The 72,089-nt window shown below is 40.7% G+C and overlaps 1 protein-coding gene across 1 annotated transcript; it reads right to left on the bottom strand.

Annotated features, from left to right (window-relative positions):
- Positions 1 to 17,462: 17,462 nt before the first annotated feature.
- TRHR (thyrotropin releasing hormone receptor) lies at positions 17,463 to 65,697 on the bottom strand. Its single transcript, XM_006075682.4, has 2 exons — positions 64,831 to 65,697; positions 17,463 to 20,430 (listed from the first exon to the last, which is right to left on the bottom strand). The coding sequence occupies exons 1-2, from the start codon at positions 65,617 to 65,619 to the stop codon at positions 20,023 to 20,025; spliced, it is 1,197 nt and encodes a 398-aa protein (XP_006075744.2). The 5' UTR covers positions 65,620 to 65,697; the 3' UTR covers positions 17,463 to 20,022.
- Positions 65,698 to 72,089: the final 6,392 nt, after the last annotated feature.

Here is a 72,089-nt window from a genome sequence, read left to right as displayed (position 1 = left end):
TACTGCAATTCGGGGTCGCAAAGAGTCAGACACGACTGAGCGACTGAACTGAACTGAAGGACCTTTCTTAAATGGTTCCTCCTTTGTAACAGCTGTCCTGATATCTTTAGAAAAAATTTCCTATATACTAACAATGAGAAAACAGAGAAATTAAGGAAACAATTCCATTCACCATTGCAACCAAAAGAATACTTAGGAATATATCTACCTAAAGACACAAAAGACCTATATATAGAAAACTATAAAACACTGGTGAAAGAAATCAAAGAGGATACAAATATATGGAGAAATATACTGTGTTCATGAATCAGAAGAATCAATATAGTGAAAATGAGTATACTACCCAAAGAAATCTATAGATTCAATGCAATCCCTATGAAGCTACCAATGGTATTTTTCACAGAGCTAGAACAAATAATTTCACAATTTGTATGGAAATACAAACACCTCAAATAGCCAAAGTAATCTTGAGAAAGAAGAATGGAACTGGAGGAATCAATCTGCCTGACGTCAGGCTCTACTACAAAGCCGCAGTCATCAAGACAGTATGGTACTGGCACAAAGACAGAAATATAGTTCAATGGAACAAAATAGAAATCCCAGAGATAAATCCACGCACATATGGACACCTTATCTTTGACAAAGGTAAGAATATACAATGGAGAAAAGACAATCTCTTAACAAGTGGTGCTGGGAAAACTGGTCAACCACTTGTAAAAGAATGAAACTAGAACACTTTCTAACACCATACACAAAAATAAACTCAAAATGGATTAAAGATCTAAACATAAGACCGGAAACTGTAAAACTCCTAGAGGAAAACATAGGCAAAACACTCTGACATAAATCACAGCAGGATCCTCTCTGACCCACCTCCCAGAATGTTGGAAATAAAACTAAAAATAAACAAATGGGACCTAATTTAACTTAAAAGCTTTTGCACAATGAAGGAAACTATAAGCAAGGTGAAAAGACAGCCTTCAGAATGGGAGAAAATAGCAGCAAATTAAGCAACTGACAAAGAATTCATCTCAAAAATATACAAGCAACTCCTGCAGCTCAATTCCAGAAAAATAAATGGCCCAATCAAAAAATGGGCCAAAGAACTAAACAGACATTTCTCCAAAGAAGACATACAGATGACTAACAAACACATGAAAAGATGTTCAACATCACTCATTATCAGAGAAATGCAAATCAAAACCACAATGAGGTACCATCTCACGCCAGTCAGAATGGCTGCTATCCAAAAGTCTACAAGCAATAAATGCTGGAGAGGGTGTGGAGAAAAGGGAACCCTCTTACACTGTTGGTGGGAATGCAAACTAGTACAGCCACTATGGAGAACACTGTGGAGATTCCTTAAAAAACTGGAAATAGAACTGCCACATGACCCATCAATCCCACTACTGGGCATACACACCAAGGAAACCAGAATTGAGACACGTGTACCCCAGTGTTCATTGCAGCACTGTTTACAATAGCCAGGACATGGAAGCAACCTAGATGTCCATAGGCAGACAAATGGATAAGAAAGCATTGGTACATATACACAATGGAATATTACTCAGCTATTAAAAAGAATACATTTGAATCAGTTCTAATGAGGTGGATGAAACTGGAGCCTATTATACAGAGTGAAGTAAGCTAGAACGAAAAACACCAATACAGTATACTAACACAGATATATGGAATTTATAAAGATGGTAACGATAACCCTGTATGCGAGACAGCAAAAGAGACACGGATGTATAGACAGTCTTTTGGACTCTGTGGGAGAGGGCGAGGGTGGGATGATTTGGGAGAATGGCATTGAAACATGTATATTATCACATGTGAAATGGGTTGCCAGTCCAGTTCGATGCATGATACAGGATGCTCGGGGATGGTGCACTGGGATGACCCAGAGGGATGGGATGGGGAGGGAGGTAGGAGAGGGGTTCAGGATGGGGAACACATTTACACCCGTGGTGAATTCATGTCAATGTATGGCAAAACCACTACAATATTGTAAAGTAATTAGCCTCCAATTAAAATAAATATACATTAAAAAGAAGAGAAAGAACTTACCACTTATTCTGTGTGATTCCAGAATAGTTTGCAGATCTCTAGGTTAAAAAGTTTCTCACTGTGGCTGTACATATGTCAAGTCACACTTGAGAATGGGGGTTGCCTTGAGCTTTCACAGGGCACACTGTCAGGGCTCAGTGGCAAATTATTACTTCATAAATGAGCTTTCATTATGTATATAATTCACCGACTGCAACTGGCATGGGTCGATAACTTGGAGAATGTGCCATCTCTCGGGAGTTAATGCTTGCACACAGACAGCTGACACCTGAAGGATCTATAAACACCACCATTGCCTTAGATCACAAAGTTTGATTTTAAAAAACTGGCCTTTGGAGTTTAACAGGCTCTGCTTTAATCAGATCACATTCATTCTCTCATTCGGGGAAATGGATTTTAGCCTGAACAATCATTTATTCAATCATCCACAGAGGACAGCTTAGACTTAGATGCATGCAGGCTATTTGGTCATTCAGGTTTCAACCTGTTTTTGATGCTGGAGGCTGCTCACACAGTGAAGTCCCAGCTGGGAAGCTACACAGTGCACCTGCAAGGTTTCGGGACCAGGTAAGCCCAGCTGCATCTGACTAGCTGACAGGGAAGAGTCACTGGCAATTTCTGGAGGTGATCTAGAAAAGCCTCACTGTGAGGAGCTCACCCACAATGAAGGAAAAGTTAAGGAATGAAATTTTGGTGTGAGAACAATGGGGCATTTTGAATTGGGGAGGAGTGTGACTTCTGGCCCAACCCTCATGATATCAATTAAGTTATCTGTGAACTCAGACCACAACCATTTTCCTTTTTGGGCTACTTGCATCTGATGACGGAAATTACCATAGACTTTTAGAGAGATGATTTCCAAATTGCTCAAAATATAGAGATTTCCCTATAATTCCCTAAGTGTGTAAGCTACTCCCAAGCAGTTCTTGGTCCCTAGCTCCTCTCTTTCCTACAACCACTTCCTCAGAAAAACAATCTCCCCACATGCCTCCTAAGCCCAGGGCTGCTGGCTGCCTGCCATTCATCACCCCTACCCCCTTCCAGCTCAAATTCTAATTTTGCTTGGGTATTTATGCCTGAATCGCACAGTGTACACAATTAACAGGAGACTGACACAATCCCTGGTACCAAGGGTGGATAATAATTAGTCTCAAAGAACCATCACATGGAACTCTCTTGGCAACAGTTACTAATGCAGGAGTGGACTTCTGACTTCAGTTGGCTCCACCAGCCTAAAGTGAAAGACTTAGATTCCTTCCTTGGGCAGTGGTTTCTCTCTCTCCCTCCTTCTAGAAGAGAACAAGAGACTATATGGCTACAGTTGCCACTGCCAGTCATCTTAGGACCAAAACAGGAAGAACCCTTAGGATAAAGCAAACACTCTAGAGTGGAGCAGAAAGAACAATATGGTCTCTGGCATCGTAGCTTGAGCCCATGAATCAAATCACCCTGCAGTCGACTGCCGTACTCTGTGCTGTGTGAAATAATACAGTTCCTTATTGTTTAAGTCCAGATGAGTCATGGCTTCTCTTATGGCAGTTGAATCAGTACCAACGGATATATTACACAAACAGCTAATTACAAAATTGTGAGTTCAGAATTTTGTGGTGTACTCAAACAAAACAAAGTTAACCTGACTCATTTAGTGATTTACACAATTGTCACACTCCACAATTAAATGTAAATTATAAACAATGTGCACAAATGACTACTTTTCCAGGGAAATGGCTTGAGAATGGGACATGGAGCAATAGAAAACTTATATTGTTCAGAACTGTGGATGGAAATCTTCTATCTTGCTCACTTCTAAGAAAAGGAGCTACATATACATTTGTGATCAATAATTAGCTCCCAATTGGAAAGGGGCTGTTGCTTATTGAGTACTTACTGGAAGCCAAGCAGTGTCCCAGGTGCTTTGTATACAGTTGGAGTCCTGCAGTCATTGGGCTCAGTAGACGTGAAGTCACTAACTGGTTCCCTCAGTGATCTTGCTGAATGCAGCCTATGATGAAATGAAAGGGCAGATTGAGTACACGTCTTCCCTACTCTGCTGCTGCTAAGTCGCTTCAGTCGTGTCCGACTCTGTAAGACCCCATAGATGGCAGCCCACCAGGCTCCCCCGTCCCTGGGATTCTCCAGGCAAGAACACTAGAGTGGGTTGCCATTTCCTTCTCCAATGCATGAAAGTGAAAAGTGAAAGGGAAGTCGCTCAGTCGTGTCTGACTCTGAGTGACCCCATGGACTGCAGCCTACGAGGCTTCTCCATCCATGGGATTTTCCAGGCAAGAGTACTGGAGTGGGGTGCCATCGCCTTCTCCGCTTCCCTACTCTGCTTCACCCGGATTCCACACTTGGATTCCCCAAAATTACTGTTCTCTTAGTGAAATCAGTTTTTCCCAATGCACAACCACTATACCCAAAAGAGCCCGTTTCAGAGGAACTTCTGAACTATGGTATCAACATCAGCCCCTCCACACAAACTCTTAGGTTCTGGTGTTAAGTCTTGGTCAAAAGCCAAAATAGCTACCCTTTTTGGCAGGGCAAATTTATTTCAAGTGTTCCTTTTTCAGGGCAAACACTACCCATGGAATGGACCCTAGTCCCTCTTTCTTCACTGTTTCTTTGCCGCCTGATGTTGGGCCCCATTTGCCTCCCACATTGACTTCTTCAGTTTTAATGTCTCCTCTTTGCTTTTCCCCAGGAGACCCTTAACTAAGATCTTCTATTTCTGCCAGCTAGGCACTGGGTGCTCCAGGGAGCCCAGTCGCATGCCTCTCTGCTTTATTCCTCACCTTTCTTAGAACTGACTGCTTCTACCAGCTCTGCTCTCTGTGAAGCACAAGGAGGTGACCACGAGAGGGTTTTAAATCATTACAAGTAGGGCAGGCACTAGGGGAAGGATGAAGAGCAGTGCCGAGGCCAGGGAGTGGAAAACCCAGGGGAACCCACCACTGGGCTGCGCCCTGCAGGCCTGCAAGGCCTGTACTTGCCCCACTTTAAACAAGAGCCCAGAGTCAGTTAGAGACATCAGGGGCTTAATGGAGCGGGGTGGGGGCGGGGGGAGCTTACTTGTCTGAAGCAAGGTCCTGGAGCAACACCCCAGTGTGTGCGGCAGAAGTCGAGCAGGACATGGCGGCTTTCTTCTCTCTCCGTGGAGATTGCAGGTTAGGAGGGAAATTGACATCAGGTGGGCTCATTAGCTACCAGGGAAACCAGCAGAGGGGCACGCCCCTTCCCGCCCCTTTGATGAGAACGATCACCAGCTGGGGCCTGGGGCAAGTACTCGGAAGGTCGGTTGGAGAGAGGGGTTAGGGTATAGGTGAAGCAGGCACTGGTCAGTCAGGGGATGGACAGAGAGCAAGAGAGCAGCCATCTTGAGTGGCCTGACTACATGCCAGCTTTCAGAACACAGTGCCCCCTCTTTCCCTAGGGGCATTTTAGTAACCCTGATACTGGATTTTCTACTTTATGTCCTTTCTGAGCCAGGCTAATGTTTCAGCGACTGCACCTGAACTCCAAGTTGCTTGTATTTTTATCTTCTGTTTGCAAGTATCTGGGCTCCTATATTTTGAGATGCATTGACTTCTGATTCTTGTAGTCCTTCAAGCCCCCCTTGGAGCTCCTGGAGACGCAGGTGCTTCCCCTGCTTCTGCTCTTGCAGTTATTAAGAGGCCCATGCTGCTCAGTTATTTAGTCATTCATTCATATTCATAGAAAAACATAAAGGCAATTTGCTTAATTACAGTGCTTGATGCTGCGATGTGTCTCCCAATTTTCTGTGTGTGGTTTATCTGTGTAACAGGCACTCTGCATGAATTCAAGACCTTTAATCACTGGGGAACTTTCTCCCAGAGCAGTAATATGCAAAGAGGGAAATTGACTTCCAGGATTCCCTCTACAGAGAGCTTTTTTGACTCTGGGCTTACTGGGTTCAGGGGGCCTGGATGAGCTGCCGCTGTGTGATTTGAATGTGCAAACCAAAATTAAGCTTCTGGTTTACCTTCTTCATCTGCTAATGAAAGTTCTAGTTTGTTTACCTGCAGGTGAAGGTTTAGACTTCGCCCTCTCTGGAGATCACTGCAGAAGAAGGGGGATGAATAATTGGATGGTCTCGAAAACATGGGAAGAGAAAGGCTACAGGCTTTCACCATAAAACCAAATTTTGTGAATCTATCAGTTAATGTTTACAGATTGTGGGGAAATAGAGTGTACCCTGTGGCCTCCCTCCAAACGCACTGAACAAATCCAGTTCTGGTCTAGATTTGTTGAGTAGAATGCTTTGTGATCTTCGTGCAGAGTCTATAGGTTTTCAAAATAACAGCTGGGAAGTAGAATAAATATCATCTAATACACTTGCTTTTAGCATCTTAAGAACTAGATCCTCCTGTTTGACTTCAAAAAATTCCGTTAGTCAAACTAAGCAGACTTTTTTCTTTCCAGTCATGTACGGTCTAATGACGACAAATACATTTCATTCCGGCTCTGCCCCCACTCATGCCCCCTGAATGCTTGAGGCTACTGTTGAGATATGATCATGAAGCCAAGACCAATCACGTCTGAAGCTGCTATTAGTGTTCCTTGTTTGGGTAGGATTGAACTAAGATCTGAAGTAAGCTAAGGATCCCTTGAGTTTTTCTTCTTCAGCATTTCTTCATAAAAGTTCCAGAAAGAAGAAATAAAGTAGCATATCTACTTTGTTCCTCAAATCTAATCTGTTTTCAATATGGCTATAATTATTATGGACCCTAAACTGGGATTTGGCTTCCCTGGGGACTCAGTGGTAAAGAATTTGCCTGCAATGCAGGAGACATGAGTTCAATCCCTGGGTTGGAAAGATCCCCTGGAGAAGGGATTGGCAACCCACTCCAGTATTCTGGCCTGGAGAATCCCATGGACAGAGGAGCCTGGTGGGCTACAGTCCATGGGATTGCAAAAGAGTCAGACATGACTGAGCAACTAAACAACAACAAGAAACTGAGATTTAGTCTCCACTCTTGTGGGTCAATGCCTTTCATTATTTACATTTATGAGTGGATTCATATTAAAGGACAAAAAGACATCAGAGATGGAAAGCTTTGTGATGAGTGTCTGAGAGGAGAGGTGGGGAGAGGCAAAGGATTATGGTGATTGTTTTTTTGGCCTTGTTTCCAGGCTGAACGGAGAAGGAAATGGCACCCCACTCCAGTACTCTTGCCTGGAAAATCCCATGTATGGAGGAGCCTGGTAGGCTGCAGTCCATGGGGTCACGCAGAGTCGGACACAACTGAGCGACTTCACTTTCACTTTTCACTTTCATGCATTGGAGAAGGAAATGGTAACCCACTCCAGTGTTCTTGCCTAGAGAATCCCAGGAACGGGGGAGCCTGGTGGGCTGCCGTCTATGGGGTCACACATGACTGAAGCAACTTAGCAGCCGCAGCAGCAGCAGCCAGGCTGAATCTGATCTTCCTGTGAGAGAATGCTCACAGGTGGATAGTGAGAGCTTATTTTTATAGGAATCATTGCTACCCACAGAACATAAGCAGGAGTATACAGAACCAGGACTATTTCAAAACATGGTATAAATTAGGAGAAAGATGGGGAATTTTTTACAGATCAGGAAAGAAGTGGAGGCTTTTTGTTTGTTTTTTTTTGCAACTTTCTAAATCTTTATGTCTTTTGAAGTCAGAAGAGATGTTCCCTTGGGCACATCTACATAGTCATGATGTGAACGGGCAGCCACATCAGCGAGGAGATGCTATCTCGTTGTTTTGCGTCATTAGAGAGGCTGAAGTGGAAGACAAATAAGACAGATCCTGAGCAAAGTGACACACTCCCAGGTCTGCAAGAAATAACTGAAGGGGAGACTGAGGCATTGGTGTTAGGACAGTTGATCGGCCAGGGAAATTATGTACTAATGTTACTGTGACTTCATTTGTATCCTTTGACTGGTGAAGCCCAGGAAAATCCAGAATACATTTGCTTCTATTTTAGACACAAATGCCTATTTGGGACACCAGATTCAATTTGTTTGGAAACTGAGATGCTGTACTCTTGCCTTAGGGCTCTTTGAGTTAATGTCACATTACTGGCAGACAAGATCGTTCTTTTTTGCTTCATTTCCATTGTTTCAGCATATTTGCACTCAATGTCTTTTTCTAACATCTGATGAGAAGGACTTTTCTACTTGTTTTGTGTTGTGTCAAAATAGGAGATTGTAGAACGAGGTATCCTCTTAAGCATGATAGACTGAAGAGGTCTAAGACTTAGAGTCAACTTGCAATCTATACTCTTAGAGGTTATTTTCTGTGGTATAAAATGCTTTCTGTCCATTAAATTTAATTATTCAATAAACATATTTATTCACATCCATTAACAGGTACTTTTGGAAGGTCCATTTTGTGCCAGTTAGTGTTTTAGTCACTGCACTTTACTTGACCATGGTGAGCAAAAATGTGTCTTCATTGATTTTCACAGCATTTTTAGGAGATTTGGGAAAGAGGACTATGCTATTTGGTAAAATCCCACTAAACTATTTACCTGGGGGGATTGAGGAAAATTTACATTGCTGAAGGTGCTGTACCTCATAAGAACAAACGTTTTGGAAGGTAGATAGGGGTAGTGGTGGCAAGGTTGTTTTACTCTTGAATAAAGATGATTCAAAGAACCTACTCTTGTTCACTCAATGTTCAGTGCTTCAAGTGGTATTTTTTATTTTTCTCATATTCTCCAAGTGTGAAAGATTGAAGTCATTAAAGCAAAGCTTGAGATTTACTTAAGCAAGCATTTTCTTGTACATGGCAAGATAATCTTTATCAAATGGAGTCTGTTTCCTAGAGCAGTGGCCCCAGGAATGATCCAAATCCACGTCTACAAGAGTTGAACTTTACAGTCTGTATTTTTGCCCTGCCTCTTCCAGGTAAAGTTGGCCATCGCTTGGACCAACAAAGGTAATGGAGCAATTTGCTTTGCAATTATGTCCACAAGTATCTGAGTTTATTTTGCTATTGTTCAAAAGGGGACAGACACCTGAATCAGTTCAGTGTTGTCCACACCTTAGCTGCTTGTTTAAACCTCATGGTTTTTTGTCTTATCTAATATCAACCCTGGGTTGGGAAGATCCCCTGGAGGAGGGCATGGCAACCCACTCCAGCATTCTAGCCTGGAGAATCCCCATGGACACAGAAGCCTGGTGGGCTACAGTCCACGGGGTCACAAATGGTAGGCACAACTGAGTGACTAAGCACAGTATCGAAATCAAGTCAATACACTGACATCATTGACATTGTAAATCTGATGAGCTAGTCACATTTTCTCCAATACACATTAAACTTACTATTGAAATGGAAAACATCTATCTCTGTGTTACAATCATCTCATAAAACCACACTGGTACATGTTGAGTGCCACTAATGTTTTTCTGAGCAGGTGGTTAAGAGTCAAATTGCACCAAAATGAAATATTTGGAAGACAAAGAAAACTAAAGAGCCGGTTCTTTCCGTTTGATGCTTTATTGCTCACAATACACAGATTGGAACAGACACACAGTTTCTCACAGCAGAGCACACAATGCTGTACTTTCTTAAAGAAGAGTCTTTGTCCTACAAGGACACAGAAATTAATTCCCGGGTGATGAAATGAGTCAGCATACAACATTCTAAAACTGATAGGAGGAGGCCAACACATTCAGGAGAACATCAAAAGCAACATGCAAGTCCACGATGTCACAAGTAATCTGAAACTAATCACTACATGCTTGTCAATACAGGTTTAATCTTGAAGCTTAAGTTCATGAAGGGTCTAGGTCCCTGAGCTAGCTCTGATGTCTATGGTTGGCATAATTGGATAAATCCAGAGTTGTTAAGGACCCCTGAATAATGTACCAGGTATAAATATTTAAAAATGGATGGTGATGATATAGATTAGAAACAAAGATACATGTATATACATATATATATACACACATATTTTTCACTTCAAAAATTAAGACTTATAAGAATACTTTTAGAATTACAATGCTTATAAGGCAAATAGTGTAATATAGCTTCTATACATAATAAACAAAGCTGACTTATATGTGTTTTAACTCTATATTCTAGTGTATAGGTGAATATTTCCTCAAATATAAGCACATGTAGGTCCTTGACTTCCTTTACTTTTCCTTTCCTTGGAGCTTTATTGGTGGTGGCAAATATTAAGACAGGCTGCTGCTTTAATCTCCCATGAAATGGACTTTGGATGCATATCCTTAATATCCAGAGCGTTGCTCTAAAAGTTATTTGTATCTTCCTGGGCTCATTTATCTTATTTCTCTCCCATGAACTGTCTTTCCTTTAACTGCCTAAATCAAACATATCCTTGAAAGAAGTCCTGTGTTCTCTGCACAGTCCTCCTTAATGACTCCAAGTGCCAAAGATGCCACTTTTCCTCTGAAGAATTCAATTGTTTGTAATCTGAAATCACACGATTTGGCTTCCAAATATTTATTCTGTACTTCTTACATTTCCATGTTAATATGTTATCACTAGACTGTAATCTTCTTGAGGGCAGAGGCAATGTGTCAGTCTTGAATTATTAAATTAGGATGTGGAAGTACCATTGAAATTGCCAAGCACTAAGCATATGTAAGAAATTGTTCAACTCTCATCTAGCACACTTAATGTAGTACCTTTCACTGAGCTGGGCGATGGATGGATGGCCTGGGTGCTCAGTCATGTCCCGCTCTTTGTGACCCCATGGACTATAGCACACCAGGCTTCTCTGTCCATAGGATTTTCCAGGCCAGAATACTGGAGTGGTTTGCCATTTCCTACTCCAGGGAATCTTACTGACCCAGGGATCGAACCCATCTCTCCTGTATCTCCTGCATTGCAGGCAGATTCTTTACCACTGGCACCACCTGGGAAGCCCCAAGAGCTGTTTAAAAAATAAAAACCAGATAGAACTAGTTCTCTTATTGTGTAAACAAATCTAGAGGCAAATTGGACATCAGCAGAAAATTTTAAAATGTATTTCATAGCTTGGAATTCATTGGTTCATTCCTACATTTAACACTTAGAGACATTATCCAAGTTTAGATGATTCGTGGAATACAACAATGATAGATGTATTCTTGAAGAGTTTTTCATATAGTTTGTTTTTTAAGAATTATGATAAATAAGAGCCTCGAAGATCTCCATTGGGGACATGACTCAATGGCTTTCTTTTTTTAAAGTGTATTTTATTATTATTATTTTTAATGTTTTCAGGGGACCACAGGCCTCAAAATTACCTAATAAATAAGAATTTGGGGACAAGGTCAAATAAAGCACATTTTAAGATAAGCTTTCAGATAATTCTTATTTATATTAAAGTGGGAGTGGTTTCTTATTCTTGGCTAAGGAATAAACATTTAGCCTCCTTATTAGGGCATTTTGTGCCATCTCAGGAATACAGATGTTCTTACTAGCTTCTGAATTAAGAACTGTGGTTAAATGAAAGCTTACTCTACTGCCACACTGTATTCTTTTCTGGAGAGTCTCCATCTTTATCAATATCAGTCCATAACTTTCTTGAGAAAGTTCATCCGCTCTTTTTTGCAAGTCAGAGAATAGCCACGTGGACAAGAACCAAGGCCATTGTTCTGTGAGAAATGAAATAATCGTGCATGGGTGTGGCTTCGGGGCTCAAGTAGGTTGCAGGAGCTTTAGCCAACTGAATTGCTTATCCCATTCATTTAACTTGTATAATTTTCTAAGTGCTTCTATTTCCATTATATCAGTTGAGAATGTGTAGTATGGACTTGACACAGATGCTCCTCCACAAGGATATATAGGTGATTTTGCTGTGGATTTGCTGTTTATTGGCCATAAAATTGTTTTTTGTTTTCTTGCAGGATCCAGATTTGACAGCTCTCACAATGTGTTGTCCCAGGTGAACCATTTCATCCAGATTTTTAATTTTTCCAGATGTAATTTATAAAATATAAATCAGTCACCTCATATTGAATTTGCCATAAATGTGCTCGGTGTAGAAGAATGTAAACAGGTCTGAAAACATTGTCTACAAACATTCTTGGCAACTCTTTTCAAAGAGATTGCTTGAATATTAAAATCAGAACCATATGATTTAGTTTATATTAGAATAGTCCATTTGGTTCTAATATCTCCATAACAAAACTATTCCTCAATGGGCATTCTTGTAAATTAACTTTTCTGCTGAATAATTTGAGATTATAGACCAAACATAAAAACAAAAATATTACAGGGCCATATCTAACCTTTTCCCCCTTGTGATCAATGAAGTTAAGAACTACATTAATCAATACTTCCAGTTATAGTTCATAAAATAGAATCACAACCTAAATGATTCTAATTGCTTCTTTAAAACACTTCTGATGTCTCTAATTCATATTCTAAATATTGCCAAACTGTTTCATCTTGAGATAATATCATATTGCTTTGTCATGGAAGTCAATATAGTTTCCTCATTGGGTTGTGAAATTCTTAGAAATGGGAAAAGCCTTTTATTTTCTTAACTTTCTGTGGCAGTTCATCACATGTGGAGTTTTCTTTTATTTGTTTCTCAATGAAGCCCTGAAATGCCTTACCTCTACTTTAATCTGTGAGGGAGAGATCTTTATCAAACAGCTCAACTCTGTACGTGACTCCCCACCATGAAAATGAGGACATAACTTAAATAGAAACTTTAGAAGCATCCATTTTTCCACAGTTTGAACATGACTTTATGAAACATAGAAGTATTCAGAGCAATAAGATATATATTTATATATACATACATATATTTGAAAGTTTTGAATATATATCTTTGATACACTTTTACTTAAGACAGTTCATGTCCAGGTTTAGGCTTCAATGAAGTCAGATATAACTGATTGCTCTGAGGAAAACCATTATTTGTGGAAGGAGAAGAGTTTGATATGGGAGGTGGATAAGGAGAGAAGAATATATTTATTACTACAGAGTACAGTAAGACTTCTTCATGTGTATTACACTAAAAACATACTTGGCCAAATCTTGGTTCTGATGGTCATTTACTATGGACAACTACAGATAAACAGAAAACAAATTGCTAAAGATGTTCATCCTCTGCTTCTTCCAAGGAGAACAAGTAATTCAAATGCTAGAAATAAATGTTCTTAGAACTGGATGGACTGATGGTCTGTGGTGACTCCATAACTTACACCCAGTTCTCTTAGTCCATGAAAAAACATTCCTACTCTTTTGTGAGTTGCAGTTGAGAGATGTAAATAATGTTGAATATATTATTAACAGAATTCATAGAGCCATGGGCAAACTATTTAAATTTTTTTTTTCTCCAAAAATTAATCTCTACCCCCTTCTTTCATGTCTATATATTTAACACAGTTTAGAGTGATGTATCTCTTCATGGACCACAGCCTTGTTGTGGTGAAGAGCCATGTGTAGCTCAATGAAACTATGAGCCATGCCATGCAGGGCCACCCAAGATAGATGAGTCAGAGTGAAGAGCTCTGACAAAACATGATCCATTGGAGGAGGAAATGGCAACTCAGTCCAGTATTCTTGCCACGAGAACCACATGACACTATGAAAAGACAAAAAGATATGATACTTGAAGATGAGCCCGCACCTCCTGCCACATGATCAGGTGTCCAATATGCTACTGGGAATGAGCAGAGGCCAATTATTAATACAAATAGCTCCAGAAAGGATGAAATGGCTGGGCTAAAGCAGAAACGATGCTTAGTTGTGGATGGGTCTGGTGTTGTAAAGAACAATATTGCATAGGAACCTGGAATGTTAGGTCCATGAATCAAGGTCAATGGTGTGGTCAGGCAGGAAATGGTAAGACTGAACCCTGACAACTTAGGAGTCATTGAATTAAAATGGATATGAATGGACAGATTTACTTCAGATGACCATTATAGCTACAACTGTGGGCAAGAATCCCTTAGAAGAAAAGGAGTAGCCCTCATAGTCAACAAAAGAGTCTGAAATGCAGTGCTTGGGTGCAATCTCAAAAATGACAGAGTTATTTCAGTTCATTTACAAGGCAAATCATAGTAATCCAACTCTATGCCCCAACCACTGATGAAAGAAGCTGAAGTTGAACGGTTCCATGAAGACCTACAACCCCTTCTAGGATGAACAACAAAAAAAGATGTCCTTTTCATCTTAGGGGATTGGAATACAAAAGTAGGAAGTCAAGATATAATCCTAATAACAGGCAAATTTGGATTTGGAGTGCAAAATGAAGCAGAACAAAGGTGAACAGAGTTTTGTCAAGAGAACACACTGGTCATAGCAAACACCCTCTTCCAACAACCCAAGGGATGACTCTACATATGGACATCACCAGATGGTCAATACTGAAATCAGACTGATTATGTTCTTTGTAGCCACAGATGGAGAAGGTCTATACAGTCAGCAAAAACAAGACTAGGAGCTGACTATGACTCAAATCATGAGGTCCATACTGAAAAATTCAGGCTTAAGTTGAAGAAAGTAAGAAAAACTACTAGGCCATTCAGGTATGACCTAAATCAAACCTCTTACAATTATGCAGTGGAGGTGATGCATAGATTCAAAGGATTAGATCTGGTAGACAGAGTGTCTGAAGAACTATGGACAAGAGCTTAATAACACTGTGCAGGAGGCAGTAACCAAAACCATTCCAGAGGAAAAAAAATTCAAGAAGGAAATGTAGTTGTCTGAAGAGACTTTATAAATGGCTGAGGAAAGAAGAAAAGTGAAAGGCAAGGAAGAAAGGGAAAGATATACCCAACTGAGTGCAGAGTTCTAGAGAATAGCAAGGAGAGATAAGAAAGCCTTCTTAAATGAATAATGCAAAGAAATAGAGGAAAAACTAGAATGGGAAAGACTAGAGATCTCTTCAAGAATATTGGAGATATCATGGGAACATTTCATTTAAGGATGGACACAAAAGGATAGAAATGGTAAGGACCTAACAGAAGCAGAAGACATTAAGAAGAAGTGGCAAGAATACACAGAAGAAGTATACAAAAAAGGTCTTAATGACCTGGATAGCCATGATGGTGTGGTCATTCACCTAGAGCCAGACATCCTGGAGAGTGAGGTCAAGTGGGTTTAGGAAGCATTACTGTGAGCAAAACTAGTGGAGGTACAGAGTTCCAGCTGATCTATTTAAAATCCTAAAAGTTGATGCTGTTAGAGTGCTACAGTCAACATGTCAGCAAATTTGGAAAACTCAGCAGTGGCCACAGGACTGGAAAAGGTCAGCTTTCATTCAAATCCCAAAGAAGGGTAATGCCAACAAATGTTTAAAATACCGCCTAATTGTGCTCATTTTACCTGCTAGCAAGGTTATCTTCAAAATCCTTCACACTAGGCTTCAGCAGTGTGTGAACTGAGAACTTCCAGATATACAAGCTGGGTTTTGAAAAGGCATAGGAACCAGAGATCAAACTCTCAACATTTGTTGGGTCATGGAGAAAGCAATGGAGTTTCAGAGAACAATACTCTTCTGCTTCACTGACTATGCTAAAGCCTTTGACTATGTGGATCACAAAAAACTGTGGAAAATTCTTCAAGAGATGGGAATATCAGAGCATCTTATCTGCCTCTTAAGAAACCTGTATGCATATCAGTTAGAACTGGACAATGGACTGGTTCAAAATTGTGAAAGGAGTACATCAAGGCTGTATATTGTCACCCTTCTATTTAACTTTTATGCAAAGTACATCATTTGAAATGCCAGGCTGGATGAATCCCAGGCTGGAATCAAGATTGCTGGGAGAAATATCAACAATTTCATATATGCAGATGATACTACTCTAATAGCAGAAAGTGAAGAGAAACTAAAGAGCCTCTTGATGAGAGTGAAAGAGGAGAGTGAAAAAGTTGGCTTGAAACTCAAAATCAAAAAACCTAAGATCATGGTCCCATCTCCTCATAGCAAATAGGAGAAAAAGTGAAAGCAGTGACAGATTTTATTTTCTTGGTCTCCAAAATACTATGAATAGTGACTGCAGCCATGAAATTAAAACACACTTGCTCCTTGGAAAGAAAGCTATGACAAACCCAGACAGTATATCAAAAAAGCAGAGACATCACTTTGCTGACGAAGGTCCCTGTAGTCAAAGCTATGATTTTTCCAGTAGTCATGTACAGATGTGAGAGTCGGACCATAAAGAAGGCTGAGTGCTGAAGAACTGATGCTTTGGAACTGTGGTGTTGGAGAAGACTCTTGAGAGTCCCTTGGACTGCAAGGAGATCCAACCAGTCAATCTTTAAGGATATCAATCCTGAATATTCATTGGAAGGACTGATGCTAAAGCTGAAGCTGCAATACTTTGGCTACCTGATTCAAAGAACTGACTCACTGGAAAAGACCCTGATGCTAGGAAAGATTGAAGGTAGGAGAAGGGGGCAGCAGAGGATGAGACAATTAGATAGCATTACTGACTCAATGGACATGCATCTAAGCAAACTCCAGAAGATAGGGGACAGAGGAGCCTGGTATGCTACAGTCCTTGGGGTCACAAAGAGCCAGACATGACAGACACTAAACAACGATAACAATGGTGATGTAACTCTGATTCTTTGGGTAGTTCAAAACCATGTGGATTCGGCATTACTAAGATATGTCTTCATTGTTATTTCATTATAAAAATGAAACAATTTAAGTATCCATTTAGTATTGAGTTACACTTGTTTTATGACTGTAGTTTCCTTTGATTCAACTAATTGTTTAGCTCAAAGCAGCCATTTGTTTTGGTTTATTGTCAAGTTACATTGTTTTATGCATTTGGGTTGTTTAAGAATAATTATAGACTTTACACTTTTCTCATTTCTCTTCATCATTTAGAATATTTATGTTGGAGAGAAGTTCTAGAAATACAATACTGATGGAGAAGTCTGAAGTGGAAATTTATGTCTGCTTGTTTTATTAATCATCTGTGCCCTTTACCTAATTACCTTAGGTGCAAGATCTAACCAAAGACACTCAGCAATTAAAGGTATCAGAAGTAATAAAATAACTCAAGGATTTTTATTAGGTGAGGCCTTAATAACATTACTTCACTCCTTCATCAATTTTTAATGTAGCTTTTTATTTTTCATTTGATCATTTGTTAACTTTTGGTTATTTAAGGCAATATTTTTGATTTAGTACAGTGTAATAAAGAATACCTTAAAAAGTTAGATTGCTGCTGCTACTGCTGCTGCTAAGTCGTGTCCGACTCTGTGCGACCCCATAGATGGCAGCCCACCAGGCTCCCCCATCCCTGGGATTCTCCAGGCAAGAACACTGGAGTGGGCTGCCATTTCCTTCTCCAATGCATGAAAGTGAAAAGTGAAAGTGAAGACGCTCAGTTGTGTCCAACTCTTAGCGACCCCGTGGACTGCAGCCTACCAGGCTCCCCTGTCCATGGGATTTTCCAGGCAAGAGTACTGGAGTGGGGTGCCATTGCCTTCTCTGAAAAAGTTAGCTTGATGCTGTGTAAACCCAAATATCTATTGGATATTGTATGGGAACATTTAACTTCATAATGGCATTTATTTTAGAGTGGAAACACTATGAACTGTGTTTTTCATAACGGCATTTGCTTTAGAGTTGAAACACTATGAACTATGATCTTTTGAATTTCCCATGTGGTCTAAAACTAACAGATTATTAGCAAATAACTTTTTAAGCATTAAAACAAAAACTGAGCCCATATATTAAGCTTCCAAAGATAGGAAGAGTATATTATATTCTGTGACTAACATATAAAACTAATCATAATATTTTTCAACATCTAATTATTATCATTCTGCAAAGTATATATATATATATATTTATTACTTATGCCATCAGGTCACAAGAACGTTAATCAGCATGCTAGCTTGAAAAAAAAGGAAAAGAAAAAAAAAAGACATTTCTTCATTTTCTCTCCCTAACATTTACACAGTTTAGGGAATTAATCCCTGATCCCTGGTCTTATCATAAGAAAATCACAGCTGTAGTGAGACTGTGATGAAGACAATGCTGATTAAATATCTACTAGCATACCTGAGACGTAGTAGATGTTCAAAGACAGCAGTTCTTTCCTGTTATCAAAAAAACCTAGCATGTTACAATCCCCGTGTTAAGTAACTTATGGAACTCCAAGCATGTGTTTGTATGCACCCACACACATGCGTGTGTGATGTGGGGTTGGGTCACTCTAGTGCTCTATCTATAGGATTCCAAATTCAGTCTTTAATCCAGGATGAAAAGTCAGTTAAAATAGATTTCTTTGTGTCATGCATATAGATTTTTAGGGCATTTTCTATAAATGTTTGCTTGCATTTTTTTACTGCCACAGTGACAGGATTATAATGTTTTCATGGAGTAGATGAGGCTAATTTTCACCAAAGCATATTCGGGATTGAGGTTTTAGATGGCAGAGTCTCCATGAAGTGGCATTCAAAAGCTGAGTCACATATTCCTCATAAACAAGGTATTTGTGTGGGTAATGCTCATTAGCAATAGGTTTCAGAAAAAAGTCACAAGGTAGGGATATACCCTGGAGAGGGAAAATGCCAGTCTTTGCGGGCACTTAAAAGTGCCCAGTACTTTTCAACCCAATCATTAAAATTCAGCTATTACTGAATCAACACCGAGGGCCATTTTGACACTGGGAGATACTGATTAGCCAGATCTTAGTAGATGAGTCAACTGAAAGGGATTAAAGCAGGATCTGAGAGATTCACATTTACGTCTCTCTAATAATCACTGGAATAGAAGAGCAGGCCTAAGTTGTAACTGTGAAGACATATTAACAGTGAGATGAAATCAATTTTAGCTCTATTGAACATAAAGCTGACAAAATTTTTCATTGCTTTGATTTAGAATCTGTAAACAAAATATCACAATCACAAGCATTTGGGAAAAGAAAGAAAAGAAGAACCCACAAAAGACAAGCAGGAAAGCAGGAAAGACACTTGCAGACAAGTTAAAATCCAGTGACTACTATGCTCATTGGGGTCTTCATCTGGAAGTGTAAAAGTCAGTCTTTGGTCACTTAGCATAGCAACTGAGCTTTTGAGAATGTTTCAGACTTTTAAGCTAGATTCAGCTAGAAGGATTTGCTTGACATGGCTCAGTAGTTTATACATGGGAATGGTCAAAAATAGGATTTTCTTCCTTAAAAGTTTCAGAGGAAAAAGTAAAACCTTGCACTTGTCTTGGTTATACTTTTCAATATTGATTATGTGTCTGTATCTTCACAGTTATTTAATCTAGTTATTTCTCCTGTCTTACCCATCATTTTGAAGGCTTGAAGAGTATAGAACTGGACTTATTTAAATATCAAATATACATGTATTCTCAATTAGTAATTTTGGTTATGTTGAGGTTTTGGTTATTTATACTAAAGCTGAATGATGACCATCTACTTTATAAAATATAAAAAAATCAACTCAGAATTTTATAGGCATTATGACATGTTCAAGCAGTAAATATATTTGTCTGAAATCTCATTTTTACTCAACAAATAAAATGTTTTTTTCTATATTTCACTGTAGTTTCAGATATTCATGAAGACAGCACTGTACATTATTAAAGTGAAATGCTAAGTGAAAACATTAAAATTTTTTATGTTGCCAGAGTCTCAAATGTATAGATAATCTGGAGGGGGTGAGAAAATACATTTGATAAAGTTATACTGAATAGGTAAATCGATGCCTTGATTTTATCTAAAATTCACAGCCCCAGAATATACAGTGAAACGTCACTAAATGAAAAGTTTCTACCATCTGGATCTTTCACAGATCTGCTCAATTTTTTTTGTGATGTATATTTTTTGATATGAGAATGAAACAGAATCATTCTCACGGGATAGAGTACCTCAGGCCAGGATTAATTAGAGCATCGGCAAAGAATTTGTCTGCTCTGTCGTCACATACGAGTATTGGCTGTTTCCTCTCTTGGGTTGATAACTGCACAGATTCTCATTTTCTTTATCACCCATTTTCTCTACTCCATCAATCAACTTTGGTTGAAGGTTATTTCAGAAGCCAAGCAGGTGTCATCAAAAGACACCTTTGTGGCAGACAAGTAAGTGTCAGTGACGGTGATGTCATCCAGCTCTGTGCTGAAATGGTCGGACTCCTTGATGACGCTGTAACTTAGGGCCACGCTGTAGTTAGCCGGTTTCTCCACTGGCTTCTGCTTACAGTTGCAGAGCTTTCTGAAGGCCGCACGAAATTTCTGGGACATGAGATTGTAAATCACTGGGTTGATGGCACTGTTGAGATAAATGCAAATTCTGCAAAAGAGCAGGAACCAATTTTCTTGGAAAGGGCTGGAGAGAAATGAGTTGACAACCACAAGGGTTCTATAGGGCATCCATAAAAGGGCAAACAGGATGACAACCACTGCCAGCATCTTGGTGACCTACGGAGAAACAGAAATGCAGTGCAAACACACATTAAAACAAAACAGGTCCAAAGTATGAAAATAAGACGACTCCCTCTCTGCCCTCTTCCAAACTTTAGTCCCAAGGCAAGCACTTGGGTGAGGGCAGTTTATTTGGGAGATGAACCCAGGGAGCAGGATTAAAGGCACAGAGGACAGAGTGACAGAGGAGGAAAAGCCAAAATAAGGTGTATTTTTGAGAGCTCCCACTGTGGAAAATTTTGGGTCAAGTGATATATTTGGATCATTTGTCCAGCTTGGGAGGCATTTATTTACCAACTGCCCTTTGTTGAGAGGTGCCTTATTTAAATTGCCCTGTACCTCCAGGATTCTCCTGCCTGGAAACTTCTGGGGGCTTTAGAGAGAACCTTGAGGTGGAGAAGAGGAGAGACAGTCAGAGGACCGTGGATAAAGTGCAATGTTCTCTGTGAGCAGGGACCACCCACGATAGCCATGAAGTCATGGCTGAAATCCCAGTCTGAGAATATGACCCAAGGCATGAGAAGTGTCTGCGGTAAGCATTAGGAGACCTTGGATCCAATCCCATCTTTACTCACCTTTTCTTCAAGAGCAACACTTTACATATTTTAAAATCAGTTTTCAGTTATCTTTAGCTCTTGCAGTGTTTGAAAAAGTTCAGCTTTCTCAGCCCAGACTTTCTAGATGTTCTGAACTTGAAAATACTTAAAATAGGAGGGACAGATGCTTCCTCCTTTAACCTCCCAGCTGCTTTTCTGAAGCCCCCACTGCCAGCCTCTAGCTTGTTCTGGCATCAAGAGAGATCTTGCTGTGTAGAAATAAGGATTCCACAGCTAGACATCTACTCTGTTATTAGTATCCACTATAAATTCAGCTCCTTGTACTTAATACTGATAACAGAATCCATCTTACTCTTCTCTGTTAGAATACCTTCCTTTTCCCCACTAGTACTCCTTCTGATTCTGGGACTCTGTCTTACCCTTTAACCGTATCTTGTCCACCCCAGAAACTCCTACAAATCCTGCATTTTGGGGGTAATGCTGTCCTCTTGCTGTTATTCTATAGCAGTTGTCTCCTTTCTGAGCTTTCCAAATACCATTTGCTGTAAAACTTCTAATTTTTATCTGACTCTGTGTGACCCCATCGACTTTAGCCTGTCAGGCTCCTCTGTCCATGGAATTGTCCAGGCCAGTGTACTAGAGTGGATAGCCGTTCCCTTCTCCAAGGGATCTTCCCAACCCAGGGATTGAACCCAGGTTTCCTGCATTGCAGGCAGATTCTTTACCATCTGAACCACCAGGGAAGCCCACTTATGGACACGCATAGCCTTTATAGCTTTTTGAACCACTAATATCTTTTTTTTTAATAGCTCCTACAACTTCTCCTCAATGGTACCTAAGTGCTATCTATCTACCCAGTCTCAAGTTACTGCATTTCCATGGCTTCCAGGGCCATTTGATCACTTTCTTGAAGCTCTCTCTGCCCTTGAAGAATATCCCTCAAGCCCTCCTGCTCTACCTCATGCCCTGGGTGATCACTGTTTACTGTTCTACTGACTCAGGGCAGGTAGGATAATTACATTTTATATTTGGCTTACTGGGGCACAGAAGTTGTTCAGTAGAAAGTGGTATTCCCATTGACTAATTTGATACAAAGTAAAACATTCCAGAGATCCTGCCTTCTTTCAGAGATAAGGAGGATCTATTCAGACAAGAGGTTAATGGAAGCCTGCTTTTTCTTAAGATGACTTTGAAGATTAGGAGTAAATACTTTAATTGATCCTAGGAAATTAAAAGCTTAATTCAGTGATAAATATTCTGAGCTTTGGAAGGAACCGTAGTAATGATCATCTTTGTCATCATCGTCATCACTTTGTCCGTCTCTGCTTTGTCCACTGCCTGGTACTTCAGGTTCTCTGACATCAGGCCACTGCTTCACACTTGCCAACATCCTTCCACTCCTTGCCAAAGACTGAGCATCCTATATTTGAGCCCCTGGCTTAATTTACAGTTGGAATGCCAGCATTACATTTGAGTCTTTATAATGGTCTCTCATAAAGATATGTAAACATGATCTTATTTAATGCTTATTAATGTGTAAGCTAGTATTTTGCATCTGAAGAAACTGAGGTTTAGAGAGTCTATGTGATTGTCTAAAGACACATAGCTAGTAAAGGACAGCCATGATTCAAGCTAAGTCTGCTTAAGCCAAAGCCCATGCTCTTTTCTTTATAGTTTTCTCTCACTGTGAGACTCATTTTCATCAATGAGATTTATACTATGTTATCCCCATATGGTGCCAAAAACATTCAACATCTTCTAAGTATAATTCCAACTAACTTATTGCTGCTAAATTTCTGAACTTTAAGACTGAATTTTATCTGTTCATTTTTTCCCTACAAAATTTTCAGGTAAAACACTAAATCCACATTTAATATCTTCCTACATGTTTTGACTTAATGTGAGTGCGGGAGCAACTTCCATTGTCTTAGAGGAAAGCAGTCAGATTTTAGGTTAGCACCTCTGCCCTGTGTTCCCCATGTATACTCTGGCATCACGCCCCACACTTCTTATTTCAATGAGTTATATTTGTCCACCTGTCCAACAGATGATGAACTTTCTTCAGGACACGAGTAAAGTTTGTTCGTTTCTCTTTCCTTGGGGATTTAATTCAGTATGTGACATAAGAGAGGGCTTCTTAGGTGGCTCAGTAGGTAAAGAATCCACCTGCAAAGCAGGAGATGCCAGCAGATGTGGGTTCAATCCCTGGGTCAGGAAGATCCACTGGAGAAGGAAATGACAACTCCAGAATACTCTAAGAATACTCCTGTATTCTTGCCTGGGAAATCCCAAGGACAGAAGAGCCTGGTGGGCTACAGTCCATGGGATCGCAAATAGTCAGACATGACTGAGCGCACACACACACGCAAACACGTGACATAAGATAGCCCTCAATAAATGCTGAATAAATTCAGATATAGAAATAATTATTTCAAAATATGTAAACATGATCCTTTTCTGTGTTTTAACACTCCAAAGTATTGGTAGAAAATTTTTGTAAACACTTGATTTTTTTAATGTTAAAAATCCCTTTTAAATAGAGATTAGTTAATTAGTAAAATGAATCCTTAATACATTTCAACTTTTTGTTTGAAATATATATATATTTACCATTTTAATTTTATTTTATTTTTAAACTTTACAATATTGTATTAGTTTTGCCAAATATTGAAATGAATCCGCCACAGGTATACATGTGTTCCCCATCCTGAACCCTCCTCCCTCCTCCCTCCCCATACCATCCCTCTGGGTCGTCCCAGTGCACCAGCCCCAAGCATCCAGTATCGTGCATCGAACCTGGACTGGCGACTCGTTTCATATATGATATTATACATGTTTCAACGCCATTCTCTCAAATCTTCCAACCCTCTCCCTCTCCCACAGAGTCCATAATATATTTTTAAAAATTTTAAGGCGAGTGGAATGCAACAAATACAATGATGTTTCTATGACTGGACCAGAGGAAAAAATGTCCCCAGTGGGCTGATAGAGAATACATTTTATTTCACTCGGAACTATTTTATTCAATTCCAAATATCTCTAGTTGCAATTAATCACTTTCTAAAATGTTCACAAGTGTTTAGTGTAGCCATAGCTTGGATTTTAACTGTTTCTTAATTTAGGAGCAAACACCCAGAAAGGAAATGTCCTGGAGACTGTCTTTCATACCCAATTAATTGTGCTGTTGGTTGTTGAAGTTTTACTTCTGTTGTGATTCTAAATAAGTGACAAAAATGCAAATCTGAAAATATCTTTGGGCCATTGTTTTTTTTGTGTGTGTGTTATTTTATTTTTAAATTAATTAATTTATTTTAATTGGAGGCTGATTACTTTACAATATTGTAGTGGACCATTGTTTTAAAGCACTGACATTTTGCTGGGGAAGTGCATGGGATACGCAATGAGTTGAAAGATTACTTCTTTACAGAAGCCTCCTCCCCAGGACCTACTGGTCTTTGAGAAATAGCATGCAACAGTTTTCAGGGGGAAATGATCTTATCATATATTTTTGATTGGGAAAGAATTTATTTATGCATTTATTTTAGGAGATTCATTTGCATTCCTACTGGGTACCAGCTAATCTTCTGGCTCTTAAGGATTTGACAGTAACCCAGAGACACATTGCCAGTGGCTTCATTTATTTTACAATCTGATATAATGCGATCAATGCTAAGAGAGAGGAAAGTTTTGGTTCTGTGACAGCCCCTGATCTGGATTTGGGGTTGAGGATTGGTGAGTAAGGGTTTGGTGTCAGTGATAGTTAAGACAAAATCTGAAGGTAAAGAGAGACAGGACAAGTGTTACTGCAGAGATTGGGTGTGTGTGACAAGCTGGAGGCATGAGATAGTGAGGCATGGCCTGAGGACCAGAAGTAATTTAGTGTGCAAGTTTCAACTGCAGACCATGGAAGGAAGTGGAGTGACCTCTTTCTCTAGGAAGCTTGTGGAAACCACTACAAAAGCCATCATTTTCTGTCGGGTACTTGGTATTCCCTCTGTTAGGACAGCTGCCAAAGGAGATGCAGTGTTGAGTCCTAAAAACATCAGCTTCATGGAGCTAAGAAGTCAATGAAGAAACAGGCAGCCATTTTTGCAGAGTATATTGAGGACCAGGAAAAGAGGTCATAAGAATCAGTTAAGTAAAACATAGTGTTTAGCTTGAGAAGCTGCCTACAGAGATGGTTGAGGAGAGGAGGGTGGGAACAGGAGGGTCTAAACTGGGCAGGCCTCTGTCCTTGGCCACCATGGTGAAGGGCTATTTTTTTTCATGTGGACCAACTTGAAACTTTAAAATTAAGCCCTGGCTATAGATATTTTGGGCTTCCCTGGTGGCTCGGATAGTAAAGAATCCGTCTGACAATGCCAGAGACAGGGGTTTGATCCCTGGGTCAGGAAGATTCCCTGGAGAAGGGAAAAACTACCCATTCTAGTATTCTTGCCTGGAGAATCCTATGGGTAGAGGAACCTGGCGGGCTACAGTCCATGGGGTCACAAAGAGTCAGACATGACTGAGCGACTAAGCACACATGCATGAAACCTGCCCCATTAACCCAATAGATGTTTTACTCTTTCAATATTTAATTATATGGGATAAGTGGCATATAGTTCTCACAAGGAAGTTTTAACTCAATCCTCAAAACCTCATTTTGTTATCTTTATAACATCTCTAGATAAAAACTTTATTCAGGCATTTCTTTTCTTCCTTTAAAATTTTTTTAAACAAAGATGTGAACTGGATAGGTGTCTATCTGATTGTCAAGGTTGAGAGCACAGCTCCTTGAATGCATTCAAGCTTAACTGCATATATGTGCTGCCTGTGAAAAGCCAGAGGCTAACTAGGTTCTCTATTCTAGACTGCTGAAGAAACTTGTTTTCCTAACTATCATCTCTAGTACTAGTAATATGACTCTTACTATAAGTTCTAAAGCTATTAGCTAACATTTGTATCTTGCCTTTAAGAAAACAGTGTTAGGTTTATAGAAAAGTCACAGAGTGTCCAAATACTCGACATCAAAGTTCCACTATTACTAAGACCTTACACTAGTCTGGTGCATTTACTTCTTTGTCACAATTAATGACAATTCTTACACAGAATTAGCTAACTCCATACTTTATACAGATTTCATGCCCTTTTTTCTGTTCCAGGATCCCATGCAGGATATAACATTATATTTAGTCATTATGTCTCCTCAGGTTCCTCTGGGCTGTGACCATTTCTCTAACTTTCCTTCGTTTGATGTTCTTGATAGTTTTGAGGAGTATTACTGGTGAGGCATTTTATAGAATATCCTTCAGCTTGAGTTTGAATGATGTTTTCCTCATGGTTGAAGTGCAGTTATGGAGTTTTTAGAGGAAGGCCACAGAGGTTAACTGCCATTCTTGATACAACATATCAGAGGAACAGGCTACCAACTGGACCTGTGACTGATGACATTAAATTGTACATTGCTTTATAGAGATATAATTTACACACAATTAAGTTCACCCACTTAAAGTGTACAGTTCAAGGGTTTTGCAACCATTATCACAATCTAATTTTAGGACATTTTTATCCTCCCAAAAAGAAACTCTATACCTATTAACAGTCACTCTCTACCTTCCCCCATCCTTCCCAGGCACTAATATACTTTATATTTTCATAGATTTGCCTATTTGAACATCTCATATAACTGGGATCATGTAGTCTTTTGTGTCTGCCTGGTGTCTTCCATTTAGCATAATGTTTTTTTAAGGTTCATCCGTGTTGTGGCATGTATCAGTACTTCCTTTCTTTTATTGCTGAATAATATTCCATCCTATGTATATACTACATTTTATTTATCCACTTCTGATAAGTTATTACTATAATGCCTAGTAAAAAGTAATAACTGATTTTACAGATCAGGACTCAAGGAAGTGAAAGAGCAAAGACAAAATATACACAGTTAAAACAACCCTCTTGGACTATTTTTGTAAACTTGGAGACCAACTACAAGACAGAAAAGCATGAGTAAGAGAAAATAAGTATTTCTGGAGAAAAGCATTATTTATTTATGCAAATAAAAACTTTCATTTATTAGGCAAGCCTGTTTGGAGTGGGTTCAAGGGAAGATGGAAAAAATGGATAAGGTTATAAGCATACCTTTTGAGAGTTTTTCTGGGAAAAGGAATAGAAAAGCACAAGGGCTATCAGAGGGGGATGAAGAATCAATTTTTTTTAAAAGATGAGAGACATTACAGCATCTTTGTTTGCTTAGGGAACAATCCTCATGGAGAGGGGAAATTTTATGATCCAGATGGAGAAAGAAGACAATTGGAAGAGCTATGTTCTTGAATAGGGAACAGAGTCCAGTGCAGAAGTGGTGTGGTTGGCCTCTTCTCAAGTGTAGACACAAAATTACTTTTTCAATATCTGTTTTTTTTGTTGTTGTTCTTAGCTGTACTTAATCTAAATGATCAAGATCTTCCAGGGGAAAAAATGCCACTTTCTTGTCAATACCCTGAATCCTGAGTGTGTTGTTCTTAGCTGTACTTGATCTAAATGTTCAAGATCTTCCAGGGAAAAAAATGCCACTTCTTGTCAACACCCTGAATCCTGAGTGAAGTCCTGATAGCAGTTAATTGCTTAATTTGTTGAAATTAACAAAATACTTTCATTGCCATTTTCTGTTCATGTCCCAGTGAGATCTGTGGAACAGGTGTTATTATTCCCATTTCATTGATGAATGGTAACTGAGCTCAGAGAAGCAAAGTAATAAGGTTATAGAGCTCACATACAAAAGCAAAGCTAGTTATTAAACTAAGGTCTGTTGAAAGTGACTGTCTCATTTTCTTTCAGATAATTACAAAAATCAATATATATGGCAAGCTGAAGCCTTCTAATTGCTGTAAATAATGTTTATGAAGTATTTGAAAGGGTAATATTGTGAAGGACAGGGAAGCCTGGCGTGCTGCAGTCCATGGGGTCACAAAGAGTTGGATCAACCCAGCTACTGAACAAGAATGTCAGCAGGAATTAGTGGTAGCCCTGAAATTACATATGATTTTTGCCCCAAATTGGAGTGTTACATTTAGGAAGTACTGATTAGGGAAAAATTGTCATAACAAGGCAGACAAGAATCCTTCATACTAATGTATTTCCTAGGGAAAAAACAAACAAGAAAATTTTAAATGCAAAAGTAATAAAATTACATAAAAAATAAAATGGAAATGTCTGTCTTTTGGGGTTATAGCCCAATTAATACTATATCACTTATGAGGATCTGGTTATATAAAATCTGAGGAAATTTTGATTAATCAATGATTAGTAGTCCATCTAGGAAGTCATGGGCAATTTATCAATATCTCAGAGTACTCTGGGAGATTTAGTTGAAACTCTTGTACTGATAAAGAAAAATTTCTTTCTGATTTTTGATTCTGTATACAGTTCAGGAAAAAATCCTGTGCTTGGTCATGGGTCTTGCTATTATCCAGACATTCCCTCCTGGGAGATAAAGGGTGTGACATGGTCCTTCTGCCTGTGAGTAAGGGACAAAGTACAGTGGGCCTCTGGCATCTTGGTTTCACAGTCCACCTCTGAGCTCTGAGGAGACTGGACAGGTCACGTGACATGTTTGAACCTCACATTCTGAGCCAGTAAATAGACAATCTGGCTTTCTCTCCAAATCTCTCCAATTTGAACATTCCACGCAAATCTAACTTATATGCTACTAATGATGTGACAATATTCAGACATGTTTGTGATCATTTTCACATGACTGGGTTTTGTTATTGGGGGTTATGCAGCCAGGCAAAGGGAAACAGCCCCTGGGGCATATGTATCCCTCCATTCAGTTCCTAACCACAGTGATTGTTGATAATCATCTTAATCGCTGCATTCAGAGAGGTGATGCAGTTTCTTGAAGTGTTGAAGAAATGACTAGAATTTATTTTAATATCCTGTAGCTAACTAAGAACACAGTGCTTCTCCAGACTCAGGACCCTGGCTTCTAGACCTACTATTGTTTCTCTTCGAAAGTTCATTATAACTGAAGTATTGCTGAAGACATGGCATTATAGAAAGATATACAGGTGTCACTTGGAGAAGAAAGCAAATAATTGAATCCTTTTTCAGGAATACTGTTAAGTTAAAAACTGAATCTATGGAAGTTTTAAAAGGAATGGTTAGACAAAAATTACTTAATAAAAGGCCCACTTAAACACTTAGCTGTCATTTAGTGGCAGACTATCTAAATTGCAGGGCAATTTGAAAAATCTTTCTTAGAACTGAAAAGGTAAAGTCATATAACAGGAGATGACAACCACATCAGCAAATGTATTTGAAGAATATTTACCACTTTTCTTTTATAATGAATGATTATCAAGAGCATCGTAACAGGTAACTTTAACTTTTAAATAAGCTCTTTATCAGGTTGGATCTCACATTCTATAATGCTAAAATTCTGTTTAAGGCTTCATGAATAAAGTAAATCAACAACTAACTTCCATAGGATTGTACGACAGGTTGGAAGAACACATGCCTGTGATGTAATGTGTTCATGCACAGCTGAATTATTACTGAGTAAATATTTTTTGAAAATGTTAAAATATAATTGTGGAGGTCTGTGTGGGGGTCAGTCAGTCAGTTCAGTCGCTCAGTCGTGTCCAACTCTTTGCGACCCCATGAATGGCAGCACACCAGGCCTCCCTGTCCATCACTAACTCCCGGAGTTCACTCAAACTCATGTCCATCGAGTCGGTGATGCCATCCAGCCATCTCATCCTCTGTCGTCCCCTTCTCCTCCTGCCCCCAATCCCTCTCAGCATCAGAGTCTTTTCCAATGAGTCAACTCTTCGCATGAGGTGGCCAAAGTACTGGAGTTTCAGCATCAGCATCAGTCCTTCCAAAGATAGTGGGAGTAGGGCTCTTTAAATTAGCAAAGTGCTCTAGTTCTTGCGCTTCTGGCTGGAATACTCTTATTTCCAGAAGTGTACTTCCTCTGGACACATTTGTTGGTTAATGGATATAAAAGTTAGCCTTTAATCTTCTAATGCCATTCTTTGAAGGGTAACAATATGTTCTGTGTTTGGAACTTATCCCATTCTCCTGTATAGCTGCATATTAACAAAATGTTCTGTTACCGGGAATATTTTTCCTCCCAGATGACCTGTGATCAATGTGATTGATGACCCTTTGCATTTCGTGACATTAATTGGCACAGTGGAAGGAAAAACTTGACTAGACAATTATGCAAATCTGAATTTAGCCAAGCCTCAACACTGATTGGGGGCCCCTGGAATTTTCCACTTTCGGCCTGTTCTGCTTTGTTTTGACATACTGTCTTCACAGACAGTTTAAAAAAGACAGTTATCCTCAATGTGGATGTTTCGTATCTTGGAGTGAGATCATTGATGGGATTTAAAAATTGAATGATGGGGCCAGAGAAGGGGTTGGAATCAACTCTAAGTCAGCAAAAGTATAATAAAAGTGAATAAAGTCTGAGTGGTGATTCATGGTGGAGAGGTTGTGGACGGCCATAACCTGTGTTGTGGATTACTTGCAGATTTCTTGACAAGAAGCCACACAGGGATGCTAAGGTATAGGCTTCTTGACTCCACTTGTCAAGTACTGTATCTAAATGTTCCACTCAGAATAGTCATTCTGGTAAGAATTTTGAAGAGTTTCGGGGCTCTACTCTGATTTTAAAGGTCCATGAAAGTATTAGCAGGGGTTCCCAGTAGAGACATTGTGGTTGTCTTTGGTGATGGCTGAGGGTGGAGAAGGAGAAATTAAGTGAAAAAAAAATGGTGATACAAGACTTTTCAAATGTAAATCTGTAAGTGTGGTATATCCAGGGAAATTGAAGAAAGGTTTTTTTCTTCAGTGTTCTATGGGTGTTGAGGACTTCCTCAGCTCTTTTGAGCAGAGCTGTTTCCTGAGTGAGATGATTGTGGGGACAGAAAACCAGACTCCGCATCCCAGGGGCGCTGTGTGTGCCAGCAGAGCCTCGAGTTGGCCCTCTGTGGGGGAGATCCGAGAGCAGCGGTGGCAGTTGGTGTCACAGGGTGGCACACCTCTGTGTGTAACACGATGTGGCCTTTCTGCTGTGACTCCTCCAGTTCTCCAGGATAATCACTGAGCATCACCAAATCCCAAGTGTGAGTCACCTCTTGTGGAGAATATTCAACACTCTGCACCCAGCTTTGATGTGGGATGAACCCTCAAAGTTTGTACTTTCTCTCAAGAGCAAAGATAGGGAAAGGCATGGACACATTAAGAGTGGGAAAAAAAGGTGGAAGGTTGAGCTGTTCCAGTTAGTAGAGCCAGGTCTCCTGGCAAAACTATACCAATGCCTCTCAGGGTGAGAGAGACCTGAGTGGTTGTAAGCCTCACTTTCTGAGAATCTCTGAGAGGCTGTGTGAGGAGGGAACTGTGCAGTATTTCTTCACATGCTTCAATCTGGAATGAAGAAAACTGGATGAAAATGAAAGGTATTCCAATCTAGCAAAAGGAATTGGCAGATGAAAGAGAGGAAGAGAATGAAGATGCATGAAGTGCCTACTGTGTAGCAGGCAATGTGCTTGGCACTTTCTTCACAACTGCCTTACTTTACCTGCATTTTATAAAGGATAAGACTGATGCTGAGAAAAGTCATACACTAAAGAATATAGCCACACTTTAAGGAGATGTATGTTTGGCTTGAAAATCTCCTTATCCTCTTTAATATAATGCCTAGAATTTGGAGAAGAAATATTTTTTCCCTAAAGTTTGCAAAAAACAAAAAAATCCAAATGAATGAATGAATGAAAGTTGCTCAGTCATGTCCGACTCTTTGAGACCCCATGGACTATACAGTCCATGGAATTCTCCAGGCCAGAATACTGGAGTGGGTAGGCTTTCCCTTCTTCAGGGGATCTTCCCAACCCAGGGATTGAACCCAGGTCTCCTGCATTGTAGGTGGCTTCTTTACCAGCTGAGCCACAAGGGAAGCCCCAGAATACTGGAGTGGGTAGCCTATCCCTTCTTCAGCGGATCTGCCCAATCCAGGAATTGAACCAGGATCTCCTGCATTGAAGGCAGATTCTTTACCAACTGAGCTATAAGGGAAGCCAAATTAAACAAACAAACAAACAAAAAACCCAAAACCTGTGCTTAAAGGTTGGAACTGATGAAGGCTCTATGTGCAGAAGAGTAGGGAGAATGAAAAACTAATTCTTAAGGGAACCCTCCTTCACTGTTGGTAGGATTGCAGTCTGGTGTAGCCACTGTGGAAAACAGAATGGAAGTTCCTCAAAGAACTAAATATAGTTACCATATGATCCAGCAGTCCCAAAAATTTGGGGGCATATATCCAGAAAAGATGAAAACTCTATTTCCAAAAGATACATGCCCTCCACTCTTCATAGCTGCACTATTTACAATAGCCAAGACATGGAAGCAAACTAAGTGTCCAATAACAAGTGAATGGATAAAGAAAATGTGTTATATAATACACAATGGAATATGACCCAGCCACGAAAAAGAATGAAACAACGCCATTTGCAGCAACATGGATGGACTTAGAGATTATCATACTAAGTAAAGTAAGCCAAATAGAGAAAGACAAATACCATATTATATCACTTCTCTATTATGTAGAATCTAAAATATGATACAAATGAACTTATTTATGAAACAGAAATAGGCTCACAGACATAAAGAACAAATTTACAGTTACCAAAGCATTAGGGAGGAATAAATTGGTAGTTTGGGATTAGCAGATATAAACTATTATATATAAAATAGATAAACAGCAAGATCCTACTGTACAGCACAGAGAACTATATTCTATATCTGATAATGAGCCATAGCGGAATAGAATATGAAACAGAATGTATATGTTCTTCAATATATATTCTTTATATATCAGAATCACTTTGCTGTACACCAGAAACTAACACAACATTGTAAATCAGCTATACCTCAATTTAAAAAAAGAGGCCAGATAAGGTTAAAAAAAAAAACCCCAAAAAACCCCAAAACTAATTCTTAGTGCTATCCAGGGTTTATCAGCACTCAACAAAGATATTCCTATTCATACTGTGATACCAAGTCCTGATAGAACATATTTTTGGAATGTTTCTGATTTTAGGCTCTTCTGCTAAGAGTAGAAAGCAGCTGTGTGCTAGGTAACCTTTGCAGCTAGACCTGAGGATTAGCTGCAAAGCTTGCCACGGTACTAGCAACTATTGTAGGGGGAGGTTTGGGTATTGATAACCATACATGAGGAAAAGCAGGCTTCCCTCCTGTTGCTTGGATGTTTTCTTGCTCACAGGAGGTGGGTATTTGGAAACATGCTGGGAAGGGAAAAGCTCAGCTGGCACAATTGGGATTCAAATTATAATGACATCTCAGTTTAGAAAATAAAATGTCAGTGAATTCTTTTATGAGGCATGCTTGAACAATGCACCAGTTCATCTGCCATGGGTTGAGTGTCCTATTTGGTCTTTTCTGAGTGTTTTCTCTTCCAGGTAAATTACTGGTGAATGGCTAAGCATGTGGAAAAGCTTATCTTAATAAGTCTTACTTTGGTTTCCTTACCTTTGTGCCGAGCGTGTGTTTATGAGACCTTAGAAATTCTGCATGAGGCATCTTGGCTGGGTCTTAACTGGGAATCCAGTTATGGGCTATCTCACTTCTATGAAGATATCGATCCTTTCTGAAGAAGAGATTCCCAATCTTATTTCCCTCATGCTTCTCTGGCCCCATACGGGTGACACTGTAGACTGTAATACAGATAAGTGATCCCTCAGCTGCTCACCCGGCAGGGATGGGAAATCAATGAGAATGTCTTAAAATGTAAAGTGTGAGTGATGGAGGGGAAGAGAGGCGGTCTCTAAACAGCAATAAAGCTCTCAGGACTGCCAAACTTTGAGTGGGCATTTCGTTGTCTTGTTCTAAAGGTCTTGGACAAAGTCCCTGATTACAGGGAGGACGGCACCTGAAAGGCAGCCAACTCCTTCTCTACCTGTTTTTCTCCCTGGAGAGACAGTCCGCACCAGGCTTGGGCCCCTCCGGAGTTACAGAGTTACTTACCTAGCCATCCCAGAAGAGCCCACAGCGATAGCCAAAACGGGGGAGGTATAGCCATAAATTCAGCATTTTCATTGACTCTAACTTTCTGATATGTTAAACATGGGACTTAGAGTGAGAATCAGAAGATATGGTTTGAAATTTTAGCTTCACTAGTCATTACCATTCAAAGCTTTCTGAGCCTTGGTGTCTGCATGTAATATAAGAAAATGTATGTTTGAAGATTAATTGCAAAGAGGTCATGGAAACATGTTGTAACATATACTATACCTTCCTAACATAAGGGGATGTTGTATTCCTTATCCTAACTTGAAATCTGCATCCTTGGTAAGGGTTGCTAGTTTTATCACCAGGTGTTAACCTAACTTGACCTTCCCAGGTGGCCAAGTGGTAAAGAACTTGCCTGCCAAGCAAGAGACACAGATTTGATCCCTGGGTCGGGAAGATCCCCTGGAGGAGGAAATGGCAACCCACTGCAGTATTCTTGCTTGAAGAATCTCATGGACTGAGGAGCCTGGCATGCTATAGTCCATGGGGTCACAAAGAGTTGGACATGACTTAGCAACTTAACAATAACGGCAGTTAACCTAACTGAATGGAGTCACTTTACATTTATCTGCTTTTTGTCTATTTGACTAGAAACCCAAATGAATCTACAAATCTATGAGGCAAACTATGGCATACTGGCCCTGTGCTATGAGGCTCATGCTTTTGCCACAGATTATTACATCTTTAGAGTCCTTTTTCAATGACATTGCCCAGGAAATGCTGGTGTAGTGGTTAAGAGAACAGGTTATGAAGCCAGATATAGCTGGATTCTGATTCTAGTTCTGCCTCTAACTATGGGTCACCGAGCAATTCATCCCATGCTTCTAAGCCTCAGTTTACTCAACTGTGAAATGGAAGTAAGTATAAAGAATGAATGAAATTATTTACATAAAGGACCAGCAGTCCTCAATAAACAACAGCTGATTTTACACTTAGACTGATGAGATTTCCCATGTCTTAAGCATAATGCAGGGGGCTTTACTGAGTTATTTTATAGTATTTATGAGGTAGGTATTCTCTTTATAGATGAAGAGACAGAGATCCAGAGAAGTTAATATTTTTAGAGAGAGTGGTTAGTACTAACCCTTCCTTAAGTCACTTCCATCTCTCCCTGTTTATTTCCTCTGTACTAATAATCACATTCTGAAAGGATTCTGTTGCTTCATTTGGTTGTTTATTTTAAACTAAACAAATAACAAACCTCCTTAGAATGATGATGGCTCCTTGAGCATTGCTGTTCTACCTTACATGCAAAGAACAACACGAATGTCTCCACCTGGTAAGCGCAATAAATGTTCAGGAAAGAAATGACTATATAAATAAAGAAAAAAATCACTAATGCTATTCCACGTGGAATCCATGGAGTTCCACATGGTTGTTTGATACTTCTAGCCCTAATCGCAAATGTCATTCTTATTTTGGATTTTTTTCTTTCCTGGTCCACAAGGTCTTGATGGTGGGAATAATGTGAGTACATATTTTTATTTCTAGCTCCTCAGGCAAGGTTTGGCATCAAAAAAACACTTGAAATTAAAAACTAAAATCAGTGTGTAAAGATTCAGTGTCCAAGAGATAGATGATAGATCTGACTGGAATTATGCTGAAGAAAAATTTTGGGGGAATAGTCTGTAGAATTAAAGAAATGTTGGATATGTGGTTATGAAGAACTTAGGAAATGTAAAGAGCTAAAGAGATGCTAACTCAGTATGATTCATGCTGAGTTCATTTCCCATTACTGGATGTTGATTGATACTCTGCTAATGTTCACCGAAGTAAGGTGAAGGTTGCCTCCAAAAGATATAAATCTCATTTTGACAGCCATTCTTGTTCTGTCTTACCTCCTGCTGTCAAAGTTAGTCATCTGTGGTTTCTCTGTCACTTATGAAACTATAGAAAACTGTTTCTTCAGATGTCATTCTGCATCTTAACTTTGCATGTTTAGAGCCTATTGAAATCAAAGATTCTCCCATGGAACAGACTCAGCATGTTCTTGAAGGGAATAAAGAGTCAAGATGAAGGAGGAAATATGCTGCTGCTGCTGCTGCTGCTGCTAAGTCGCTTCAGTCATGTCCAACTCTGTGCGACCCCATAGATGGCAGCTCACCAGGCTCCCCCGTCCCTGGGGGAGAATTCTTGTCCCTCCAAGCAAGAATTCTGGAGTGGGTTGCCATTTCCTTCTCCAATGCATGAAAGTGAAAAGTGAAAGTGAAGTCGCTCAGTCGTGTCCGACTCTTAGCGACCCCATGGACTGCAGCGTACCAGGCTCCTCCATCCATGGGATTTTCCAAGCAAGAGTACTGGAGTGGGGTGCCATTGCCTTCTCCAGTAGCTAACTGCTAACTTAGCCTGTCTGTGATAAACTTGAATGTTTCAGCTTTGAGTAATTTTGTGGAATCCAAACATACTTATTTACTAAGTATCTATCACTTATTTTTCAACATCTGCCATTTACCAGTGCCAAGTTGGAGATGGACAGGGAGGCCTGGCGCGCATGCAATTCATGGAGTCGGACATGACTGAGCAACTGAACTGAACTGATACTAGGTATATAGGGGCTTTCCCAGTGGCTTAGTGGAAAAGAATCCACCTGCAATGCAGGAGATGCATGAGACACAGGTTCGATCCCTGGGTTGGGAAGATCCCCTGGAGTAGGGCATGGCAACCCACTCCAGTATTCTTGCCTGGAGAATCCCATAGACAGAAGAGCCTAGCGGGCTACAGTCCATAGGGTCTCAAAGAGTCGGACATGACTGACATGACTTAGCATGCTTACTAAGTATATTATTGTTTTAAAGATAAAATTTTAAATAGGAATAGTTTAGGGGTCAGCAATCTTTTACTATAAAGGGCAAGAGAGTAAGCATTTTAGCCTTTTTGGGCCATATAGTCTCCGTCTCAGCTGCTTACCCTTACTATTGTAACACAAAAGCAGCCATAAACAGCACCCAAATGACCAGCACTGCTGTGTTTCATTAAAACTTCATTTAGAAAAGCAAGCAGCAGAACTAGATTTGGCACTTGACTGTACTAGCAACTGAAGAGTTGAACACTTGAAATAAAACAACAAATGGCATATGGCCTATTCCAAATGATTGTTGTAATTTATGACTAATTTTTTCAAGTTCTTCATCTAATTATTGATGAGCTTATGAGAAATATTAACCAAATAATGCTGGCTCTCAGCTCATGAACCAAAGATTTAATTTAAAATTTTATGTCTCTTATGACAAAGGTCCATATAGTCAAAGCTATGATTTTTCCAATAGTCATGTATGGATGTGAGAGTTGGACCATAAAGAAGGTTGAGTGCCAAAGAATTGATGTTTTTGAATTGTGGTGTTGAAGACTCTTGAGAGTCCCTTGGACTGCAAGGAGATCCAACCAGTCAATCCTGGAGGAAATCAACCCTGAATATTCATTGGAAAGACTGATGCTGAAGCTAAAGTTCCAATACTTTAGCCACCTGATGTGAAGAGCTAACTCATTAGAAAAGACCCTGATGCTGGGAAACACTGAGGGCAGGAGGAGAAGGGGGTGACAGAGGATAAGATGGTTGGATGGCATCAATGATTCAATGGACATGAGTCTGAGCTAACTTGAGGAGATGGTGAAGGACAGGGAAGCGTGGTGTGCGACCGTTGGAGTCTTAAAGAGTAATACACGACTTAGCAACAGGACAACAACAACAGAATCATGGTTAGCATTACCTCTCTAAAAAAATATCACCTAGAAAATGTAATGTTAACACTGTATTTTGGGGACTTCCCTGTTGGTCCAGAGGCTAAGACTTCACGCTCTCAATACAGGGGTTCCGGGTTTGTTCCTTGGTTAGGGAACTAGATCCCACATGCCTTAAGGAAGTTAGAAGATCCTACTTGCTGCAGCTAAGACCTGGTGCAGACAAATAAATAAATAAAAGTAAGCATTAACCCCCCCACCCCCCCAAAAAAAAACAACACTGTACTTTCAATAATCCTGGGAGTTACTTTTCCAGAAGATATGCACTCTCATGGGTGATTAAGTCAGGAGTGCTGTAGAAACCATCACAGGAGCCAGTTGGAGGAGGTGCATTTACACATTGGTTAGTAGTTGGCCCTCCTGTCCCTGAGCAAGCCAGTCCTTTGGATTTTATACAAAACTCCTAATTTACTAATGCCCAAAACTCCTCTTTTACAGCAGTTTCTCTGTGTTGGTGTCTTGGCCCCTCCACTTACCAACTGTTAGACTTTGGGCCCTATTGGCACTATTTATGAGTCTCAGTTTTCTCTTCAGTGAAATGATGAAAAAAAATTTTTATCTAACTCTCAGGGTTTTTGTGTGAATACATGAGACAATGTATATCAAGTGCTAATGCTAGTGATTGGGACATAGCAAATGCTAGAAAAGCAAAAGCTGTTTTTAAAACTAATACAGAAAACATTCCTTACTATGAATCAAGTCCTGTTCTGTCAGGAAGCATTTAACAGGAGGCTTCCTGTGTGCTGTTTTGGATCTGTCAGGAACCCTCTGTTCCTTATTAATTCCTGAATATTCAGGAATTAATAGGAGAGGCAAGCCTCTCCCAGGGCAGAGGAATCCAGGCATTTCCTTCGTTAGTTTTTTCAATATGGTGATAAGTACCCTCTTCCTTCTTATGAACCATATGGTAAAAGTGATTGTTTACAACTCTCTCTCTCTCTTTAATATGGATCACCTATGTTTTGTAAGTCTGGAATTTTAATCTTTACTGAGAATAACTACCTTTTAAGACAGTATAAATACTTATACCATGTTGATTAAAACACCTTTGTTCCATCAGAGCTTTGGTCCCTGTGTCTTGCTTTCTCTCTCTCTCTCTCTCTCTCTCTCTCTCTCTCTCTCTCAGGCTACTTCTTTGGAGCGCAGAGGCCCTCTGGGTTCACTTTTCTGCCCGGGCTTCTAAGACCCTCTGGTGAAGGCCCCTAAAGAGGGCACCTGAGGCCTTTGTGAACAGAGCAAGCCCCATGTCAGGGACTTTATTGGTTTTCTGCGTAAACCAAGGAACATCTGCCTCATTCTCTCTTCTTTACTTTCTTATCATTGACTCCGGACCACCAGGTTCTGGTCCATTAAAGGACGTCAACACTGTTCTAAGTGCTTCATTTACATATTAGCTCTTTTGATCTTGACAATAGTATTATGAGGAAGGTACTCTCATCTCCCTTGTGGCTCAGAAGATAAAGAATCTGCCTACAATGCGGGAGACCTGGGCTTGATCCCTATATCAGGAAGACCCCCACGGAAGGGAATTGCACCCCACTCCAGTATTCTTGCCTGGAGAATCCCATGGACAGAGGAGCCTGGTGGCTACAGACCATGGGATCACAAAGAGCTGGACATGACTGAGTGACTAACATTTTCTTTCTCTCATATACCACTTACCAGTGGAAATCTGGGAGTTGATTCAGGAAGTTTGTCCCAATCTTCCTTTTAACCACTCTGGCTTCCACCAAAAAAACGGAAGTCTCTTATTCTGTCCTAAAAACTGTTTCTTCGTCCCCAATTGAGAAGGACAAGTAGAGATTGTCATACTTTATTTTAGAAAATGAAGGCCTGGCGTGCTGCTATTCATGGGGTTGCAAAGAGTTGGACATGACTGAGCGACTGAACTGAACTGAACTGAACACTATTTGGACACAGAAATGTTTATCACAAACCTCCCTTAATCAATGACCTACCTAGAGGTCTTTATTTCCGCCATTGAGAAATATTTCAATTCTGAATTAGAACATAGAATACATTTCCTTTTGGAATAAGTGTTATACAAGTTTATGAAATATAATTAAATAGTATCACTAATGCTATACTTCCTGTGCATAAAAGCCAAATGACTAATGTAGGCCAGCCTGTTTTAACATTTCATCGCTGGGAAAAAACCCTGTTGTTTCAGGCATTGATTTACAAATGACATTGACTAATGCCTGCATATAGAATCAAAACAACACTACACTCTAAAAATGGTCTATTTATTTGATTCCTCTGATTGTCCTATTTAAAATCATACCCCTCCTATTTCAGCATTTCATATTCTCCTTATCTGCTTAATTTTTCTCTACATTTTGATATATCACAATCCGATATACTACGTGCATTTATTTATATACTAAGTAAGTAAGTGAAGTCACTCAGTCGTGTCAGACTCTTTGCAATCCCATGGACTGTCACCTACCAGGTTCCTCCATCCATGGAATTTTCTAGGCAGGAGTACTGGAGTGAGTTGCCATTTCCTTCTCCAGGGGATCTTCCCAACCCAGGGATTGAACCTGGGTCACCCACATTGCAGGCAGACATTTTTCCATCTGAGCCACCAGGGAAGCCCTATTTATATACTATGTGTATTTATTCCCTGATTCTAACCCCGGGCAGTGTCTTGGTTCCCCCTCAAGGGATACACACAACAATATCTTTGAGCTGTTTTGAAGATATTAAAACTCCTACCAGGTGAAAGAAGTTAACTGTATGCTGCCCACAAGCACACAGACCCCTGACCCGTTGGAACCCCCAAAAAATAAAGCTATTTTTTTCTGTGTGTGAAGTTGCTTCAGTTGTATCTAACTCTTTGCAACCCTATAGACCAGAGCCCACCAGGCTCCTCTGTCCATGGGATTCTCCAAGCAAGAATACTAGAGTGGGTTGCCATTCCCTTCTCTAGGGGATCTTCCCAACCCAGGGAGTAAACCTGCTTCTCTTACATCCTGCATTAGCAGGCAGGTTCTTTACCATTAGCACCACCTCACCCAAAAGTCTGTCTCTGAGACTCAAATTGGTACAGGCTGAATTTTGGCTACAGACTTGGAGTGGAAAAAAGGTTGATAAATTTACAATACATTATTAAGATATCCTGGCTTCCCTGGAGGCTCAATGGTAAAAAAACTTGCCTGGCATTGCAGGAGACGTGGGTTCGATCCCTGGGTTGGGAAGATCCCCTGGAGGAGGGCATGGCAACCCATTCCAGTATTCTTGCCTGGAAAATCCCATGGACAGAGGAGCCTAGTGGGCTACAGTCCATTGGGTTGCAAAGAGTTGGACACAACTGAAGTGAATGAACACACGCATTAAGATATAATATGTTCAAATCTTTATGATGATGATGGTAAACATGGAACATATATGAAATATAGGCTAGTTAGTACATAGGGTAATCACTCCTTATTACAGAGGCTTCTGTGCACACTACTTCCCCTGGCACTGCTACATAACTGTTTACCAAGATGTTTTACTTCTAAAAGCAGAAACTTCTATTTCTCTTTAGGGAAAATGGTTTTGTGAATTTTAGCCTTGCTAATCACCATGATTCATTTTCATGATAAAATTACTGGTGTTTTTGAATGAATACTTTATATTCCTCCATGTTACTAAATAACTTTACTCTATCCCTAATATTTGGGGCTTCCCTGGTATCTCAGCTATAAAGAATCCACCTGCCAAAGCAGGAGACACAGGCTCAATCCCTGGGTCAGGAAGATCCCCTGGAGAAGGAAATGGCAACCCATTCCGGTATTCTTGCCTGGGAAATCCCATGGACAGAGAAACCTGCCAGGCTACAGTCCATGGGGTTGCAAAACAGTCAGAGATGATTTGGAGACTAAATAACAACAACTATCCTTAATAATGGGATTGTATTGGGTCAGTTTAGCTGAGGCAGGAAGGTGGCCTTATTGAATAGAATCCTAATAGCTTTTCTCTGTAACTCTTCAAAAAAAGATAGCAGCAGCATCTGAAAGTGGGTCTACATTTGCAAAACTTAAAGGGCGACCAAGAGTTTCTTAATGGCCATTAAAAATTATTTGAGAAGATAATCCATATTATCTCAGCCTAGAAATGTCTCTCTTTTGAATAAGTTTAATAAGATTGTGAGGTTTTTTTCTTTGTGTATGCCTTAGTCTTCATGATTTTAAAAAAAGTTCCAAAGTGCTTTTTCTATTTGTGGTTTATGGATGGATAATTATCTATTTTAAAGCATGTTTAGAAGGGGACCATAAGTCTGATGTGATTTAAAAACCTCTTTTAATTAATTTTTCTGAGGATTTGGGTGGAGTTGGGGAGGAGCCAGCAACAGAAGCTTTTATTCATTAGCTTAAAAGCCATGGTGAATAATAGCAGTTCCCACCTGTCTGAATTTGGGTCTGCATTGGATTTTGAGTGGCTGGCACAGGCTTCTTGAGATGGGAGAGCTCCTCTGAGAAATAAACAAACTTTCTGCATGATGCTAAAGTATAAAGCGTAGCACTGATAGAAAAAAGTGTCATTCTGTGAAGCCTCTCTGATTTTGCCTTTAGCATCTCAAGGGTCTCAGCGAGGCACAAGAACCCAGTGTACTTGCATTTGAACAAGAAGGGTCAAGCACCCTTGATCATATGGATCCCTGTTTATTAAGGGTGTCTGTACTTCATTATACCCTCTTTCTTTGAGATAAAGTCAATAGCAAAGTTAAAGTCAAGGACTGTGTGCAAAATGGAGTGTGTTGGTTTTGTCTCAAGGCTAATCATCTTTAAGTGTGTTTCCAAAATCCTCCAAAGATAAAGTGGACAAATGCCATGTGATATTGCTTATATATGGGATCTAAAAAAAAAAAAAAAAAGGTACAAATGAACTTATTTACAAAACAGAAGTCACGCTTGTTGAAAACAAACTTATGGTTACCAGGGGATAGGGGGCAGTGGGAATTTGGGAGATTGTGATTGACATATACACACCAAGGAGCTTTGTAAGGCGCTCAGCCATGTTCAACTCTGTGACCCCATGGACTGTAGCTTGCCAGGCTCCTCTGTCCATGGGATTTCCCAGGAAAGAATACTGGAGTGGGTTGCCATTCCCTTCTCCAGGGGATCTTCCGGACCCAGGGAGTAAACCTGCATCTCTTAAGTTTCCTGCACTGGCAGGCAGATTCTTTACCACCAGCACCACCTGGGAAGTCCATACACTTTACTATATATAAAATAGATAACTAAGAAGAACTTTTGTGTGGCACAGGGAACTCTATACTCTTTATTGATTTATATGAGAAAAGAATCTAAGAAAAAGGGTGGTCATGTGTATATGTGTAACTGATTCCCTTTTTTGTACACCTGACACTAACACAGAGTTGTAAATCAACTATACTTCAATAAAAACTCAGAAGTATCAATAAAAACTCAGAAGTATATAAAGTGGAAACAGCCAAGATGTTTGAGGGGAGAGAAAAACAGACTGAACACTAGGCACGTCAGCTGAGGATGCTGATAAAGGAGAGGTGAGGAAGGAGTTACTGCCCATGAACTCATCCTGTCCACAATGTTTTTGATGAAGGGATTTATCAAGGCACCTGGCTCCTATCGATATGGAGGCAGAGCTTCCCATGGCAATTCTGATAAATGGGAAAATCCCTGCCCTGCGGCAATGCATCATGTTTGGTCTGATCTGACCCTTTGTCTTAAGATCTTTGCCTCAGTGAAAGGGAATGAAGTGCTAAATGTGAAATTGTACCCGTTGTGGGGGTGTCCCTTGCTGCAACTGAAGGGAAACAAACCTTGAGAACAAATAAATGGTTCCTCTAAACAGGGCAGCATGAGTAAAGACCTCTGCTTGTCCAAACAAAGGGATGGGTTTTCCTAATTTGCTGGAGATGTTTATGGGGAATAAGTCTTAGAAGAGGTCCACTGCAAGTATTCAGATGTCATGAAGAAATCAGACCGCCTGTAATTTACTATTGGGCTTCCCTGTGGCTCAGTGGTAAAGAATCCTCCTGCCAATGCAGCAGACATGGGTTCAGTCCCTGGGTCAGGTAGATCCCTTGGAGAAGGAAATGGCAACCCACTCCAGTATTCTTACCTGGGAAATCCCATGGACAGAGGAGCCTGGTGGGCTACAGTCCATGGGGTCTCAAAAGAGTCGGACACAACTTAGTGACTAAACGGCAGGAAAATTTACTAGTGCTCTGGTTCACCTTTTCTAAGCAAGAATGGGACTGAATCCTGTTCCTGCTCTCCCTGCCACTGACCTTTCCCATTTTCCACAATGAACTTCGTGGGAACTTTCCCATGTTCCCTCTCTCTGCCATTGCTTCTTCATTCTCAGTTGATACCGTCCATCCCATTACTGAGAAAATACAGACCAGCTTGTGAGAACTCACCGCTTCCTGCCCCAGCACTTAAAACTCATGCAACATGGTCATCCTCATCTCTTTTTTTTTGTATCTTATTCATTCCTTCTTTCACTCATTCATTTATCCATTTATTTATTTAATGAACACCTATTGGATACTTTTATGTGCCAGACATAGTGCTAGGTGCTGTAAATGGGTCAGTGAATTAGACACAAACCCTGCTGACAAGGAAAACAAGGATGCCCCTTTCCTGTCTAAGTCTGAGAGCTTTGCCTACTCTCTTTATGGTTGCCTTTTTTGCATCCTCAGAAACTGGGCTCTACCAATACTTGGACTGGCTTGTGTATCTACAAATAAATCCTCCCATTCAACTACCTCTTTCCCATTATGATTTAAACAGGCTTGGGGTTCTTCATCTTAAGAAATAAAATACAAGTAAAACAATTATAAAAATACCCCGTTTTGTTTCTCATTGTCATTATTGTCTGTCACAGTCAAGCTTAGGATTGCTGTTGATTCTCTTTCCAGTTTTCTTCATCTCATCAACTCATTTACCAAGTGCGTGAGATCTGATTTATTCTTCTTCCCTACACTGTTGTGGAAATGCTACTCACAAAGATTACCAATACCTATTTTAGGTGATTATTCAGTTCTTATCTTTGCCTCTTTTATTGATCCGTTATTAAAAGTTCTCTCCTTTGGCTTCTGTGACTCTACTTCCCCTATTCTTTTTTCTTCCTCTTTGGAAGTGGCTCAGACAGTAAAGCATCTGCCTGCAGTGCGGGAGACCCGGGTTCCAGCCGTGGGTTGGGAAGATCCCCTGGAGAAGGAAATGGCAACCCATTCCAGTACTCTTGCCTGGAAAATTCCATGGACTGAGGAGCCTGGTAGGCTACAGTCCATGGGCTCGCAGAGTAGGACACGACTGAGCGACCTCACTTCACTTCACTTCTGTTAATTTCATAGGCTGTTCATCCTAGCCTCCCTATAATTCAAGCTACTCCAGGGTTTCTTTTCAATTCCACAAAATTTCCTCCTATAATTACACTTACTCCAGAGCCTTCAAAAACCTGATTTGTTCTCAAATCTATATCTTTGGGTCAGATGTTTATTCTAGCTCTAATTCCATGTTTTTTTACTGTGCCTGTGTATTCTATCGGCACTTCAAACACAATGAAGGCAGAACTGAATTTAACACGCTCTCTCTCCTTGAAATATGTTCCTCCACTAATTGTCTTCATTTAGACAAATCACACTATTCAATTAATAATAATATTTATTATTTTCTTGGTCCAGGCACTCACATGGGCATGAGATCCAGAATGCAGACTCTCAACTGTCACACCACTTTTTATCTCAATGGTTCAAGTGTTGGAGTCGTTTCTCTCCCCTTTTCTACATACCTAGATCTATCAAATCTATGGATTCTATTTCAAATATATCTTTCTATTTTCACTGCTATTTCCCTCAGTGTATTAGGCCTTTGCAGAATTACTCAGATTATCTCACTCATATCATTCAGCATTCTCCTAACTAATGTTTTTGACTTTGGTCTAATCTTTTGCCAACTGAAAACAGTGATCATCCTCAAGCATAAATTTAACTATAATACACCTTGCCTTGCAGTCTTCCAATGACTTTTCATAGCCTTTAGAATATTGTCCAAATTCTCAGTATCCTGTGAAAGTGTTAGCCACTCAATCTTTTGTCTGGCTCTTTGCAACCCCATGGACTGCAGCCTGCCAGGCTCCTCTATCCATGGAATTGTCCAGGCAAGAATACTGGAGTGGGTTGCCATTCCCTTCTCCAGGGGATCTTCCTGACCCAGAGATAGAACCTGGGTCTCCTGCACTGCAGGCAGATTCTTTACAATCTGAGCCACCAGGGAAGCCTTCTCAGGTATCCTAGACTAAGACTTCATTCCTGGTTGTCTCCACTTTTGTTGCTCGGCCTTAGTGAGCTACGTCAGTTCTTTGGACTGATCCTGTTCTTTCTGGACCCCTGGCCTTCACCTCTATGGTTACCTTTGCATAAGTCACCTTCTTTCCCTTCTTCACCTACACAGCTTCCATTAATTTCCATCATCCATTCAGTTTAGGAATTTTCTTTTCCAGAAAGCCTTTTTGATGCTCATCTTTCCCCAAAACTACCTGGATCAGGTAACACTAATCTGTGCTTCCCCCATGATGGCACTTGCTCCTTTATGGCATTAGTGACCAGTTTACTTTCTTGTTTTTCCTATTAGACTATGATATTTTTGTGAGTGGGAACTCCTGTTCATGTTTATATCCTAGTGCCTAACTCAGTGCCTGACATACAGTAGGTTTTCAACCGAATCATAAATGAGTAGATGCACATCTGTCTTTGTGTTAGTCACTTAGTCATGTCTGACTCCTTGTGACCCCATGGACTGTAGTCCACCAGGCTCCTCTGTCTGTGGGATTTTCTAGGCAAGAATACTGGAGTGGATTGCCATTTCCTTCTCCAAGGGATCTTCCTGACCCGGGGACTGAACCTTAATCCCACTATTTTCCCATTCCATATAATAATGAACTTGAAGGGATTATAAAAATTGAACAAAGCCATCCTTAATTCCAGGATAATACCTCCATTGTGGACTGCAGTTGGTTTATACAAAAGTATTGACTCGATTGCTCTTAACTTCTTCAGAGACATGCCTAATGGATTTGTAAAGAAACTCCTGGTGGTCCATTCTAGCACTTTATAATACCTAGTTAAATATTTCTTCTGTAAATTCATCCTGAATCCGAGTCCCTTTCTATCTTTTCCCCATAGAACAAAACTGTCTCCGTGCACTCTTCTCTGACCCTTCCCTCAGATTTTTCTACATGCGTAGTATTGCAAATGTTTGTCAGGCAAAATCAGTCACAAAGCTGAGCTCTCATCAGAGGAACCATGGCAGGATGTCAGTCCTGCACATGGGGGCTTTAGTCACTTGACTCTACAAATGATCTTTAAAGATCCAAGGGGTGCTCTGCATTTACTCGGCCTCTTTCCTTTCTCACTCTCCCAGTGGTGCCACCACTCTCCTTATTTTCCCAACTAAGAGCTGCGGCCTGCAGAAAGGATGCTGAATTCTCCCATAGTCATAAATCCCCATAAAACTCAAACAACAAAGGCACAGAATGGAAAGGCATAGGATGCTTTACTTACTTGCAGCTAATTTATAATTATGCTCAGGCAATCTATCCAAGGGATATAGATTTTGGCTCAAAGTCACCTGTGTCGTTTATAAAAGGTTGTACTATTTTCTTTTCCAAAATAATATTATCTATTTTTATTGCAACTAAATATGGATGTCAGGTGCTTTACATTATTCATCCTATTCCATGAGCACATATATTTAGCTTTGTTTCATCTTCAGAGCTAATTTAATTTTTAGTTTATTCAAGTTCTTGTTAGGTGCCTCCCATGCAGCTCTGGAGAGCTGTGTCTGACTCTAACATCAAGGCCATGACTTCCCAGTTTTAGATAAATCCACTGATTATTTAACTGAAACTTCTCACTCTGCTTGGCTCATTGTCTTTCTTTACTTTCCCTTGTAACTGGAATCACCCACTACAAATATGCGTTTGGCCCTCTGGCTGTTCCAAGGTGGGGAATTGTGTGTTTTTTTAATCTCTAGCAAAGAACCCAACCCTCTTCTAGCCTCTTAAATGCAGTCATTGCTCAAGAACTTGGATTTTGTCCATCTGTCCTTCCCTTAAAAAAAATTCACCTCTAGTCAGAGTCGGAATCAAGATGGTGGAGTAGGAAGATTCTGAGCTCGCCCCTTCCCAGGGACGCTCCACAACTACATACACAGCAATCGTCTCTGAGGACAACCTGAAGACGAGCAGAAAAGTTTCTCTACAACTCAGGACATAAGGAAAGGGCCATGCTGAGATGGGTAGTAGGGGCCGAGATGCGGTCTAGTCAGAATCCTCACCCTCGGGGCAGTGATCCACAAGTGAGAGGGACATCATGTTCATGGAGAACCCCCTCCCCAACCCTGAGGAGTGAGGGGTCTGAGATTTTCCTTGGGCTCCCCAGCCCCAGGAGTCCTGCACTGGGAAGATGATTCCCCCCATAACATCTAGCTCTGAAACCCAGAGGGGCTTATGTCCAGGAGAGCTGGAGGGCTGTGGGGAAACTGAGATTTCACTCTTGCAGGGCTTGCACATAAACCTATTCCCTCTGAGTCCCAGCACACAGGTAGCAGCTTGAAAAGAACCTGGGCCTTACACAGAGGAGATCACTGACATAAGGGCAGGTGCCACAGCCACAGGGCTCTGGTGGCACTTTCTCTGGGGACGAAAGCACTGGTGGGTCCCAGATTTCTTTCGCTCTCTTTCACCTAGCTGGCTCAGGGCTGGCACACACCATGTCTGTTCCACTCCATCAACTGAGCTAAAGCCGTGTACCCTATCCTGCTGTCTCCTGGGACCCATCTCACTCAACCCACCTGTCCCATCTGGCCCCTCCAAAGTGGCTCTCAACCCCCCTACCTATTCAGTTCAGTTCAGTCAGCCTTAAAAAAGAATAATACCTTGCCATTTGTAATATGTGGATGGACCAGAGGGTAAATATATGCTAAGTGAAGTAAGTAGGACAGAGAGACAAATACTGTATGATTCACTTACACAGGCACACCTCAGAGTAATTGTGAGCTTGGTTCTAGACCATAGCAATAAAGGGAATATCACAATAAAGGGAGTTACATGTATTTTTTGGTTTCCCAGGGCATATAAAAGTTATGTTTACACTATACTGTGGTCTATTAAGTGCATAAAAGCATTTTGTCTAAAAGAAACCAATATACATACCTTAATTAATTATTTATTGCTAAAAAATGCTATCATCCAACAATACGGGATTGCCACAAAGGTACCATTTCACACCAGTCAGAATGGCTGCGATCCAAAAGTCTACAAGCAATAAATGCTGGAGAGGGTGTGGAGAAAAGGGAACCCTCTTCCACTGTTGGTGGGAATGCAAACTAGTACAGCCACTATGGAGAACAGTGTGGAGATTCCTTAAAAAACTGGAAATAGAACTGCCTTATGATCCAGCAATCCCACTGCTGGGCATACACACCGAGGAAACCAGAATTGAAAGAGACACATGTATCCCAATGTTCATCGCAGCACTGTTTATAATAGCCAGGACATGGAAGCAACCTAGATGTCCATCAACAGATGAATGGATAAGAAAGCGGTGGTACATATACACAATGGAGTATTACTCAGCCATTAAAAAGAATACATTTGAATCAGTTCTAATGAGGTGGATGAAACTGGAGCCTATTATACAGAGTGAAGTAAGCCAGAAAGAAAAACACCAATACAGTATACTAACGCATATATATGGAATTTAGAAAGATGGTAACGATAACCCTGTATACGAGACAGCAAAAGAGACACTGATATATAGAACAGTCTTTTAGGCTCTGTGGGAGAGGGAGAGGGTGGGATGATTTGGGAAAATGGCATTGAAATATGTATAATATCATATATTAAATGAGTCACCAGTCCAGGTTCAATGCACGATACTGGATGCTTGGGGCTGGTGCACTGGGACAACCTAGAGGGATGGTATGGGGAGGAAGGAGGGAGGAGGGTTCAGGATGGGGAACACATGTATACCTGTGGCAGATTCATTTTGATATATGGCAAAACCAATACAATATTGTAAAGTTAAATAAAATAAAATTAAAAATAAATAAATAAAATATTTTCCAATATTAACCAAAAAAAATTGCAATACCTATGAAGTGTGATAAAATAAACTGTGTTTGTATGTGAAATCAAAAAAAACAAACAATCAAATCAAATAAAAACAAACTCATAGATAACAGAGAACAAACTGGTGGTTAGCAAGGGATAGGGTGATGGGGTGTTGGGTGAAATAAGTAAAGAGAATTAAGAAGTATAAATTTCTAGTTATAAAAATAAATGTCATGGCGATAATTACAATAATAAATTTGTATGGTGACAGAAGGTTACTAGACTTGTTGTGGTGATCAATTCATAATGTATATAAATGTTGAATCACTCATGTTGTACACCTGAAATGAATATAATGTTAACTGTAGTTCAATATAAAGAATAGAAAGAAAGAAAGTGAAGTCGATCAGTCATGTCTGACTCTTTGCGACCCCATGGACTGTAGCCGACCATGTTCCTCCGTCCATGGGATTTTTGAGGCAAGAATACTGGAGTGGGTTGCCATTTCCTTCTCCAGGAGATCTTCCTGACCCAGGGATTGAACCTGGGTCTCCTGCATTGTAGGCAGACGCTTTACCATCTGAGCCACCAGGCAAATATACAAATAAATTCAATCCTAGTCATACTTTCTTTCTATTATTCTACTGGTTTGTAAATGCACATATCTGTTCCTGACCATTCACTTAGAGTCTAACTTTTTCCAAATCCTAAATACTTACAATCTAAAATTTCCATATCCTTTTTGTAAGCTAAAGATTTCTGACAATGTTTTTTATCATCTGTCCTTTAAGATTTCTTTCAACAAAGCACACAATCTGGTGGGAGAGACATGTGAACAAATGACTCCAGCAATGTGGTGCATGCGGGTCCTCATCAGACCTGTTACTTCCCATTCACCCTCTCACAGATCAGCTTTCAGAGCAGGCTTTCCTTCCCTCCAGGGGCAGGGATTGGTGCTTGTCCCTCTGTCTGTAGCGCTCTGTTCTTGCACCTGTTTGGAATGCTTGCTGCGGGGAGAGTATGCACACTGGCTTGAGGGCAGGAGAGAGTGTGGCCAGATAAAGGACACTGCTTGTGAAAGGGTGTGCTGGGGACAGAAAGGAGATGAGCCTGAGGAAGTAAGCAGGGGGCAGGACTTAGCTGTCCCAGTGCAATAACACCTTGGATGTAAACCTATAGGAAATGAGGGTACTGGAAGGCTCGGGCAGCATAGCGATGCTATCCAGTGTGTGTTTTAGCTCATTCTAGCAGCACCCCAGGGGCTGAATTGGAAGAGGTCAACCAAGAGGCAGGGGAGTGGTTAGGAAGGAAGCTTATGCAATGGTTTGGCCAGGCAGAGACTGGCCTCCTGGTCTCCAGTGCAGAGAGGACATGATGAGGCTGGAATTAGGGAAACAGCATTAGAGGGAAGAAGGTGGGTGCTGGGGGGATTTCAGAGGAAAAAAATTCCAGGTGTGACGACTTGAGGAGAGCAGACTTGTGGAAATTTACGCAAGAGGAGGGCATTTACGGCCCAGAAGAAGGGAACTGGTGATGGCCCTGTACATGGATGAAAGTGAAAGTCGCTCAGTCGTGTCCAACTCTGCGACCCCATGGACTATACTGTTCATGGACTTCTCCAGGCCAGAATACTGGAGTGGGTAGCCTTTCCCTTCTCCAAGGGATCTTCCCAACCAAGGGATTGAACCCAGGTCTCCCGCATTGCAGGCAGGTTCTTTACCAGCTGAACCGAATACCGGAGTGGGTAGCCTATCCCTTCTCCAGGGGATCTTCCAGATCCAGGAATTGAACTGGGGTCTCCTGCATTGCAGGCAGATTCTTTGCCAACTGAGCTGTCAGGGACATGGATAGGCAGTGGTTAATGAGGGCCCATTGGAAGGGAAACTCCGAAGCTGCACCCTGTGGAATGTGACTTCCTTGGTGCTGTTCACCAGCCTGATGGGGGACTTGGGAAGGCAGGTGCCAGTGGGGGCCCTGTGCTTGGCTTTCTGGCTTCACTGATCCAGCCCCAGCTTGCAGGTCCTCCGCATTTATTTCCCATAAACTTTTGGCTCACGTCTAGCTAATTGCATTACTACTCCTCAGACAGAGCATGCTTTATAATAAAATTCTGGGCTTTTTCTCCCATTGATAATACTATCAGATCCTTCTCATCTCCCTCCTTTATCTGGAATGACCTCTTTCCGCTCAGTCTGTTTAATGTGGCCCAAACCTCCAGCTCCAGGAAACCCTCACTGATCTCTCCTTTGATTTTTCTCGTACTCTATGGTTGAAATGGAGCAGGTGAGCTGGGTTAAAATCTTGGCTTTGACACAACTGGCGCATCAACTTTGTATTCCTATGCCTCCAAGTCCTCTTTTACAGTTAGTTCCTACTCAGGATTCTGGTGATGATATATTGAATCAGTTCATATAAACTTAATGTGCTTACTATATTTCTCTCTGGGCATAGAGCAGAAGACTGAGAAATACTTACTAATTTGATCTTATGAATATGCTGTTAGGTGAGCCTGGAAGATCCATCTACTATAACCTCTAAACTTTGTCTTCTTCAGGAATGAATTACTAGTCTAAAATTTTTGCTATTTCATGAATAAGGTGGGGATAAACAATATTCTAATTATGACATGTAATTTAAGTATAGTAAATAAGAATTATGGAATGCTTATTATGTACTAGGCATTTCCTCACAGCAACCCTATGAGTGGGTATCATTAGTATCCCATGTTACCCTTGAACAAACAAGTATTATGAAGTAAAATAACTTACCCACTTAGAGAGACAGGATGTAGAATTGAACTTACATTTTTCTGACTCCAGAGGTCACGCTGGACTCTGCCTTTGGGTAGATGTTCAATCTATGGGATTCCTTGCTCTAACTGCAGCCTGAACTGGGACCTTGAGCTTTTCAGGGAGGTGGGAGGTATTGACAGTGGGGAGGGCTTTACAGGTGGGAAAAATGACACCAGCAAGGTTGCAAAGTTAAATGAGCTTGGTATACAAGGGGGAATCTAGTGGACACACCTGCAGCTATGAAGAAGGAATAAATATAGGTAAAGGCCATTCCTCCTCTTGTCTTCTGTGCCATGCTTCCTAACACCACTGCCTGTCCACTCATTCCAGCTGAAAATCTGGGACTCGATTTAGGAACTTCTCCCTTTGTCATTTGACAAATTAGTAGTTAAATCCCACTGATTTTGCTCTTATACATCCATCTTAGCCTTCTCTACTTACATCTTAATGCAAGTCTTTACTTTCTTGCTTGGATTACAAAAGTGTCATTTCTGTTTCCCAGGTTATAGGCTGAATTCATTGTAAAATTTCATGAGTAAAGTTTCCAAAAGTCAAATCCAGTTTGCCACTGTCCTTATTAGAGTTCTTCAGTGGTTCCCTGGTGCCTTAGAACCAAATTTAGATATTTTCAGTGACACACAGGGCCTTCCAAAGTCTTACTCTGGGCTCTGTTTGGCTACGTAAATGACTAATCCTGCTGGTTTCATGCAAGCTTGGTGAATGCCTACTTGTTTTTCAAAAGTGCAGTGACTCTTCCCTGTTGGGGGGTGCTGCTCTCCAGCATCATGTGCGGTGTTCACCACTCCTTGTGTCTCTTCTGCACATTGTACAGCCTAACTTTGTATTTTCCTACTGTTTTGTTCAACTTTTAAAAAAGTTAGGTTCAGGATGGGGAGCACATGTATACCTGTGGCGGATCCGTTTTGATGTTTGGCAAAACTAATACAGTGTTTCAGGTTAAAAATAAAACAAAATTAAATAAGAAAGAAAGAAAGAAAGAAAAAAAAAATAGTAAAATGCATAATAAATACTATTAAACTGGAAAAAAAAAGTTATAGTTGATGTACAATATTATATAAGCTACAGGTATACCATATAGTGATTCACAATTTTAAAGGTAGCAGAGACATCACTTTGTCAACAAAGGTCTGCAAATCAAAGCTATGGTTTTTCCAGTAGTCATGTACAGATGTGAGAGTTGGACCATAAAGAAGGCTGAGCACTGAAGAATTGATGCTTTTGAACTGAGGTGCTGGAGAAGACTTTTGAGAGTCCCATGGACAGCTTAGAGATCAATCAATCCTAAAGGAAATCAACCCTGAATATTCACTGAGAGGATTGATGCCGAAGCTGGAGCTCCAGTACTTTGGCCATCTGATGTGAAGAGCTGACTCATTGGAAAATACCCTGACACTGGGAAAGATTGAAGGCAAGAAGAGAAGGGGGCAGCAGAGGATGAAATGGTCGGTTGGAATCATCGACTTAGTGGACATGAGTTTGAGCAAACTCTGGGAGATGGTGAAGGACAAGGAAGCCTGGTGTGCTGCAGTCCATGGAGTCACATACAGTTGGACACAACTAAGCAACTGAACAACAACAACAGTTATTATAAAGTATCATCTATATTCCTGTGCTGTACAATATCTTTGTAGATTATTTTATACATAGTAGTCTGTGCCTCTTAATCCCCTAATCCTAACTGGCCCCCCTTCCTTTTCTCCTACCACTGGTAACTGCTAGTTTGTTCTCTGTATCTGTGTCTGTTTCTTTTTTTGTTATATTCACTAGTTTGTTTTATTTTTTAGATTCCACATATAAGTGGTATCATACAGTATCTGTCTTTCTCTGACTTGTTTTACTTAGCATAATACTCTTCAAGTCTATCCATGTTGTTGCAAACTGCAAAATTTCATTCTTTTTCATGGCCGAGCAGTAGTCCATTGTATAGATGCACCATATCCTCTTTATCTATTCAACTGTTGATAGATGCTTAGGTTGCTTCCATATATTAGCAATTGTAAATAATTATTCTATGAACATTAGGGTACATGCATCTTTTCAAATTAGTGTTTTTATTTTTTCACACCTGTCAGAATGGCTATCATCAAAAAGACCACAAATAACAAATGTTGGCAAGGATGGAAAGAAAAGGAAACCCTTGTGCACTGTTGGTGGGAATGCATGTTGGCACAGCCACAGTGGAAAACAGTATGGAGGTTTCTCAAGAAACTAAAAATAGAGTTATTATATGATCCAGTCCTGGTTATATATCTGAAAAATCAAAAATACCACTCAAATGGCTTTTGAATTGTGATACAGAAAGTTCCACAAGACAGCGACTATTATTTGTTCTCCAGAGTAATGCCTGGCATGAGATTGGTGCTCAGTAATTGTTCATTGAATTAAAGAAATAATGGCTGAACAAAGCAAGAAAAAAGATGAAAAGGTCAGATTTTAGAGGGCTTTGAAAGCCAGTCAGGGGAAATTGGGGATATTTCTCTTTGAAATAAGATGATGTGTGCAAATTGTTTTTGGAAAATTAGTCACAGAGGAGCACTCAGATTTATTCTCATCTTAGTACTTCCGCTCACATTGTTTCCTTCCCTAAGTTGCCATCCCTCTGCATCTCTGCATATTCTGTCCAGTGTAGTTCACTTATTGGGAAGGATATTTGAAAGGCTCGTTGGAAAGCCAACAGGACTTTGTATAAAAAGTAAATTATGATTTGAGTATGCCATGTTTCTAAGTCAGCCTGTTCTGTCTGAAAGTGGGGAAATCTTCCTCAAAATTCTTATCTAGCAACAAACTCACTATTATTCTAGCTGGTTGCTAGTTTTGCTGTTTTATAATTCAAAAGACAGTCAATAAAAGAAAATACATTTTAATTAAAACGAGAGAAGGATATGGAATGGCAAGCAATACTTTTTCAGGGAGCAAAATAGAGTGCTGGACTTGACTTAGTCTCAACTATGCATGTATGTACTCTTTTCAGTTCATTTCAGTTCAGTCGCTCAGTCGTGTCCGAAAACAACAGAATGGGAAAGACTAGAGATCTCTTCAAGAAAATTAGAGATACCAAGGGAACATTTCATGCAAAGATGGGCCCGATAAAGGACAGAAATGGTATGGACCTAACTGAAGCAAAAGATGTTAAGAAGAGGTGGCAAGAATACACAGAACTGTACAAAAAAGATCTTCATGACCAAGATAATCACGATGGTGTGATCACTGACCTAGAGCCAGACATCCTGGAATGTGAAGTCAAGTGGGCCTTAGAAAGCATCACTACGAACAAAGCTAGTGGAGGTGATGGAATTCCAGTTGAGATATTTCAAATCCTGAAAGATGATGCTGTGAAAGTGCTGCACTCAATATGCCAGCAAATTTGGAAAACTCAGCAGTGGCCACAGGACTGGAAAAGGTCAGTTTTCATTCCAATCCCAAAGAAAGGCAATGCCAAAGAATGCTCAAACTACTGCACAATTGCACTCATCTCACACGCTAGTAAAATAATGCTGAAAATTCTCCAAGCCAGGCTTCAGCAATATGTGAACCGTGAACTTCCAGGTGTTCAAGCTGGTTTTAGAAAAGGCAGAGGAACCAGAGATCAAACTGCCAACATTCGCTGGATCATGGAAGAAGCAAGAGAGTTCCAGAAAGGCATATATTTCTGCTTTATTGACTATGCCAAAGCCTTTGACTGTGTGGATCACAATAAACTGTGGAAAATTCTGAAAGAGATGGGAATACCAGACCACCTGACCTGCCTCTTGAGAAACCTATATGCAGGTCAAGAAGCAACAGTTAGAACTGGACGTGGAACAACAGACTGGTTCCAAATAGGAAAAGGAGTATGTCAAGGCTGTATATTGTAACCCTGCTTATTTAACTTATATGCAGAGTACATCATGTACTCTTTTACAATTCATTTATTATGTATGATACACATGCACACACATACATAGAAATGTATTGATCAATATTTAACAATTGGCTCTCCACAAAAAAGGGAGGGGACCTGAAATGTCATATTTTCTGATTTCTACAATATTAGTACTCCAATCATGACCAATTTTAAGCAACCAGTATAAAGTCACTGAATGTAGATTTGTGAAGAAATGCTAGCCACCCACTCTTGCAAAGCCTGTATTCCCTGGCTGCAACACATGACCTGCCATATATTCTTTGGGGAGCTGCTGCATACCAAGTTCAGTGCTGAGGGCACTGGGAATAAGGGCCCTACCCTTACAGACGTTAGTGGCAATGGGAAGACCAACAGGTAACAATTATGATACATAAGAATTACTAAACCACAAGTAAATACAAAGTACTGTGGAAACAGATAAAATACCTAACATAATGATTATAGCTGCTGCTAAGTCGCTTCAGTCGTGTCCGACTCTGTGTGACCCCATAGATGGCAGCCCACCAGATTCCCCAGTCCCTGGGATTCTTCAGGCAAGAACACTGGAGTGGGTTGCCATTTCCTTCTCCAATGCATGAAAGTGAAAAGTGAAAGTGAAGTCACTCAGTCATGTCCGACCCTCAGCGACCCCATGGACTGAAGCCTACCAGGCTCCTCTGTCCATGGGATTTTCCAGGCAAGAGTACTGGAGTGGGGTGCCATTGCCTTTTCTGAATGATTATAGCTAGACATTCAGTTATATAGATCTGCTTGAGAAATGCAGGGAAGGCTTGATGAGGTGCATGGGGGGGGGGCACCATTTGATCTGAGACTTGGAAGATAATTGGGAGCTTGCCAGATGAAATGTTTTCCAGCTGAGAGAAAGTAGCAAGTTCAGAGAACTACAAATAATTCAGTACTGCTGGGGTATAAAGTATACATTAGGAGAGCCATAAGTGATAAAGTTAAAACATATAAAGGAGTCAGGATCACATTTGTTATACTAAGAGGTTTAAACTCTAGGCTTCAGGGAACTGCAAAAAGCATTTTGATAACATATTTGTGTATTAGAGAAACCTCCTGGTGAGCAGTGTGCAGGATGACCTAGGAGATGGTGGAATGGGAGAGGCTTGGTGAGGTATGTCCTGAAATGGAGCAGATGAGAAATGGGGAACTAGGGCAATGGTCGTGTGAGGGAGTAGGTCAAACATGAGAGTTTAGGAGCTAGAATCACTAGCATCTGGTTATCACTTGGGGTGGGTAGATAGGACAGAAAAGTGCTATAAGACCTCCTAGATTTGTGATCTGGGAATCTAAAATAGGAAAGAAGAAAAGTGATATGGATTTATGAAGGAAATAAATGGATTTAGATTTAGTCATATTGGATTTGATGTACTTACATGATGTCCAAAAACCAGGTAGGTGTATGGGTCAGATGTCTTTGCAAGAGCTGTGTCCTGGGCTCTCATAGGCGGGAGCTGTAACCTTGGGTGTGGATGTAAGTAAGTGGAGTGACAAAGGTCAGGGCCGGGAAAGAGCAACCACAGTCCAGTTCAGGCTTCCCTCCATAGAGAATGCACTTCCATTGTCCCACTTCAATGCTACTAGACTATTCTCTCCCTGAATGTGCCCAGTCTTCCCCTATTTACTACTCTCTCAGTTGAACTTTCTTCCTTTTCTCTCTGTTCTCCTTATTGCTGCTTTGAGACATTCCACCCATCTTCACAGGCCCAGATCAATGCCACGTACTCCATTGAGCCTTCCTCCACTCTTTCCCAGCTTTTCTCCTCCTGGATGCTGTGTCCTCTATTGTAAAGCATAATAGTCTACTCAGGATTATTTGTGCACACAGCCAATAGTGAGCCCCTCGAAGGTGAAGAGTTTGCTTTTAAATGTCCTGATGGCCTCTATATCTAGGAATGTTAGGTGCTTTGGGGGTTATGAATGAATGTTTCATTAAACTGGGGAGGATATTGAATCTTCCCCAATATTGGACTTCCCTGGTGGCTTAGATGGTAAAGAATCTGCCTGATATGCAGAAGACCCAGGTTCAATCCCTAGGAGGGGAAGATCCCCTGGAGAAGGGACCAGCAACTCACTTCAGTATTCTTGCCTGGAGAATTCCATGGACAGAGGAGCCTGATGGTCTACAATAGGGTTTCAGAGTCAGACATGACTGAGCGACTAACACTTTCACTGTTTTCACTTTTCTTTGAATATAAAATGATCTACCATAAAATTCTGCTTAATGTTGGCCTAGCTTTAACTTTACACCTTTCACCTTCCCCTAACTCATAACAAAAGTAACGGAGACTAAGAACATGGGTACAGCCCAGCCTTCATCTGTCTGGAACTTGGACTGTCTGCAATTTGAAGAATTCACAAGAGAATGCATAAAGAAATATGATATTTTATTTTCAAGGTTAGCTGATTTTACGGGGCTTTTTGGTATGTGGTCAAATTGAGAATTCTGTAGGAGCGCAGGTTTTTCTTTTTTGTAGGCATATAGAAAAATTTATTTTTCTCTACCAGTGAAATTATAACTCAAAGCTTCAAGTATAAAGTTGGGAATAAACAATGTGTGTTCATCTAACCAAAGGGCACAAAACATGAAACTGCACTTTCAATGAGGCAATTTATGGCAGAAGGAGTTTTTCCTTATATAGGATGTGAATTAGAAAATGGAACACTTTTCTTTAATAATAAAAAAATAAGATGGCACACTTAGATATCTGTGTGCTAAATGCAAAAATTGCACTCCCCCCCTGCCCATCTTAGAGATCTTTATATTATTAAGAATATGGTTGGGCCCAGACAAATAGAGCAAATAAGACAATTACAAATGAAAGATGGACCTGTGAGAATAGTACAAAAACAGTCCCAGTAAACTTGGGAAACCTCTGATTTAGGCCTAATGCTGAAGAGTTTGGGATAATTAATTTGCCTTTTGAGGTTAATCATTGATTAGGCTACCCACTCAACTTAAGGGATTTCATGTTTGCAAATGTCAGCCCTATTGCCACTATTATGTCTCTTTTCCTTTGTGTTCTGTTTTTCTTGTTCAGAGTTTCTTCTTTAAAAAGGTAAGAGTTGGAGGGAGGCAGGGGAGAAGAGACACATTTAAGCCCCTTTTCTACCCAAGTTCATCATTTTCCACGAGCACAGCCTACTCAGATTGCCCCGTCAGAGTCCGAGTCAGGAGGCTGCAGAGGGCGTGGAGGTCACTGGGAAGGACAGGGATGCGGGAAGGGTAGCTGATGGTACAGGTGAGGAGAGACAAGCCATGGATTTTGTCTGATGCCTCTCATTTGATTCAAGTCACTCCATGAGGAATTGTTGGTTTCATTTTATTAATGAGAAAACGGAGGCTGAGAAAAACTGACTCACAATCTTTTCCATTTTCTTTTACTTTGTGCTATTCTTGGGAATATTAATTTCAACATTTTGTGTAAAAGCAGCATGTAAGGTTATATATCTACAAAGTGAAGCAAAGTGAAGTTGCTCAGTTGTGTCCAACTTTTCGCTACCCCCTGGACTGTAGCCTGCCAGGCTCCTCTATCCATGGGATTTTCCAGGCAAGAATACTGGCATGGGTTGCCATTTTCTTCTCCAGGGGCTCTTCCCAATCCAGGGATTGAACCCGGGTCTCCCACATTGCAGGAGGATTCTTTACCAGCTGAGCCACAAGGGAATTCCCAAGAATACTGGAGTGGGTAGTCTATCCCTTCTCCAGGGGGTCTTCCCTGCCTAGGAATTGAACCTGGGTCTCCTGCATTGCAGGCAGATTCTTTACCAACTGAGCTATCAGGGAATCAGCAGTAGATCTATCTATCTATCTATATATCATATATCATCAATATATATATATCTATATATTGACTATTGGAGAAGGCAATGGCACCCCACTCCAGTACTCTTGCCTGGAAAATCCCATGGATGGAGGAGCCTGGTAGGCTGCAGTCCATGGGGTCGCTAAGAGTCGGACATGACTGAGCAACTTCACTTTCACGTTTCACTTTCATGCATTGGAGAAGGAAATGGTAACCCACTCCAGTGTTCTTGCCTGGAGAAGCTCAGGTGGGCTGCCGTCTCTGGGGTCGCACAGAATCGGACACGACTGAAGTGACTTAGCATAGTATAGCATATATTGACTATAAGGATATAAAATAAAATCAAGCAAAAAATGAGAAAAATATTACTAAATGCTAATATATTATGGTTTTGAGAGGTAGGATACAGGATGCTTTTTTTTCTTATGCCTTGTGTTCTATGTTTTCCATAATACATGATTGCTTTTCTATCATCCGCAGAAATAATAGCAACAACAGCAACAAATAAAGGGCATGTATTTCTTTAAAACGAAGACTGCTTTTGTCTTATGGGTTACCAACATTCTTCTTGGGAAGGTAGAAGGCTTTTAAGAAACTTATAGAAACAAAGACCATTTGGCCTTTTAAAAACTTGTCCAGTCAAACAAAACTCATAATGAAAAATTTGCCACAACTCTTGGAGTTTCTATTCAGACTAGGTTACACAGTTCCCCACTAGCTATACTGTTTTAAAACAAAGTACATTCGAGTGACTCAACTGAAAATGAAACTGGTAGCCTGATCTATAAAATAGTCTGCATATCCCTGTGTCCTATGGAAAGCAAATATTTGAATTGAATGTGTTTATTCACAGTGTTGTCCTTCAGCAAGATACTCCTGTGTCTCCAAAATGCCAAAAGATCCAATCAATTCCTCAGCCAATGATAAAGACATTTTATCGATACAATGCTGAACACTTGAATTGACTGAACAGAGAGAGATCTTTTGGTATTGTGTAGATGGAGCTGGAATGTGACAATGTGATTATTTAAACTATGGCTCCAGCAGCAAAATAACCAATTGTAAAGCAAAAGATTTAGTCAATCAGATAATTCTTTTGTCTACACAATTCCAAGCTATTATTTAGAGTAATTTGTTTTATCGACTTGACCAAATATTTAGTTAAATCTGAATAACGGAAAGAAAGAAGATTCTGGCCTGAGTTTTCTGCATCAGAAATATAAGTTAAAAGTAAACAAATCAGCAAACACAAACCTCACACGTGTCCCTCACATATAAATATTCTTTATATTTCCTCTAAAATGTAGTTCTTCTAAGCTCTGCACATTTGACTTTAATTACTTGGTTAGAAAGACCTGGTCCAGACAGAATATTTATTAAAATGTAAATTAAACTTGCCCCAAAGAAAAAACGTGCAGAGAAAATAGTAGAATCAAATCCTGGGGCTAGAGGAGGTAGAGGTTAGAATCTTTTCAAGATTTAAGAAAAGAACCATTTCAGAAGAGGAAAAAGCCAGACCAAAGGGTCACTGATTTTGGACAAAACTGACTGCCCTTCATGGCTCTCATTCCATTCATCAGGAGACACGTCTGTTCTTCCAGACTCAGAACTGTCGAATTGTCCCCTCTTCATCCTTTGTATCTGACATGTTCACATCTCACCTCCTCTTTCTTTGAAACTCCTCTCTGGTTCACACCTTACTTTAAATTCTCCTGATAGAGAATCTTGCTACAATATTTCATGCCTAAATTACTACCAACAGCTTCAAAAGTGGTCCTTCTTCAAAAGTGGAGGCAGAGTCTCAGCCTCCAAGCCTGCCTCATCCACAGCTGTCAGATTTATTGTCCCCAAACACCACTTTCCTCACTGCTATTTCCTGCTCACCACTCACACTCTTGGTTGCTCCTACACTAAGTTCAAACTTCTTCCTTTGCCTGATATTTGGGATCCATCACAACCCTTTCTCTCATTCTTCTCTCTCTCTTTCTCTCTCACAGATATACATACACACTAGCAATCCAATCTTACTTTCTGCTGTTCCTTCAAAGACTTCATTTTAATCAACCAAGTCACTGCTGTGTGTGCCTAGTTGCTCAGTCATGTCTGACTCTTTGCAGCCCTATGGACTGTAAACTGCCAGGCTCCTCTGTCCATGGGGATTCTCCAGGCAAGAACTGGAGTAGGTTGCCATGCCCTCCTCTAGGGGATCTTCCCAACCCAGGGATTGAACTCAGGACTCCTTCATTGTAGGCAGATTCTTTACCATTTGAGCCACCAGGGAACCAAATCACTGCATACTCTAAAAATTCCCCCATAGTACCCTGTCCTGGTCCCCTCTCCAAATCCGTACCATTCTCTTTCCAGCCATATCCTCATGACAACCCTAAATCCTCTGAACACAATTCCAAATGCCCTAATTATTAAAAGTTCAAGAATTTGCCAAATCCTATACACACCTGTTCAACCATTGATCTTTGTTTAAATGGCGCATGTATAGTTTAAAGAATAAATCTATTTCCCTTAGAGTTGCCAACATATTAAACACTCAGATGAACCAACTTTAGTTGTCCTTCATCAGGTATTTCATTGAACCCTCACACCAATTCTGGTTGCTATTTATCCTCGTGCTTAAAGATGAGGAAACTGAGGCTCAGAGAGTTCTGCTTACCCAGGGTCATACATCCAAGATTATTAGAACCCTAGAATTTTAAAGCCCAGGGTTTTTTGGAGCCTTTGGCTTTTTGTTTTACTACTTGGCCTCTTTGAGGACAGCCTATCTGTTAACAGCTTTGAAATATGAGTGTGAACATGTAACACAATTAGCAATTTAAAGCACATTATTAATGCTGATAGGTACTAATGACTGTAATTGAAAGGGAAGACATCAGACCAGACAAACAATTTTTTAGAATTTATAACAAGAATATAAATGAGTCTAATGAATGAATTTACTTCCTGACCTTCTTTGCTACAGACATTAACCCATGTTTAGCCTCTAATTGAGATGTGCATATTCTTTACTGTCTTATTGTATTTGTTAATGTTTGCCTTGGCAGGTGGCCAACAGACCTCTCTGAGTTTCCCTTAATCAAATTTTGGGTAATAGATGGCCAAATATGCCTTGTATTAGGTAGCACTGCTAGATCCAAAGCAACAGAAATCTAAGAGCTGGCAATAGTTTCTCAAGTCTTCCCTTTTATCATCTAGGCACCTTTAATAATAAATGTTATATAAATCAAATGTAATGATATAATTTAAAATGTTGTATATATTTCTTTTTAGTGATAGTTCATTGTTCATTTCATGCATGCCTAAAACCCCACTATTTATTAGTAACTTACTTCACTATGTGCCCAACATTCAATACAATTCTTCATATTTCAGCAAATCCAGAGATTAGGAAGTGATAGTATGAATGATTCACCTGCATCCTTTAAAAAGTACACTAAGTTTCTGTTTATGTACATAGGAAGAACTAAATGCCCACAGGATCAAAAAAAGAAAGAAAGAGAATTCAACCTGTTTGAATGAGCAAATCTTACTGATCACCTGTTCTTTTTTTCTGTTTAACAAAGAAAAGGATCTGAAAGCCAAGTTCCTAGATGACTTAGGTGTGTAACTATAGGTAAGCGTACAGATGATATAAAGTATTCCTGCACTGTCTTACAAACTACACCTACTGAAACACAGTTACACTTCACTCATACAAAACCACCATTCAACAGTAACTGCCTGAGCATTCAGGTGATCTGAAACATAGCTATGCTTAATAGGAAAAAGACGTGTGAAGAATGCAGTCATTCTTTGTCACAAATTAAGCTTGGTGTTAAGCCCTTTTATCAGAACACTTCCTGAGCAGAGTGCACTGTGAGCCTGTACATGCCAGGACATTTTGTAGGGAGCTGAAGGAGAAAGTGATAGAATCTTTCTCCACTAAGACTGAAGAAAAGAAAAAAAAAGTCCAGGAACCCCTCTCAGTTTCAGTATTGTTTCGACTCATCTTTTCTCAAACTATCTTGTCAAATATTTGTCAGACGACAGAGTTCTTCAAAATATCCAGCTGCTACCTATAGAAACCAGAAATGGCCTAAATATATTGATAACATTTCTCAGAGGGGCACACCATTTTAAAGGTAGAATTCTAGGGTTTCGGTTTATATTTCCTTATATTTTAATTGCACACAAACTGGTACCTGCTGGTGTGCTGTCAACATTTCCCCATCTATTTTTAGATCCTCAGTTGTTTTAGAGATGGATTTAATATGTAAAGCAGAGGCTTACACCAGTGAAACGCTTGTATGATTGTGTTTTAGTTTTGCCATCAGCTAAGTAGGGCAAAGTTGATCCTATCTCACAAGGAACTCTCTCCCACATTTTCTCTGTGAACTTGGAGGCTCAGATTTGCTTACCTGCTTCCTTGAAGATACTGTGCTGTTGAAATATCTATTAGAGGTCTTTGAATTCAAATTCTTATTCTGATGAGTCGAGTCATTTTTCCATGTGTTAGAGTTTTCTTTAGGATCTGAAGGAATGGGATTTAAGAAGAGGATCCTAGCTATGAATCCGTAGAGGACAGTGGCTAGGATCATTGGCACAACGTAAAAGACACCAAAGTCCATTAGGTAAATAGGTGAGTAGTAATTCCTGGAGATCTTGTAGCCACAGGACACTACAATAGCATCTTTATAGGTGCTAATATTGAGATCCAGCAGGAAGAACCAGAGCATACAGTAAATGGATGTAAATGCCCAGACAAAGATGATTATCTTTTTGGCTCTGGAAAATGTGCAGAGAAACTGGGCTTTGATGGGGTGACAGATTGCTATGTACCGCTCAATGGTAAAGGCTGTGATTGAGCAAGAGGATGCATTAATGCCCAAGTACTGGAGGTAAGTAATGCAGAGGCATCCAGCGTAGCCATAGACCCAGGAACCGTAGATGCTGTCCGTTATGTTGGGGAGGCCTGCGGCCACCAGGACCATGAGATCAGCTACTGCTAGACTCACCAGGTAGCAGTTTGTGGGGGTCCTCATGTGCTTGGTCCTCATGACCACCAGAACTACCATGATGTTGCCCACGATGCCCAGACCACAAATAATGAGCACAAGTAAGATGGTGACCACTTGGTATTCGAGGGCCACCACAGCTCGAGGCTGGAGCTGTGTTTGGTTCAGTTCACTTCCTGTCTCGTTTTCCATCTTTAGTGGCTTGAGGTTTCTCTGGAACACTTCTCAACACATCTTCCTTCCGGTGCCCTGCCTTTACCGCACTGGCTCTCTCCCCCTGTGAAGAGTTATAGTCCATATTCATTCACGGTGTCACAATCACTTACAGGTAATTCTCATGTTCTCTCATTTCACCTCCCATTTTTCTCCAGTAATAGGGCTCATTTGTACTCCTGAAAACTCCTTTTATTGCAATCTAGTATAGGATGGAGTAACAGTTTTGACCACCTTACAATAAGAGGGACTGTTTTTTTCTTAATGGACAAAAATGCTCAAGAAAAGAGACACAGAAAATGCTCCCTGTTTTGAAAGAATCCTCAATAGGGGGAAAAAAAGAAACAATATCAGCTACCTGAAAAATAAATACAAAGAGATCTCTCAGATGCTTGGGGAAAGTAAAATAAGAAAAAGATACTGGGTGGGAGGCTGGGGGTGGCGGGGAGCCAAAAAGCTTGACAGAAAATTAGCATCTGCCTCCTTGGCTCTCAAAGGGTGAGATCCCTCTGCTACAAAATAGTAAGCCTCCCCAGGCCCCCTGCCCTGCAGACCCAACAGAGAACAATTTCTCCTCTTACCTTTTGCTCTGTAGCGCTGCCCCTTCTTCCAGGTAGATGGAGCGGTAATAAGCGTGAGTTTCCAACCTTGCGGAAAGCCTCGTCCACTTTGTTTGGCAGGGAGACCACTTAGCAGGGCTCCGTCTTCAGAACTGCGGTTCCTCTAAACCCTCACAGCCTTTTCCAACTGATGACAGACCATACAGCCGCAGCAGAAGCAGAAGCAGCAGCAGGAGCAGCAGCAGAGAGCCTGGCAAATCATAGATCGTCCCCTAATGAGAACACGCTCAGCTCTCCGTCTCCCCCCTCCCCTCTAACACACCCGCCCCACACTCACATTCACACACGCCAGTCAGTCCTCACTGATTCATGATTTCCCCTCTGAGGATTTTCTTATAAATGTGCTAACGATACAGTTGTAATCTGGAAGGCTAACGGCGCCAGCCAGGGGGTTTGAAGCAGCTGGTCTTATAGTTGTTTATAGTCTAAGTTCTAGGGAAACTCAGGCACCTGCGTAAAGTCCTGGGTAAAGTCCCACTCCCCTGTGGGATAGGACTTAGGGAGAGCGAATCCATTTCAGTCCAGACACAGCCCTGGAAGACTGAAATATCTGTCTGGGCAGAGAGCACACTTTTTTCTCTATAATGGAAACCTGAGGACTATTTCTCTGGTGAACCAGTGAGGTCAGCTCCCTTCTCTCATGGTATATGAATGGAAAATGAGTTAAGATTGATTTTAAACCATTTCAGCTGCAATCTTCTGAAGCTTATACAGATTATTTTTTTTAACCCATTTGAGATAAGAACATTGATTTAAACCTACATATGATCTGTGAACTTTGTTTTTCAACTCTGTTTTTGCATGACTTACTAGAATCTTTCTAACTGCTCTGGATACCTCTCCCCTCTTCACCCACCCTCTGGACTACCAACCACATGTACCATCCAGCAAGGTTCAGTGTCAATTTATTTCTAGGTAGAAAACATACCCAGTGGAAATCTGAACTGAGGCCACTCTGATAACACACCTCTGAAACAGACTATATAAGCCATCTCTTTTAGAAAAGTGTACTTCGGCTTGATTTTTATTTCTCTAAAGTAGCCCAGGAAACAGTGGAAACAGTGACAGACTATTTTTTGGGCCCCCAAATCACTGCAGATGGTGATTGCAGCCATGAAATTAAATAGACGCTTGCTCCTTGGAAGAAAAGTTATGACCAACATAGACAGCTTATTAAAAAGTAGAGACATTACTTTTCCAACAAAAGTCTGTCTAGTCAAAGCTATGGTTTTTCCAATAGTCATGTATGGATGTAAGAGTTGGACCATAAAGAAAGCTGAGCACCAAAGAATTGATGCTTTTGAACTATGGTGTTGGAGAAGACTCTTGAGAGTCCCTTGGAGTGCAAAGAGCTCCCCAACCAGTCCATCCTAAAGGAAATCAGCCCTGAATATTCATTGGAAGGACTGATTTTGAAGCTGAAACTCCAATACTTTGGCCACCTGATGCAAAGAACTGATTCATTTGAAAAGACCCTGATGCTGAGAAAGATTGAGGGCAGGAGGAGAAGGGGATAACAGAGCATGAGATGGTTGGATGGCATCATCGACTCAATGGGACTGAGTTTGAGCAAACTCCGGGAGTTGGCGATGGACAGGGAGGCCTGTTGTGCTGCAGTCCATGGGGTCACAAAGACTCGGACACGACTGAGCAGCTGAACTGAACTGAACTGAACTGGAAGTAGCCCATGGGCAAATCTTTATACTTCTTAATGGAATCTCAGAAAATATGTCTTCCTTCTCTCAGAACCAACTGAATGCACGAAATGTTAATGTCTGTCCACTTTTGTTTCATACTGACAACGAAAAGCAGCCCTTAACTTAATTTCCCATATGGTGAACAGGTTGATTCTCCATTTTGGGAAGTGTAGATATTCTTTTTTCTAGAAGATGTCAATGGAAGGACAGATTTGGAGTAGACAGGACCATGGAGGTATCAGAACCATGTTCAGGGCTAGGTAACAATGGGATGAAGGTGAAGCTTGGATGACGCTGCATGAATTCCACCCTTGGAACCATTGAGGGCTCCTTGAGTATCTAACTTCTCCTTCCAAATCATCCAGAGTTACAAATTAGTGACGCATGACCCAGATTCAGGTTTCAGAAAGGTACGGTTTGGCCTGTAAAATGTAGGCTCAAAGGTAGACTATTTAGACAATTTCTCAATATTGAAATGGAGATCAGTTCAGTTCAGTCACTCAGTAGTGTCCAACTGTTTGCGACCCCATGAACCAAAGCATGCTAGGCCTCCCTGTCCATCACCAACCCTGGAGTCCACCCAAACCCATGTCCATTGAGTCGGTGATGCCATCCAGCCACCTCATCCTCTGTCGTCCCCTTCTCCTCCTGCCCCCAATCCCTCCCAGCATCAGGGTCTTTTCAAATGAGTCAGCTCTTCACATCAGATGGCCAAAGTATTGGAGTTTCAGCTTCAGCATCAGTCCTTCCAGTGAACACCCAGGACTGATCTCCTTTAGGATTGACTGGCTGGATCTCCATACAGTCCAAGGGACTCTCAAGAGTGTTCTCCAACACCACAGTTCAAAAGCATCAATTCTTCTGTATGGATGTGAGAGTTGGACTATAAAGAAATGGAGATATTGCATACTAAATCTAGATTTCTACATCTCATAAACATGGAAAGATCTGGCAACCAAGAGTCCATATTCCTGCTAGAAATAATAACTGTTGAGTATTGTTGTGGGTAGCAGTTTGTGAGGTATAGGATGTGTCCTTTCCTAATTTCCTCCCTCTTTTCTGTCACATGCCAGCTTCACTCAGTATCACACACACCTGGCCTCTTTGTCTTCCTTTACCCAGGATAGGATTTCTGTCCACATTCTGGTTTGTTCGACCAGCTGATTTAGCAGACTGGAAAAAGAGTGCCCTCTTTACTTCCCTCCCTGCCCTCAGGGACAGAGATTACTCTGATTACCTTGCTCCTGGTGGAGTCCTCTCCATTTTGGAATAAAAAAATGCCACCACCTCCAATCTGAAAGACCTCTTGAAAAGTCACACTTTATAAAACACTTCTTCCCATCTCCCTGTCCCCAAGATTTTAGTCAGCTTTCAGGCCTCCTTAAAAGTGTAAAACTTCACTTCAAGTCTTACATGTGGGTAGTAAAGACAAAGTGAGAGGATATCCATCTACAAGATATCTGCCTTGACAACTCCATCTCCCGGTAAATCTGATCACATCCTTCAGCATTTCTATGCAAGGACACCATTCTGAGTCTCCATTTTGTCTCTATTCATTTTTTAGAACTTAATTGTTAAGCACTTACTACCACCAGGAGAAGGGGACGACAGAGGATGAGATGGTTGGATGGCATCACCGACTCACTGGACATGAGTTTGAGTAAACTCCGGGAGTTGGTGATGGACAGGGAGGCCTGGCATGCTGTAGTCCATGGGGTCGCAGAGTCGGACACGACTGAGCGACTGAACTGACTGACTGACTGACGCACCAGGAACCTAGTATATAACATTTTGTTTTACCTTCAGATATGTTGTGGTCTGTGTCACACAGAGTCGGACACGACTGAAGTGACTTAGCAGCAGCAGCATGTTGTGGTCTACTGGGAGAAAACGACTCACGAACGGTTACAGATATGCACAGATCTGTTGAGAGGGTTTAGGTTGTGAAGGGAAAGCATTCATAGGTGGTGGGGGCAATGGGCTGAGGGGCCGGAGCGGACTTCTGAGGCCAAGTAACATCTGAGCACAGTCTGAAAGAGAAGCACAGCTTCTTTTCGAAAGGTGGGCTGAGTGAAGCTATTCTGACTGGAGGAGATAGAATATATAAGGCCCAGCTGTGTAAGATGGCAAGGGTTGTGTGTGTGTGGGTGGGGCGTGTGGGAAGGTAACTTTATAATTCTGCTTTGGCCGTGAGGTGTATGAGCTGGTATGAGACAACCACTGATGACCAACAGGCAGCTTTTGTACTAAGGAGGCTCCCACCTCTGACTTGGATCATCCTCAGCTCATCCTTCCCTCCCTCATAACTAGCTCTTTCTCCTCTACAGAGGCCAGACTTCCACCTTCCCCATCCCAGACTTGCCGTCCATATAGTCCTGTCTGTTTTCAGTCTAATTCATGTCCTTTGAAAAATTGTATTTTCAAAGTATCTGTGATTTTATAACAGAGGTTTATTATTTGTAAACCTCAGTTAGATAATATCTAATAAATATTCCCATGTGTAAAGAATAGCACAAAATAGTGTACAACTAGACTACACAGCTGGGTTGAGATTTTCCCTATACTAGCTTAAATTCTGAAGAAGGCAATGGCACCCCACTCCAGTACTCTTGCCTGGAAAATCCCATGGATGGAGGAGCCTGGTGGGGTCCAGTCCATGGGGTTGCTAAGAGTCGGACACAACTGAGCGACTTCACTTTCACTTTTAACTTTCATGCATTGGAGAATGAAATGGCAACCCACTCCAGTATTCTTTCCTGGAGAATCCCAGGGCAGAGGAGCCTAGTGGGCTGCCGTCTATGGGGTCGCACAGAGTCGGACACGACTGAAGTGACTTAGCAGCAGCTTAAATTCTAACCAGCTCTGACTTTTATGTCTTTTGAGTAATTCTGACTAGAGAAAAATGCATCCTTTGAAAACTGTCCAGTGGCATCTGTTTTGAAACAAGGGCAAGTCGTGGCTACAGCATGTAGACTGGTGCACACACTTCTCATCATCCACTTTCAGTTTGCCCTGTATCCTCTGAGCTTTCAGTCTTGCCCTGTTTCTCTGAGCTTTAGCCAGGCAGGCCTTCTCACTCATTTGGCTGGCATCAGTAAAAATGAGCATCACACTTACAGGCTCCTTTATAAGAATGTCCTTGGACTTCAAGCTGGGCCTTTTTTTTTTTTTTTTTTGGCTTGGACACAGACTTGACCCTTGAGTTTAAGGAAAGATTTAGCACTTCTACTTCCCACCCTTGGCATTCCCAACCAGACAGCTTGCTCTCAGTGTCTGGCATTCCCTCTCCTGGCTACCCCAGGAAACCATCTGCTTGGCCAAGTCTCTTTCCCCGGGACACAGTGGCTGACATGGTTCTACACATGCTTCGTTCTACACAAGAGGAATTCTACAAGAATTCTACACAAGAGGAATTTAGGAAAATCCTATGCTGGCCTCTGAAAGTGATCTCAGCTGTCTAGGTAGTAGGTGACTGTCCTTTGGTTGTCATGAACCCATTAGTAGAAAAATGATTAGTTGTGCCATCTTAAATGTTAGCATGCATCTGGATCTACAGGGCAGTGTGTTAAAATCTGGGTAACACCATCCCCAAGTTGTTGTTTCAGTAGCTTGAGGGTGGAACCTGAGCACGTGCATTTACTATAAACTCCAAGTAATGGGACGCTGCTTGTCTGTGGTTTGAGTAACACTGTGCAGTACAATCTAGGTCAGTGATTCTCGTGTGGGAGGTGGGAACAATGATGAATCTGAATCACCCAGAGAGAGTTTTAAAAATGTACATGTCAGCTTAGCTCTCTTAATTATTTTGAGTTTTGGTATATTTCCTCAAATTGGATGAGGGCTTGAGAAAGAGACTGGGGTTCTGGACAAAAGTAACTGACTTGTTCTGCTCCTCTGTATTTATCATTCCCTCTCATCTCTACCGTCATATCTGGAGCTTGGTTCAGCAGATGGGGGATTGTTGGGAAAGAGAATATCTGTGTTCACTGTGGTCAACTGGCCCTGGGGTCAGAGATACTACTGAGCATCCAGCTAGGTCCATGGTTTGCAGGACCCTGGCCAGGGTGAAGGGAGGGTAAAATTTAAGGGGTTGCCAACAACCTCACTAATTAATACCATTAATATTTTAATG

This window comes from Bubalus bubalis, chromosome 15 (genome assembly GCF_019923935.1).
Source record: "Bubalus bubalis isolate 160015118507 breed Murrah chromosome 15, NDDB_SH_1, whole genome shotgun sequence".
In the NCBI taxonomy this organism is placed as follows: Eukaryota; Metazoa; Chordata; class Mammalia; order Artiodactyla; family Bovidae; genus Bubalus; species Bubalus bubalis.
This window is presented reverse-complemented; position numbering and strand designations above follow the sequence as displayed.

Bases quoted from the DNA above. Each gene is read 5' to 3' on its own strand.
- TRHR (XM_006075682.4), bottom strand. From the start codon at position 65,619: ATGGAAAACGAGACAGGAAGTGAACTGAACCAAACACAGCTCCAGCCT. The intron at 20,431-64,830 runs GTAAGCAAATCT...GTTTCTCCGTAG, and splicing joins CAGTATCTTCAAGGAAGCAG to GTCACCAAGATGCTGGCAGT.